The 60948-nt window shown below is 47.9% G+C and overlaps 1 protein-coding gene across 1 annotated transcript; it reads right to left on the bottom strand.

Moving 5' to 3' along the window:
- Positions 1–12304: 12304 nt before the first annotated feature.
- Positions 12305–21097, bottom strand: LOC311522620 (olfactory receptor 5J3-like; the record flags this gene model as incomplete). The annotated part of the gene is given in 4 exon segments (XM_084632084.1): positions 12305–12316; positions 13379–13813; positions 13815–13907; positions 20186–21097. Coding segments are annotated over 4 exon segments (1452 nt in total).
- Positions 21098–60948: the final 39851 nt, after the last annotated feature.

Genomic DNA, 60948 nt, shown 5'->3' with positions numbered 1-60948 from the left:
CCCCTGCAGTGAGTGTGTTCTCTAGGGGGAGGGATAGCTCAGTGGTTTGAGCATTGCCGGCTAAACCTAGGGTTCTAAGTTCAATCCTTGAGGGAGCCATTTAGGGACCTGGGGCAAAAATTCATTCGATGATTTAATCGGTGATTGGTCCTGCTTTGAGTAGGGGGTTGGACGAGATCAACTCCAGAGGTCCCTTCCAACCCTGATATTCTTGGATACTTATTTCCAGCAGAGAGTGTTCAGCTGCAAGAGGCTGAGGACCCTGGGTTGGGTTGGAGCCTTGCTAATGGTCCAAACTTGTGTGTGTTGCATGGATCCATGGTTACGTAGCATAAAAGGGATCCCCTTGGGGGGTTGAGTTAACAGAGGATTCTATCTACAGGGATCTGGCTCTGCTCACTGTCTCCCTGGTTGACACCCTGGTGTCTGAGAGGGGAGCCCCTGGGTCAGTGAGTTGGGAAGCTCACACCAGCAAGTGCTGGAGCAGGTCCTTGTTGGATTCCCTGCACCTCTGGAAGCACAGGCAGGGTGTGGAGTTTGCCAGGCACCATAGTGAGTCAGGGAGCAGAACCTGACCTGCACCTGCCCTGGGCGTCAGGTGAGGGACACTGATCTCCTTTTCTGGGCTGAATCACGGCACCTGTCAAGGTTCCTTCCCCACTCTGAACTCTCGGGTACAGATGTGGGGACCTGCATGAAAACCTCCTTAGCTTACTTTAACCAGCTTAGGTTAAAATTTCCCCAAGGTACAAAGTATTTTACCCTTTACCCCTGGACTTCCACTGCCACCACCAAACTTTATCTGGGTCCTGAAAAAACATAGTTTGGACACATCTTTCCCCCCAAAATCCTCCCAACAAATGCACCCCACTTCCTGGGGAAGGTTTGGTAAAAATCCTCACCAGTTTGCATAGGTGACCACAGACCCAAACCCTTGGATCTCAGAACAATGAAAAAGCATTCAGTTTTCATACAAGAAGACTTTTAATAGAAGTAAAAAGGAATCACCTCTGTAAAATCAGGATGGTAGGTACCTTACAGGGTAATTAGGTTCAAAACATAGAGAATCCCTCTAGGCAAAACCTTAAGTTACAAAAAAGACACACAAACAAAAATAGGCATTCTATTCAGCACAGTTCTTTTCTCAGCCATTTAAAGAAATCATAATCTAACACATACCTAGCTAGATTACTTACTACATTCTAAGACTCCATTCCTGTTCTGTCCCCAGCAAACACATCACACAGACAGACACAGACCCTTTGCTTTTCTCCCTCCTCCCAGCTTTTGAAAGTATCTTGTCTCCTCATTGGTCCTTTTGGTCAGGTGCCAGCGAGGTTACCTTTAGCTTCTGAACCCTTTACAAGTGAGAGGATTTCTCCTCTGGCCAGGAGGGATTTTAAAGGGCTTTACCCTTCCCTTTATATTTATTACAGCACCGTATGTGATGCTCGTGGGATTGTTGGTGAGGAGCAGGAGTGGAAGCAGATCAAAAAGGCCCCTTACATCTAGCGGGTGAGCCACAGGAGATAGCGCTGCTGGGAGCAGTAGGGGACCTTTGTTGTCATTGTGAGCTGGGATCCAGAGCGCACAGACACGTTCCCAGCCTGCCATGGCACTTGTGGTGAATCCTGCTCCAGAAAGAGCTATTCCTCAGTGCCTGCAACCTCTTCCTGAAGGGGGGGTTCCATGGTCCATGGGACCCCAAAGGTTGGCTGCCCCAGGTCTCTTATCCACCCTGTGAGATACTAGAGGGATTTGGAGCCTGGTTCTGGGCAATTGACAGGGGCTCTGGTGCTGTTGGTTTTAGGTCTTTGGAGAGATCTTCATGGAAGGCCAGAAAAGATCTTTCCTCCAGGCGATGCTTCTGGCCATCCATGACCCCCAGCTCTGTGTTATCCAGGCTGGGCTGGTGCTGACAGATTCCATTCAGGGGGAAGGTGGCCAGCTGATAGAGAATGAGGTAACCAAAGAAGGATCAATTGGGGAGGGACCCCCAGGGCCTTTCACCTCCAGGCCCTAGTATCATGTTATCCCAGCCACCACCTGCTCTGAGAGAACTGGAGGAGTCAGTCAGCAGAGGCTGCTGAAGTGCCCCATTCCCCTCAGCTACTGTCCAAGGCATCATCTTAACAGGGGTGGGGCCCTTGGGAAAGGTGTCCTCTCACCCCACAGCACTACTGCCCAGAGCCTTCCAGCCCCTCAGCTGGATGGGGAGAGGGAGGCTGAGGGGATTCTGGGGAGCGGAGTTTAATCCCCGACTGGTTTGGAAGGTAGAACAGCTCTCCCGGTGGGGCTGAGAGGAAGGGGACAGGAGTTCATTCCACAACGGTGGGAGAGGGGTTGGAGGTCACCTAGGGAGGAGACAAGATTTCATCTTGGGCGTCGGGTTAGGGAATCTGTCCCTGAGAAGTGGGGAAGGTTGGGGTGGAAATTTTGCTGGTTCCCTTTGCCGTTAATGCCCTTTGTTGCCATGCATGTCAGAATCTCTGACTGATTCTTGTTCCCTTGCAGCAGGAGGAGGTTACAGCGATGATAATGGCCCACCTCTTCTATATCCAGTGCTTGCGTCAGGTTCCCAAATCACTGCAGGGGCTGTGCTGAGTGGGACAGCCTTGAAGGGCCCCCCCTTCCCACGTCCAGAAGCTCCCACTCCCTGCCGCAGGTACTGCTATTTCTCACTGGGCCTGGGGGAGAACAGCTGGGAGGAGTGGGCATAAACCCCACAGCACTGAGAGAAACCCAGGCCGAGCACCTCGCTCTTGTCACCATGTCCCATCCAGATCCCTGGAGCTGGGGCCAGGCCAGATACGGTCCCTCTCCCATGCCCAGAGGCCAGTTTCAGAAGCATCAAGCTATCAGGGCCGTGGGGCTGGCCCAGAAATGAGAGCATCCTCACGGCCAGGGGTTATCCTCAGTAACCATTGCAGTCTGGGAGGGGTGGCCTGATGTGGAGCCCCTCCCCTCTTATCACTGCTCAGACCTCCCCACGGCCCATATCACCCCGTTGCAGTGAATGTCTGACTATCCCCCACCTGAGGCCCAAGCCACTCACCTGGTATCTGAACCCTTCCCATCCACAAAGGAAACTGCCCCCTAACACCTTGGGGCAAGATAGGATTCTCCCCATCTGGCAGGTGGGGTCTGAGACACAGAGGAAGGGCTGAGATCCTGGTCACACACTCCTGGGGGTAGATCTGGGAACTGGACTGGGTCCCAGGCTAGTCCCTTTCCCTGAGGGGCAACTTCAGGTTCTGCCCTTTATTCTCCCCTCCTGCTGGGGGAGTCTCTGAGTGTGAAATGAACAGGAAGGTTTATGGGGTCCTAGCACAATGCCTGGGTGGTAGCTCCCCTTGGCTTGGATCCTAGGGTCAGAGACATCTTTGTCATCTTGCTCTCCTTCTTTTATTCCTAGAAAGAGAGACCCCCCGCAATGAGGGGACTCTAGGGATCCAGCTGGGCAGGGCCTAGGAGAACCTGTAAGTCATCCTGGTTCCCGCCTGCATGCACCACCCTGTCGTGCTCTGCCCTCTGGTTCTTCACTGTTGACTCTGGCTTGACCTTTGGCTCTGGTCTCTGATTATAACTTTGGCGTGACCCTTCTTAGCTCCAGATGTTAGCTACCCATCCTGGTTCCATATACTCCTTGCCCTTCTCTAGCCCCGCTCCAGGCCCTCCACCAACCCACTCCAGCATTGCCTTCTCCTCCTGATTTTCCTCAAGCACTCGGACTTTGGCTACCCGGCTTTGACCCTCGGCCTGTATCTGGACTCTGGCTTGCATTGACTTGGCTGATCTTTGCTCTCTGACTATCCGGCTATGACCTTTGGCAGGGATTTAGACTCTGGCTCTCCTTCTGCTTTTTTGATGGACTCTGATCTTGGTTTGGACCTGGACCTTGATTCTAGCACCACTATCAGCCTAGGCGCAATCCTGCACCTCACTGCAACCTGTGCTCTAACCTCTGGGCCTAATTATCGGATGCAGCACATGACATTAGGTGGTGCAACTTTTTGGAGAAAAGCAGGCTCTCTGCAAGTAAGTGGCCCGAATGCAACAGGGACACACCACACCAGGTGTGAACAATGACCTCACTGCATGAGCCTAGCCTGATGATATCCCTGCTGGAGTTGTGCAATGGAAATGACTGAAAAAGTCAGGGGTTACTTGAACCAGCTTCCACCCCTGGACTTACTCCACCTTCTTGACTCGGACACCCAGCATCCTGATCAATACCCAGATTACATGGATACCTTTGAAAGAAATGGGGACTCGTTGCCTCTGCTCGAGGACAGACTGAATATAAATAGAGTTTGCACAATTGAATTCACAGAGCCACAGACATATGTGCCAGCCACCAGCAGGACACAGTGTCTCTTGGACATAATGGTTCTGTAGAGCAGTGGATTACAGATAGCTTTGAAGCAGTCATACGCAATCACAGCCAGGAGGCAACTTTCACTGGTCACAAAGAAACAGACAAAGAATAGTTGTGCCGCACACTCAATGAAAGGAATGGTTCTCGTCTCTGCTACCAAGGTCATGAGCAGCCTGGGAGCTATGGCTGTGGAATATCCAATATCTACAATGGACATCTGGCTTAGGAAAATGTACATGGGGGTATGAGGTCGGGTTTCAACCATGATTAAGCTATCATCCCAAGATTCCCCATCAGGCTGACCACATATATCACTAGGAACAACATAAAGAGGGGGTCTGTAGATCTGGATGAACATCTGAATCCTACAAAAATCAACTCTGTCACCGTGGTGTGATTTCTCTCTGCCATTTCTTCCAGAAACTCTCTCCTCTGCTGGTGAAAAATAAAAATAAGGATTACAATTAATCAGGGGCCAATAAAGTACTGAGTACAGATCCCTCATAATCCCTGTGATTATACACCGTTTCATAAGAACAAACATAATACAACAAAGGACACTCCTAGGGAATGTTCTCTTTGTATTACCCACATGCTTTCCATTAGAGATAGGATATGTTCTAGCTACAGAAATATTGTATACTCTGTGTTAAGATGCATGAAACCATCCAGTGGGTCAAATCTTCTATAAAATAAGAGATATATAGATTGGGAGTGTGTAGTTTAGAAGGGAGGCAAATAATCTCCTATCAATGTATCATGACATGAATGACATAACATGAATGTCTCTACAGGTACATATTAGACCTGCAACATCTTTCTGCTGGGGATTCCCAACGTTAGACACAGATCCTTTGTAGGACTTTTGCTTTGAGTTTCAGTGGTGCCAAGTGCCATCAACTCCCACTGACATTGATGGGAGCCAGAAGAGAAAACCAGTGTAAATGAAAATGTTCTACACCATTTGTTATTGTCTATACATTTACAAGAGATGATTTACCTCCTTTCCAAACTAATCTGATTTAACAACAGAGAGGGTGGGCAGGAGAGACATGGATGGCAAAGCCCTGTGCCCTAAGGGACATTTCTGGCATGGGAACAATTCAGATTTGGACAGTCTCTCGTATTGTGGCGGAATCTCTGCACATATTTAATTGAATGCAAAACAATGCACAGTGTGCTGTGTTTCTGTAAGGAGACAGTGCACCAGCTCCAGGGGGAAGTGTGTGCATAACCCATAATACATTCCCCAAGACACACTATTTCACAGGAGCAGTCAGAGTTGTTACAAGGAATCTACACATGCTCCCTTTTTGGCTCCAGTTTATTTGCAAATTTAGATTTCCCACCTATGCCGCCTCATACCATGGTGACACAATTGATTTTTCTGGGATTCATGGACCACCCAGAGCTGCAGGTCCCACTCTTCATGTTATTCCTACTGAGCTATGTTATCACAGTGGTAGGGAATCTTGGGATGACTGTTTTAATCAGGATTGACTCCATCTTCACACCCCTATGTACTTCTCCCTCAGTAATCTGTCCATTGTAGATGTTGGTTATTCCTCTGTCATTGCACCTAAGGTGCTCATGACTTCTGTAGCAGAGAATAATAGAATCATTTCATTCCCTGAGTGAGCTGTGCAATTTTTCTTTGTCTGTGCCTTTGTGACCAATGAATGATGCCTCCTGGACACCATGGCCTCTCACCGATTCACAGTCATCTGTAACCCACTGCTCTAGAGGGTCATCATGTCCAGGAAACTCTGTGTGCTGATAGTCGTTGTGTCTTTGTGAATTCAAGGGCCTGAACAATTTGTATATTCAGCTTGTCTTTCTCTCACCCCAGGGTCAGCAATCATTTCTTCTCTGACATCCCTCCCCATCCTTAAGCTGTCCTGCTCTGACATACACAATGCAATGATGTTATTCATTTCCCCTTGTCAACTATATTTGTCAAGATTACTATGCTAGTTGTTCTAGATAGTCTCTTATATGTACAGCCTCGTCGCCATCTGGGGTACGATGTTGGCTGCGTGTGTGTTCATTCAGTGTGCTGTCCCAGCTCTGTGGAGATAGCAGACCTCAATGAAACAGCCCAAGAAATCCACAGACTCAATTTTCAGTGAAGGCACCTGGCCAGGTTTACTGTCAATAGAGCACAGTAATAGCATCTGGATGGATAGTCAGACCTGTATGCTTGTGTCAATGGACGCAACTCAGTCACTGGTGGGACTCTCCACTGCTCGCTAGGCTGGCCAAAGACACTCCCTCTGAGATACATCTTTTTACACAAATACAAACAAGTGACATATTGCCCCTGACGTATCAGAATGACACCCTCTGACGTATTAGGGTGCCACCCATTGATGGATCCAAGGGCTGCCCATTACCTTGTACATGTTGGTTTGATTAAAACATCTCTATCCATCATGCTGTCATCCTGACCTTATCCTTAGGATGGGACAGCGTGCTCCTGTTATCTCTGGGGCATGTGTTTGGTATTGAGGTGTTCTGGTACCGCCTTTCTGGAATGTGCTGGCGCATATATACTTGTGCCTAGCTCTACTTAAGCACGTGTGATTCTGCAATATCAGCCCTGTTCTTGCCAGATTCTGTGAACGGGGCCTGCCTCTTGCTCACAGCTTGGCTTTGCTTTAGATCTGCAAAGTTTTGGTTACTTTAGCTCAGGCTTTAGGCCTCACACCAGGACTCTGAAACATGGCCTTATGTTTCAGGCTGTCTTCTTAACATACCATCCTGAAGATCCACTGAAACCTTTCTGTACTTTTGCCTCTCACCTGACAGCTGTCACAACCTTCTACAGTACTCTGATTTTATGTATTTACGACCCAGTTCTGGCTACACCTTGGACCAAGACAACGTCATCTCTGTGTTCCCTATGCTGAACCCTCTGATCTACAGCCTAAGAAACATGGAGTGAAGGACGCCTTTAGAAGGATGATATACAGGAAGATATTTTCTCAATAAATGTAGTTACTGATTTTTTAAAAAAATCAATAAACAGCTGTGAGAGAGGTGGCAAGTTCTCTGCGTCACCATCCTGATTTTTCGGGTTGCACTATTTCTTTGAATTGCACAAAAATAATTGTGCATAATGCAGGCTCGTTAATATTGGCAATCCCAAGAGCAACATAGGACAGGAAGTGACCCCCCGAGGTCATTGAGTCCAGTCTACTGCTGTTGCAGGCAGCAATATGATATAATCACATTCATAAACTTATTCAGCTCCACTTTAAATTGTTGTATAACTCCACTAATTCTAGTGGGAGGCTGTTCCTGAACCTCCCTCCTCTGATGGTTAGAAACTTTCTTCCACTTTCCAGACTAACTTTAGTCATAGACATTTTATACCCATAAATAATAAACAGGCCAGGGCTAGCTGACCCTGGTTTCAATCCACTGACCACTGGGTTATTATGGGAGTAGCACACTTCCAGCATTCTACTTAGAGGGTTTCTGCAGTTTGTTGTACTCACTAAGGCTAGACCTCAAGAGATTCTGTTTGTAAATCACAGGCCTCTTATTCTTGATTTAAAGGTGAATTGCAGTTACCATTAGTGCTTTGGGTTGGATGCCCTCTGTAGATTAAAACTCAGGTAAAAGGATGCTGAAATCATACAAATACCTGAGCTGTTCTGAAATTGCATCTCACTAGAGGATGCTGTTAAATATACAGGTCCATCCCTTTTATATTCTCTTTTGTTAGACTGTGCTCAACTCCTGGTGTGCTAAGATCACACAATCTCAATTCTAGCACTACTGTGACAGAATTGTAAGGAGGCCAGGACTGCAGAGAACAGTACATGTCAATCCTGTGGGATCAGAGAGAGAACTCAGGGCCTGGTACGTGGAAAATATTTCCATCAAACTCATAGATCATGTAAAGTTCACTCTGATCCCAGTGCAGACTCAGATATGGACCTATACAAAGTCAGGGAGGGTTAGAATCATAGAATCATAGAATATCAGGGTTGCAAGGGACCAAAGAAGGTCATCTAGTCCAACCCCCTGCTCAAAGCAGGACCAATTCCCAGTTAAATCATCCCAGCCAGGGCTTGGTCAAGCCTGACCTTAAAAACCTCTAAGGAAGGAGATTCTACCACCTCCCTAGGTAACGCATTCCAGAGTTTCACCACCCTCTTAGTGAAAAAGTTTTTCCTAATATCCAATCTAAACCTCCCCCACTGCAACTTGAGACATTACTCCTCGTTCTGTCATCTGCTACCATTGAGAACAGTCTAGAGCCATCCTCTTTGGAACCCCCTTTCAGGTAGTTGAAAGCAGCTATCAAATCCCCCCTCATTCTTCTCTTCTGCAGGCTAAACAATCCCAGCTCCCTCAGCCTCTCCTCATAAGTCATGTGTTCCAGACCCCTAATCATTTTTGTTGCCCTTCGCTGGACTCTCTCCAATTTATCCACATTCTTCTTGTAGCGTGGGGCCCAAAACTGGACACAGTACTCCAAATGAGGTCTCACCAATGTCGATTAGAGTTTGTTGTTGCGTTACCTAGGGAGGTGGTAGAATCTCCTTCCTTAGAGGTTTTTAAGGTCAGGCTTGACAAAGCCCTGGCTGGGATGATTTAACTGGGAATTGGTCCTGCTTTGAGCATGGGGTTGGACTAGATGACTTTCTGGGGTCCCTTCCAACCCTGATATTCTGTGATTCTATGATTCTATGATTAAACAACGTCAGAATAAGCACTGCATGGGCCTCTGACAAAATGCCAAGATGGAAACAGACCATCACCTAATATACCACTATTTTCATTCTCCAATGACCTAATGTTCGGGGAAGATTATAACACATCTGCCTACTATGAGCTTCTTCCGCTTTCCTTAGAAGAATCTGGTATAAGCTACAGTCATAGACAGGCTATTGGACTAGATACACCTTGTGTCTGATCCTGTCTGGCAATCCCCATGTTTCTATGAGACCGAGGGGAACTGGTAGCTTCTACAGGTTAGTTCAGTCATGGAACAAGAGTCTATCCCAGAACTTCCCCAAACTCTGCAGGGGTATGGTTAGGATTAAGGTTAATGTCGGGAAGCTATGAACATCAGACAATTCACACTTGCCCCTGTGGGTGGATAATTTGATGTGCATCTGTAACACCGACAGGCCCCAGTCTTTGGCGGGCGGGATGGAATATGGGACCTCTGCAGCTTAGTACATGAGTCTCTACCACATGAGCTAAAAGCCACATGGCTCTTGACTAAGGATGTAGGGTAGACTCATTAAACTCTCTCTGAGTGGTCTCAGTGCCATCAGATGGGACAGAGCACCACACCCAGGTGGTGTGTGGGTTACATATCTACACCAGGTTACAAGTTAAGGAGATGATCTGCCAACTGGATAGAACAAGCCAGACTGCTGCCCCAATAAGGGACTTTTGCCCATAAGTCATTTATGTGCCTTGGAAAATCCTATGGTCATAAGGGCCAGATCTTCTTCTTGTATAAATGTGTGTAGCCCCACTGACGTCAATGGAATGACACCAATTTTGACTAGTTATGGTTCTGGCCCAATGCGTTCAGTAGCGCTCCACCTATTTACTTTGGGGTCTCACGCATTAGCACCAATGGAGCTAATGCTGATTTTCACCTGCTGGGGATCTGGCCCCATTGATTGCACTGTAGTGACGCTAGCTTACACCAACTGGAGCTGGAGCGCCATTGATTTCAGTCTGTATCTGTGAGTTTTTTGTTGAGGTTGGTGGATTTCCACCCAGTTTAGCCATATGGAATTGATTTCAATGGGGCAAAGATGATTTACACCCACTGGCGATATAGCCACATTAATTTAAGTGGCACTCCATCAAGTTACATTACATTAGTTGGGCTTTCTGCCTCTTTGGCATCAATGTGGTGATGCTGATTTACACTAGCTTAGAATCTGGCCAAGTGTATTTCACTTCACCATCAGTTTCAATACTGATTTGTATTAATGTTGCATTGACATAAAACACTCTGAGGATTGCACTGTTTCTTCCAGATTAAATAAGAGATTCTGCTTATTTCCCTAACATAGTTTCGTGGCTTTTTAATGGCAGATTTTTATGCCCTTACCCACACTTTTTCAGCAGGTGGAAGTCCATGAGACCACTCTCACAGTAAGGGGCTATTCAGTGTAAGGACAACAGAATCGAGCCTATAGTTTCGAGATGCCCTAACATGTTGTTATGAATGGGATAAAGCCCCTTCTTGTCTGTCTTGTGCACATTACAATTTTTAGTTTATTTGTAACCTAAGCTGATCTTGCTTTACTTGCACTGAGTAGAACTTGATCTCATTGGGGCTCCTGCTATGAGTAAGTGCAAGTCAATGTGAGCAAGGATCATAAACTCACGCCCGCAGTGACCTGGTTTGATTTGTCATGGCTTTGGACACAATGGGCCAAATATAGCCCTGGCATAAAAGAATGATGCCAGAGATGAATTTGGCCCGACAGTGAAGATATTGAAAGGGGAAAAAAAGGGAAAGAGTAGATGCTATTGTCCAGCACTGGTTATGCCAGTAATGTTTATATTGACATAATTCTCCAAAGTTTGGAGAACTATGTAGATGGCTTCCATTATTATGGATTATAATAAGCTGATGTGGGCCTCATTAAAAGATTGTTTTTTGAGCAATTCTGTCATTATCTAATTAGGCATGAAAACCTATTGGGAATGGTTAGGAAAACAATATAAGACTCATGATACAGAAATAATGTCAATATTAACACTTGCGCTGCCAGAGTAATGAAGATGTAAACCTATTTGTAGTGTAACTGAAGTTAAGACAATTTGCCAAGACAATTTGTACAGTGGCACCTTCTCCCAGAGAAAAGCTGTGTATAAAAAAAATAGCTGCCCCTTCTCATTCAAATCAATCTGAAAAAACTATACCAGCCCCTTGTCATTCATTAAGGACCAGAGCCATTGACCATTGGGCTCAATGGAGTCTCTCCAGTGCACATTAGTTCAGCACCATAGGTCTCAGTCCTGGACATTGTTATGGGAGTGCTTCAATTTACTTCTTTATCTTCTCTCCAACCTATGAAAGAGTTTCTCTGGTGATCATGAAATTATGTCAAAGATCTGCTTTGTTTGGCTTTCTTTGGACTTTGTAAACCCTGAGACAGATTCATCCCAGAAGTAACTCCACTGACTTGCGAGTATGATGTGGGGACAGATAAAGGATACATGTAGTCCAATCAATTTATAAAGATGTACGATTGTGATGTACCAGTACCCGTTATGAAGTACTAGTGAGATGGGGCTATCAATATTCATAGCACTAGCAAGCTTGCTCACACACTGACATTTGTATATTCATCTGCTCTGGTTAGTCCAGGGAAGTTTTCTCTGAATCATCAGTCACTTAAATCCACTTCTTGTGCTCCTAGGAATACTACTTATGATTTTTCCATATATGTGCAAAATGGAATGAAGCTATACTGCCATAACTAAAAAGACATCAGAGTTACTCTATTGATTAACGTCATGATGCTCTTAAACTGGCAATATGTGTGTGGGCCAAACTCATTTGGCTGCCAATGCTATTTTCCTTTCAACACTTTAATACCGGTCCAGGATTGGAAACCCCATAGTGCAATCAACAACTGCCCGTGAGCAAATGCACATTTTCAATGAGCAGTTAGACATCCAGTTCCCTGGACAACTCACTGGAATGGGAGTTTGGTGCCTTTTGAATATCCCCACTTAAACTCCTGCAGACTGAGCCAAATATTGACTGAAGTCAATCGGAGTCTTTTCATTGGCTTCAATGAGCTTTGGATCTGTTCCTGGCTGGGGGTGGTTGAAAATTTTCCATCTAAACTTTCTGTTGATGCGGGCAGGAGGCAGGAGGGGGAAGCAGTGGTTGCCTGGTAGGGGTATCTGGCCATCCGCAGTGGCTGATCATGAGGTCACCTGACAGAGAGTAAGATGGTTATAAAAGGGCAAAAGCTGCTCAATTTGGGCTCTACCTGGCCATGTTTGACCAGCTCAAACTGAGAGGAGCTGCGTGTAGGAGCTCGATGAGGAGGGAGAGGAGCAGTCTTTCTGAACATAGATGTATACACAAGGGGACTCTCAAGAAAAGGATGAGCTAGTGAGGCCCATTGAAGTTAGGATGTGGGTCCTTTTCTAAATGAACTTGTGCTTTACTGGTAAAGTGTTCGCTCTGCCGTGTTAGATTCCTGTTCAGAGTGTCTCTCTCTGTGTGTTATATTCTTTACACATGCTGTGTGGCCCTATGGGAGAGTTCAGCTGTAATCTAGAAGGCTCACACTGTTTGGTGGCATTGTAGGACAAGGGTTGTTTAAGCTATGGCAGAGTCCGAAAAGTCATCCCTGAGCCCAGGGACTAGGCAGCTAGATAGCAGGTTCTAGCTCTCCAGAAAGGGCGCTAGGCAGAGGGCCTGCACCCTATTGTGTGCCTAGGAACCCCAAGACTGCAGCAGTGACTGGCTCCATTCAATCTCTGGCACCTTAAAACAACTGGGGATCCAAGATGGGATTCCCCTCAACACAAGTCGGTGCATATTCAGCAAAGGGAGTCAGAGGGGAACTGTGACAAATGCTCCCTTACAATACTGCACAGACTCTCCCCGAGTTACGAAAATCCGAGATTACGGAAAAAGTTCCGTAAACTAGAAATAGGAGTTTCTTAGGGTTTTTTTTTTTTGCGCGTAATGGTCGGAGATACGTTTCCGACTTATGCAAAACTCGAGGTACACGAGGCATTCTGGAACGGAATGCTTGCATAAGTCGGGGAGCGTCTGTATTCTTTGCAGCCTCGCAGTCATTCCTGAACATGGGAAACTGAATTTCCAAGATTAACAGTCTTGGATTCCTTTTTTTTTTTCGAACAAGCCACAGAATACAGTTAAAACAAAGAAATCAGAGCTATGACACAGAGAATTCACTATTAATTCATCACTTGTTTATTGATAAGCACAAATCCCAATAATTATATTAACTGAGAACAAACCTTCCTGTTTATCATCCTTCTAAAGGGGTCCTTCATCTCCTTGTTCCTCAAGCTGTAGATCAGGGGATTCAGCATGATAATTATGAGTATATAAAACACAGAGATGATCTTGTCTGGGTCTGTGGTGTAGTCGGAACTGGGTTGTAAATACATGAAGATCACAGTCCCGTAGAAAATTGTTACGGCCATCAGGTGGGAGGCACAGGTGGAGAAGGTTTTGCGTCTGCCCTTGGCAGAGTGGATCTTCAAGATGGCAATGAGGATGTACATGTAGGAGAATAATACAATGAGAATCGTAGTCATGACCAGTATAGTGGACAAGGTGAAATACACTGTGTTAGCGTTGTGGGTGTCGGAGCAGGACAGCTTAAGGATTGGGGGGATGTCACAGAAGAAATGGTGGATGACATTGGAGTCATAGAAGGACAGGGTAAATTATAAATGGAGTCTGAAGAACCGCGTTCACAAAGCCACATATGTAGGAAACAACCGCTAGTAACACACACAGTCTCGTTGACATGATGAGGCTCTAGAGCAAGGGGCTACCGAGGGCTAGGAAGTGATCAGATGCCATTACTGCCACCAGGCAAAGCTTCCTTGGTCAGAAAGTTACAGACAAAGGAAACCTGTGCTGTGCATGCGGCGAGAGAAATGGGTTTGCCCTGAACCCCAAAAGTCATCAGCAACCGAGGCATTACCGACGTCGGCAAGAGACAAACTGCTGAGGAAATAGTACCTGGAGGTGTGGAGTCCAGAGTTGAACCTGATCAAGACTATCATCCCTAGATTCCCCACCAGGGTGATAACATAGATCATTGGGAACAACATAAAGAGGGGGACCTGAAGCTCCGGAAGATCCATGAACCCCTGGAAAAGGAAGTCTGTAACCACGGTGTGATTTCCCTCCGCCATTTCTTCCACCCATGATCTCCTCCTTTACAGGGGAAAAGTGAAACGTACAATTAAACAGGAGCCAAGAAAGGACCAAGAGCGGATCCTTCACACGCATTCTGACTCCCCTCGGCCTGAGCCGCTGCAATGTACTTGTCATTCCCTATGCTCCCTAGCTGCAAGTTGGACATGGGCCCAGGCTCCCTCCTACCTGGAGCAACTCAGGCTGCCTGGTCCAATTAACTCCTCCTTGTACTAGCTGGGCAAGGTGACAGGAAACAAAATGTGAAGTGCCTGGCTGCTCTATGGCATCCTGGAAGGGGAAACCCCACACACAGAGCTCTGATTAAGATGAATGGGACTGTTAATACTTCTCAGAGCTATTGTTTTAGGCAGCCTGCAGACACAAGCAGATGGCACTGCATTGGCTATGCATTGAAGGTCAATTCCACAAAGGGCTGGACACCTGAGGCCTATTTAATGAAAGTGGAGATTCTGGGCCACCATTCTGGAAGCAACAGGGTGAATTCCATGGCAAACTTTGTGACCACAGACTCACACTAGTGCAGAAGGACTTGTACTAGCTGAAGATTTATTTAAAGTTTTTTTTTCTGATGTTAAGGTGTCAAGAAGGTAGACATTTATCAGCTGAGAAAGATAAAATCACCTTTGTACGGTAGCATTGATCCAATATTGTGCTCTGATATTTTTCATTGAAACTGTATTAATACAAGATAAAAAAGAACGCCCATGAATGAGGTTGGGTAGCGGGTCAACTCTTGAACCCTGGAGGAAGCTGCATCTGAGTGTTCTTCTGTGGTTTCTGTCCTCTCACTATTACTCACCATGGGCTAAACCCTATTATCCCTTGGCTCAAGTCTACCTAGCAGAGCTTAAATGTAAGGCATTTCCACGGGGGTAGAAAGGATCCTAACGACAGCTGGGTAAAATTCTTTGGCTGAAACTTTTTTTCAGGGAAAAATGCAGATTCAGCTATACCAGAATGTTTGTAAAAATTGTATTGGGTTCTTCGGGATGGGAAAAACATCAAATAAATTCATTTCCCCACTGATAAACCTTGCTGTTCAGTGTCCCACCTCTGCATGGAGGGGCGAAAGGACAGCTCCAAATCAGTGTTGGTGAGAACAGGGGCTTGTCTGCACTGGGAAGTTATTCCTGAGCAAGGTAATAGGTGAATGTAAGGCACTAGAGCTATTCTGGAATAGCTCCTGGTATGGACCCTCTTAATCCACTGGATTAAACTAAACTGGAAAAAGAAAAGTGGCCACATAGGGAGTTACATTAGAGTCGGTTACTGCAGAGTCAGTTTCCCATGTTGACCAGCCCTAAAGCAGTAGAATTGTATCACTGGTGAGAATTTCAGAGTAACAGCCGTGTTAGTCTGTATTCGCAAAAAGAAAAGGAGTACTTGTGGCACCTTAGAGACTAACCAATTTATTTGAGCATGAGCTTTCGTGAGCTACAGCTCACTTCATCGGATGCATACTGTGGAAACTGCAGCAGATATTATATACACACAGAGATCATGAAACAATACCTCCTCCCACCCCACTGTCCTGCTGGTAATAGCTTATCTAAAGTGATCATCAAGTTGGGCCATTTCCAGCACAAAACCAGGTTTTCTCACCCTCCACCCCCCTACACACAAACTCACTCTCCTGCTGGTAATAGCCCATCCAAAGTGACAACTCTCTTCACAATGTGCATGATAATCAAGGTGGGCCATTTCCAGCACAAATCCAGGTTTTCTCAACCCCCCACCCCCATATACACACAAACTCACTCTCCTGCTGATAATATCTCATCCAAAGTGACCACTCTCCCTACAATGTGCATGATAATCAAGGTGGGCCATGTCCAGCACAAATCCAGGCTCTCTCACCCTCCCCCCGACCCGGGGGACACACACACACACACAAACTCACTCTCCTGCTGGCAATAGCTCATCCAAACTGACCACTCTCCAAGTTTAAATCCAAGTTTAACCAGAACGTCGGGGCGGGGGGGTAGGAAAAAACAAGGGGAAATAGGCTATCTTGCATAATGACTTAGCCACTCCCAGTCTCTATTTCAGCCTAAATTAATAGTATCCAATTTGCAAATGAATTCCAATTCAGCAGTTTCTCTCTGGAGTCTGGATTTGAAGTTTTTTTGTTTTAAGATAGCGACCTTCATGTCTGTGACTGCATGACCAGAGAGATTGAAGTGTTCTCCGACTGGTTTATGAATGTTATAATTTTGACATCTGATTTGTGTCCATTTATTCTTTTACGTAGAGACTGTCCAGTTTGTCCAATGAACATGGCAGAGGGGCATTGCTGGCACATGATGGCATATATCACATTGGTGGATGTGCAGGTGAACGAGCCTCTGATAGTGTGGCTGATGTTATTAGGCCCTGTGATGGTGTCCCCTGAATAGATATATGGGCACAGTTGGCAACGGGCTTTGTTGCAAGGATAAGTTCCTGGGTTAGTGGTTCTGTTGTGTGGTATGTGGTTGTTGGTGAGTATTTGCTTCAGGTTGCGGGGCTGTCTGTAGGCAAGGACTGGCCTGTCTCCCAAGATTTGTGAGAGTGTTGGGTCATCCTTCAGGATAGGTTGTAGATCCTTAATAATGTGTTGGAGGGGGTTTAGTTGGGGGCTGAAGGTGACATGGCCCACCTTGATTACCATGCACATTATAGGGAGAGTGGTCACTTTGGATGAGCTATTACCAGCAGGAGAGTGAGTTTGTGTGTATATGGGGGTGGGGGGTTGAGAAAACCTGGATTTGTGCTGGAAATGGCCCACCTTGATTATCATGCACATTGTAGGAAGAGTGGTCACTTTGGATGAGCTTTTACCAGCAGGAGAGTGAGTTTGTGTGTGTGGTTTTTGGAGGGGGGTGAGGGGGTGAGAGAACCTGGATTTGTGCAGGAAATGGCCCACCTTGATTATCATGCACATTGGAAGAGAGCTGTCACTTTGGATGGGCTATTACCAGCAGGAGAGTGAGTTTGTGTGTAGGGGGGTGGAGGGTGAGAAAACCTGGTTTTGTGCTGGAAATGGCCCAACTTGATGATCACTTTAGATAAGCTATTACCAGCAGGTCAGTGGGGTGGGAGGAGGTATTGTTTCATGATCTCTGTGTGTATATAATATCTGCTGCAGTTTCCACGGTATGCATCCGATGAAGTGAGCTGTAGCTCACGAAAGCTCATGCTCAGATAAATTGGTTAGTCTCTAAGGTGCCACAAGTACTCCTTTTCTTTTTACTGGTGAGAATAGGGCTAATCAGTAGATAGCAGTGATGAGAAACAAAATGTATGATCAAAAGAGCTGTGTGAATACCTGACTTCTTGGTTTGCTGGCTCTTCTGAAACATAAATGAAAAAATTAGTTTCTGATTGAACCTAATTGATTTTTTTCCAAGTTTTTGGCTGACTGACAAGTTGAATGAAATGTTGTGTTTGATCAGTTGCTGTTTTTCCAATTGTTATATTTTTTCATAAAATGAAAGTAAATTTTGAAACAGTCTTTTAAATGGGAAACTTAAACTATTTAGACCTTTTTGATTTTTCTGAGGTTTCAGTTCAAAGCAAAATAATTCAGCTCGTTTGATACAAATTCATAAAATATTTCAGCAAACCCAAACCTGCGTTGCTCAGAAAAACAAGTATTTTGGCCCAATTTCCCCCCACCCCCAGTTCTACTGAACAATATGTCATGTTGCTCAGAGTAAAACTGTCCCAATTCAATTTAGTCATGAGGCTCACATTTTCAACAGTGAGGGTGGTTAACCGCTGGAATGAACTACCATGGGAAGTGGTGGATTCTCCAGCTAGAGATGCTGTGAAATCAAGACCCGATGGCTCTCTGGAAGACACACTTAATAAAAGACAAGTTAATGGGCTTAATACAGAGGGTAACTGTATCAAAGTGTGACCTGAGTTATACAGTTGGACTAAATGATCTCATTGTCCCGTCTAGTCCTTAAAATATACGATCAATTTATAGCATTGCTGTTAGTAAACCTATAAAATCACTATATGGCAATGATAATGAGGAGTCCTGTGGCACCTTAAGGACTAACCAATTTATTTGGGCAGAAGGTATCATGAGCTGGAACCCAGAAGTGTGTTATAGCCCACGACAGCTTCTGCCCAAATAAGTTTTTAGTTTTTAAGGTGCCACAGGACTCCTCATTGTCTTTGCTGAAACAGGCTAACCAGCTACCCCTCTGAAATATACAGCATTGGTGGTAGTAACATTACATGAGCATTATTATTGATAGTACTTAATTAATTCATTAGAATTAGGCTTAATCCCAACCCCCTTCTGTTAGGTGCTGTGCAAACATATAACAAAAAGACAATCTCTGGCCAAAGGAGCTCGTAATGTAAGCTTAAAATAAGAGACAAGAGGTACAGATGGAGAACAGAATAAGGTGACAGAAAGATGATTGAGAATAAAGCTGTATAAAAAGTACAGAGAGCCTTGTTCAAAATTTTATTTTTTAAAATAATTTTTATAATTTTAATTGATAATATCAATGTTTATTTTTATGTCTTTTTGTTTTAAATGTTCAAACCTTTACAGTCGCAAGAAATTATGGGAGATCAGGCAATGGGAGGTCAGACATAATTTTTTTAATGACAGCCAACACTGAGATTCAAAAAGTTAAAGCTTTATAACTGTTAAAACACAAATTGTCAACATCACATGTCAAACTAAATATCCTTAAATCAAACTCTAGTACATTCTCAAGCTGCAATTTTTCTTACTCTTGCCTAGCTGTACATTTCAATTATTGAAAGCAATATTTTTTTCATTGGTTTGTGTGCTTGTGGTGAAATCAACATTTACCAACATTTTTTTGAGAAAAGTCTATTCCTTCCAAGCCTAAGTATATATGATAACACTGTTGAGAATCGATGTATATAGGACTAATCTGAGTATAGATGTGATTAATATAAAGACAAGTGTAAAGTACTTCACTCTGGAAGGAAAAATCAAATGCACAAATACAATGTGGGGAATAACCGGCTAGGGAGAAGTGCAGCTGAGATGGATCTGAGAGTTCAAGTGGATTACAAGTTGAGTATCAGTCAACAATGAGATGCAGTTGTGAAAAAGGCTGTCTGGGGTGTATTACCACGAGTGTTGTATGTAAGACCAGGGCAGTAACTGTTTGCCTGTACTTGGCACTGGTGAGGCTGCAATTGAAGTTCTGTGTCTAGGTTTGGGCGTCACGCTTTAGAAATGATGTTGGCAAATAGGAGAGAGTCCAGAGGGGAAAAACAAAAATGACAAAAGGGGTTTGCAAAATCTGATTCATTAGGAAAGATTTAAAAAAAAATTGGGCATGTCTTGTTTTGAGACAAGACGACTGAGAAGGGACCTAATAACAGTCTTCAACTCCGTTAAGGGCTGTTATAAAGGGGATAGAGATTAATTGTGTCAGGCTCACAAAGCCCTTATGAGGCCCAGACACTAAAGAGAGCAAAAGTATTGAATTCTCATAGTGCAAGCTACATACTGAGTATTAATTAGAGCAACACATTAAGAAATTAAAGTTAGAAACAAGTTTTATTTTATTTTAAATCTCAGATAACCTTTCAGGGCAGCATTTCAAATAGATTAATGTTCAAGAAACAAGGAAGGGTGTCTGTTGGAACAACCACATAATGACAGGACATTAGGTAACATTGTTCCTCTCAAGCAATCGTAAAACGTAATTTCCACATGCTACATCAGTTCTTTGAGGTTCATTTAATTCCTGTACAACATTTGAGATACACAAATGAAGGCAGTGACACATAGACAATACTCCTCTCCTTCTTCCAATTGTTCTTCTCAATTGACTGGAATTGTCATGGTGAACAAATTAGCTGAGAATGTTTTTCCAGTCTACCACCCTCTTAAGAGCATCCTTAATCTCCTTGTTCCTCAGGCTGTAAATAAGGGGGTTCAGCATGGGGACCACCAGGGTATAAAACACAGCAGAGATTTTCTCCTGTTCCAGCGAGTAGGTGGAACTGGGTTGTATGTGGCTTAAGCTCACAGGTACATAGAGCACGGTGACAGCTGTCAGATGAGAGGCACAGGTGGAGAAGGCTTTCCGCCTTCCCCCAGCGAAGCGGATCCTCAGGATAGAGAAGAAGATGTACAGATAAGAGATGATGATAATCAGGAGGGTGGACGTGGCAAGAACCACAGAGAACATTATGAGCAAAATCTCATTGATGCAGTTATCAGAGCAGGCGAGCTTCAGCAATGGGTTAGTGTCACAAAAGTAATGATTGATGACGTTGGGCCCGCAGAATGACAACCTCAGCAAGCCACATGTGTGGGTCAGTGAGTTCACGAGCCCCCCTACATATGAGCCGGCCACTAGACGAAAACAGACTCTCTTAGACATAACAGCAGTGTAGAGCAGAGGGTTACAGATGGCTACATAGCGGTCACATGCCATCACGGCCAGCAGAAACCCTTCTGTGGTCACAAAAACAGCGAAGGAGAAGTGTTGGGCAATACAGGCAGAATAAGAAATGCTTTTACTCCCCACTAAGAAATTCACCAGCATCCTCGGAGTGAAGACTGAGGAATAGCAGAGGTCAATGACAGACAGGTTACTGAGGAAGAAGTACATGGGGGTATGGAGTCGGGGATCAACCCTGATCAACATGATCATCCCGAGATTCCCCACCAGCGTAAGAATATAGATCACCAGAAACACCGCAAAGAGGGGTATCTGCAGCTCCTCATTATCCGTCAACCCCAGGAGGATGAAGTGGGTCACCATGCTGTGATTGCCCTCAGCCATGTATACAGGGCTACATGAAACCATACCTGCCGGGATAACAAGAGTGAGCAGCATGGAAGAAGGAAATTTCATGGCATGAATTAAATCTGAATGACACCACTGGGCTTGAGAGTGGGTAGTGGATATCTTCTTGGAAATCAGCCACCGTGATGTCTGGGAAAAGTTGAGATGGACTTTTTGATTTACACTCCCTTTTCATGAGGACTGGGATTTTCAAAGCTGTCTAGGAGATTTTGACATCCCAGTCTCCATAAAATTGATTGGAATTAGACATCCAGTTCCCCTTGGGGAATTTCCAAATTCAAGCACATTCTTACAAATTTTCCCCAAGGAAATATACCTGCATGAGTTATGAGTTTACTTTATATTGTCTGCTCACTAAGGGTAAGTTAGAAAGCTCTCGTACTTGGGATCCTATTCTCTGGGTTCAGACTCCTCCCAGATAACCCTTTTAGATGACTACAGCATCTCAGTTGTGTCCCAGTCACTTGGTTACTGCTGCTTCATAACATATCCCCTGTTGCTAATCCCAAGCGTTTGAAAACCAGGAACCAGGCTTCCAAAAATCATGTGATTGGCTTAAAATCTTGAGATCTTTTTAACATAATACAGAAAGGGTTTAGAAAGGGTAGATCCATCTTTAGCAGATATGGATTCTGAAGAAGTATTTTTAAACCCTGTGCCCAATTGCAGCCTGGGGGGGATGACGGCAATTTGTTTAGAGTTGTGATTATATAATCTTCAGCAACATACTGATGAAATACTTTTAAAGCAGATTTTAAACATAGCTCCAGTAGACTAACATGTTCTGAGTAAATATTACAGTGATGCACAACTGTTTTTGTCAGTAAATTCAGAAACTTACAGTATATACCCAGGAGCTGGCAAATGCCCATTAAATGGTTTCATTACTACTTTAATGGCTCTTTAAGAATTTCAAAGTTGTACTAATAGGTCTGGCAGGCTGGAGGCTTTTTCACTTTTAAGTTAACTAGATCCCTTCCAGAGGAAGGCTCACCAGGCTGCAGCAGCCACCAGCAACAGGGATAGGAAGAGGCGGGTAGGTGGATATTAAGACTCAGGGGTGGCCCAAATTTTCAGGTGCCCTACACAGCTGTTTTTGCTGCCTATGCCTAAGGGTGGTCCAGAGAGAGGGGCAGGGAAAGGTTTTGTTTGTGCAAGATTTTGTTATTTCAGAATTTATTAGGTTAGGACCAAACCCCCAGTATTTGAAAAGTCTCTGAAAAAGGGAATGGATTCCTGGAGCCATGGACCCTGGAAATTTTGGGTGTACCCAGCCCCCAGGGCAATGGCATGTGTAGCAGCTCCAAGGCCGTGGACTCTGGTTGCTAGCAGGCCACATGTCAAGTTGCCAAGGAGCTGGGCAGGTGAACTAGCAGAAACCAGGCAGGATTCTCATGTCGGCAGAGTTTCCCCAATTCCGTGGTGCTGCAGTGAAATTGGCCCGTCTTCAAGAAATGTTTCAATTTCATTCAGTCAGCAAATTGCAATGGAACAATGCTTCTTGGCCCTGAAGGAGGTCACGTTTCCAAGCTTTTCTTAGCAACTCTGAGGGCTAGAAACATACTTAAAAAAATCTGAGATTCTTAAGTGATCACATGGCTGAAGGAGCTGGGGCTTTAAGAGAAGCACCAAATATCATGAGAATTGGCAACTGTGCCTTCGGTCTATGCTTTCCTTCTCTAGGAGCTTTCTGGCCACTTGTCTGCAGTCCCAACTGCTTACACCTACTAGTGGTACACACTGCCAGGTCCTTCATCTCTCTGGGCCACTCGCCATGACACAGGAGTATGAGGTAGGCAGGAAACGGTGAAGGAATAATGTTGGCACAGAAGCGACGATGGGAAGCTGTGTGCAAGGCAAGGCTCTGAAGGAGGGAGGGAGGATGCTTGGAAAAGGTAGCATACAGGGAATGCCGGAAGCCACAGGTGAGAGAATAAGATAAACAGAGATGTTGCTGTGTAGACAAGGAGTGTGAGAAGAATGGGGAGGAAGAGAGAAAGAAGGAAGAAAGAAGGCTGAAGAGACATGAACCCAAAACTATGTAACACCTCAAAAGTGAGGCTTTCTCCATTTGCTTCCTTCTTCTGGCTCCCCCTTCCCCATTTCATCACACACAAACAGCTTGTTTTCAATCCAAGGCCCTTCGCAGGCTCTCAACACCTTGAGGATCCTCTGCTATTGCAATGTCATCTACCACCTCCGCCTTTCCAATGCTACCCACTGGTCACATTTTTCAAACAAACACAAAGATGTCTGGAGCTGCCGCAGTGCAAATAATTCTTGTTATTTCCCCCTTATGGTGAGAGATCGGCCACACCACAACCCACTGGATCCAAGTGTCTGTCCTCCCCCTCCCCCACCCCCACTCACATCCATACACAACACTGGATAATGGTCAGACTGGCGCTAGGGGCATTAGACTGAGATCGGCCTTTAAGTCCTAGCTCTGCTACAGAATACCTGTGTGATTTCGGACAAAGATTTCCTCTTTGCCTCAGTTCCCTCTTTATTAAATTTGGATAATAAACCTTCCTTTCACCCACTCTCTTCTGTCTTGTTTGTTAGCCTATAAGCTCTTGAGGGCAGGAACTGTCTCTTACTATGTGTTTTCAGTGAACCCAGTGCAGTGGGGGCACTGATCTCTAACTGACAACACAACGACAATAAATACAAGTTTTACAACCCTGACTTATCTCTATAATTGGCTGTAACCAAAGCCCAGAATCTGAAAATCATCAAAGGTTACAGAAGTTGGATCTGAATCTGATTCCAGATCTCTGGAGTGTGTAACTCAGATGCATCTCTATGTACAACACTGGATTCTTACCTAGTATCCACCTGGAACTTTCAGGCTCTTTTTCACGAACCATGTCCGTTTTCACTGTAATTTATCCTGAGACAGAAAAAATGAACAAACAAACAATGTCTGTCTCAAGTTGCCAAAATGTTGACTACACTAACATCACACATCTAAGTAAATGGAGAAAATGAAAAATTATGTCCAGGAATCAGAAGGGAAGAAAAATAGTTAACCCACCTTCACTGAAGGAAAGAGGTATTGAATCATAGCTGCTGGTGGATGAAAGTGTTCACTCACTCTTCATCCCTAAGGAACATGTTAAGGCACCACAAACCTTATATATTCATTTCTGTGGCATTTAGGGATCAAGTCTCTGAAGTAAGTTACACCTTCAATTATAGTCTCAAGCCAGGCATAGAGGGGCTCATTACAATGCCCTCCGCGGTGGCCTATCTTACCTCCAAACGATGCACGTGCTAAGTAGGTTTCTTTTTTAGTCTTTGCTTAATTTTACGGAAAGCTCTCGCTGTTTTCCTAAGCCACAAAAGAGGTCTCAGGGGCAGTGTAACTGAAAATGAATGGCTAAGTCTGTCTTTCCGTATGGAGGAGTCAGTGAATTCAGTGTCAAAGTTACACTTAAAAGAAATCCAGACATGTTAAACTATGTTAAACTATGGAAAGAGCACAGTTACAGCAATCAAACAACTTTAACTTTGTAACGCACTAATTGTAAGGCTTGGCATCTACACAGAGCAGAGTTTACCACTCCTCTTTGGGTAAAATTGATTTTTCATACATTTTAAGGCCAGAAGAGGACAATATGATCATCTAACCTGACCTCCCGCATAACAAAACCTTGTCCGATAATTTCTGTATCAAGCTCAAATTATTATTATTAGTATTATTATTAGTAGTAGTAGTAGTAGTAGTAGTAGTATTTTAGCTCTAACACATCATTTAGCTAGATATCCAGTTGGGAAGACTTCAAGTGACAGACAATCCACCATTAGCAGGAGTGTTGTAAGCAAGCCACAAGAAGTAATGCTTCCACTCTACAAAGCTCTGATAAGACCTCAAGTGGAGTATCATGTCCAGTTCTGGGCACCACATTTCAGGAAACATGGGGACAAATTGGAGAGAGTCCAGAGAAGAGCAACAAAAATGATGAAAGGTCAAGAAAACATGACCTATGAGGGAAGATAGAAAGAATTAGGTTTGTTTAGTCTGGAAAAGAGAAGACTGAGAGGGGACATGTTAACAGTTTTCAAATACTTTAAAAGGTTGTTACAAGGAGGAAGGAGAAAAATTATTCTCCTTAACCTCTGATGATAGGACAAGAAACAATGGGCTTAAATTTCAGTAAGGGAGGTTTAGGTTGGATGTTAGAAAAAATTTCCTAACTGTCAGGGTGGTTAGGCACTGGAATAAATTGCCTAGGGGGAATCTCCATCACTGGAGATTTTTCAGAGCAGGTTAGACAAACACCTGTCAGGGATGTTCTTGGTGGTGCTTGCTCCTGCTATGAGCTCAGGGAGCTGGACTTGATGACATCTCAAGGTCCCTTCCAATTCTGTGATTCTAACATGGGCTGGGTGGTGCTTTTTCCTTAAGATGGCTGGTGCTGGTAGCTGGGGGTGGCTCTATTTTTTGCCCTCTTCCTCTGCCTGCACAGTTCTCAGCTCTAGGATACCGCTGCTTCTGTAGGCCACACAGCTGGCTCCCCTGCCCTGGGTCTGAGCTATATTACGGGCAAGCGAGCAAGATAAAATCTCCACTGTGTTTAGGTAAGGGCAGAAAGGGGGTGGCAGCAGCTGGAGGGAGAAGGGAGCAAATTGCATGAAAAAGAGGGGAAATGTTTGAGTTAACTGACCATGGATTTAGGAAAACCTAATTTAGGCTCCTCCCTGTGAAAGGGAAAGGAAAAGTGAAGTGCTTCAGGAAGATCAACCTTATCAGAATGAAATAGTTCAATTTTTTTTTTTCAAAAGGACATTTGGCTTCAGAATTTTATTTCATGTTTTACAGGACTGTGTCTTTTATGTTATGTGGCACACAAGCAGAGAAGTTAGAGAAAACATAAAATACTCTTGCTGGAAGTTCACAATGTCTTGCTAATTTGTTTCTCAGGAGCCAGAACAATAACATGTTAGAACCCAAAAATCAGAGAGAGAGAATGTAGGCTACTGACTATAACAGAGAGGCACAACTCACTGGGTACCTGCTGACTGACTGCTACTACGCCCTGATTGCGTGCTGCCCTACTGAGCTCCCTAGCATGCAAGCAGGTACAGGAACCATGCCCCAAATTTAAACTCACAATTTCAACACAACCACAAATACACCAGAGCATTAACATTTTCTGTTTTACAAGGTCTCTCCTTGTTTTGGAACACTGGTTTCGAAACATGCCACGAGGAATTTGAATCAAATTGCAGCTACTAATTATCATGTGTGTGGAATCACCATTAATGTGTATTCTGTGTTGTTGGTTTCTTTAGCAAATAGGCGAAACCAGGAGCACTGGGAAAGCCTGTCCCCCCCCCCACACACACACACACAGTGCACATTTGCTGCCCACTGGTGCTGCCTGAGCAGTAGCATTGTGACATCAGAGATAATCCACCACTCAGCACTCCCTGCCTCCAGCTCCTTGTCACACCTGGGGAGAATGACTAGCCCCTGGCTGCCACAGCAACAGCTACCTTTGACAACTGATTGCCCCCTTCTTACCAGAACATCATCACAGAAAGGAAGTTTGTAATGAAACAGGACCAGATTTGGATAAGCAGGACAGCCGCCTGCTGGGTTCATTTGGGTTTGTACTGTGGTACGGTACAGTGTTTCTTCTCAAAGGACAATTGTTTGCTACTTTCCTTAGTAAGAGCTTGGTGAAAATAAGATGCAAAATTCCAGCTCTTTTTCTTGGATATTGTTTATCTGCTTCTTACAAATTGAGGATTATAGCTTAGAATTTTCACTGAAACTGAAGTTGCATAAAATGAGGGTTTTTTAATACAGTTTAATTGACTTACATTGTATACTGTGATCAACACAACATTGAGTGGTGAAACAGGGATTTTCACAAAGATAAGAATGGCAATAAAATATATACTGAAAACAACACTTGAGTAAGTGCTTCATTGTTTAAATAGCACATATATAAAATATTTTCTTTCTATTAAAAAAAAAAGAAATTAACAAACAAAAACCCCTTCATTTAATGTTACTTAAGTTGGCTTTCTTCAATAACTGAAACCATACATAATTAAGAAATACAAAGTCAGGGTTTTAAAAAGGATTAAAAGGTTACAAAGTTCAGCATACTCAGGTTAGCAAATATCCCAATAAATGTTGCCCTGGCACCCTTAACTTAGTCCTCTTGTTCCTTTGCATGATGATGCAGACTTTAATTACATGATCCCATATTATTTTTTTCCCTCTGGACCCCTTCCTTATTCAGTACGCAGGATTTTTGACTCTGAGGCTGTGTATTGAAGGAGTCTGTTGTCTGTAGGATCCCTGCCTCATTTATTGCAGAGTTAATGTTGCATGGGCAATGCTCATTCTGGTATTTCCCAACTTGAGAGTGCCTGACTATGCAGCTTTTTGGTTCTTTGTGCATTTCCTAATTTTTGTGGCTTACTTTACTGACGAGACCAACCTTTATGACAAAGGGTTTTTTTGGTGTGTGCGTGATGTATCCATGATTTATCTGTCCAGTATCAATAGTGTGTTGATTGATTGAGGCAGAAAAAGTAAGGACACTCCCTAATTCAAAGACCCTATGGTCGAAGGAAGACTGAAAAATACAAAGAAAGCAGGGTATATAAGAACTAGCAATTTCTTTTTCTTTTGATGAATAATCATTATTACTATTAAAGAAAGGGTGGTGCATTGGGGAACTTGCGTGGTGAGGATGTTCCATGCAGAGGAAGCAATTTGAAAACACACAGGGAATGGAATGGTAGAAAGAAACACATGGTATTGGTGCTAGCTGGTAAAGCAGAAAGTGAGGGAGATAATGTAGAAAAGACCTAGATTTTTAATTATGTCCTGTCTCTGTAAACAGCCCTGTACTGGGGTGGTTTGGCATTTTAAGGAGTGGAGGCCTGAGCTCAGCCAACCCTAGCGGCTAAGAAGGCCCACCTGAACACGGATCAGTGGATTCTTTACTGATCAGCAGGAAGCACAAGAGAAAGTGTCTGAGAGAGCTGCAGGAGCTGCAGAGAAAGGAAGGAGCAGCAAGGAAGGCTAGAGACAGAGAGTTTGGCAATAACCTTGGAGGAAAGACCCCAAGAGCAGAGACTAAGGCCAGCAGTAAAATTGTCTTATATTGTTATGCTCCTTTTTGTTTGTTGTCTCTTGGAAATAGGGTGAGCAGACAGCACGTGTGAAAAATCGGGACGGGGGTGAGGAGTAATAGGGACAGAGAGTTTGGCAATAAACTTGGAGGAAAGACCCCGAGAGCAGAGACTAAGGCCAGCAGTAAAATTATCTTATACTGTTATGCTCCTTTTTGTTTACCTTAGAGACTAACCGATTTATTTGAGCATAAGCTTTCGTGAGCTACAGCTCACTTCATCGGATGCATACCGTGGAAAGTGTAGAAGATATTTTTATATACACACAAAGCATGAAAAAATACCTCCTCCCACCCCACTCTCCTGCTGGTAATAGCTGCCACTGAGGAGATATGGGCTCTGTGGCTGATGTAGAACCCATCCCCTGGCTCCCTGACCCAGCGCCTGTCATACGAGGCAGGTTGGAGCAATCCAGGGGAAGGTCAAGGTATGGCCAGCCTTGCATTATTATGTGGTTATACTGTGCTGGTCCTGAGTAGGTTTAACATCATTCTCAACATTGATTGCCAAGAGGCTGTAACAGTGTGGTGCAGAGCATGACTTGCTCCCCGGTATGCAGTAAGCCTACTCCAGCAATGGATTAAGAGGTTTCAAAGTCAAGCACGTTCAAGTTAGGAAATACCAGAATGAGCGTTGCCCACGCAACATTAACTTTGCAATAAATGAGGCAGGGATCCTACAGACAACAGACTCCTGCAATACAGAGCCCCAGAGCAGAAAATCTTGTGCACTGAATAAGGCAGGGGTCCTGATGGGAAAAAAATAACATGGGATCACATAATTAAAATCTGCATCATCACGCAAAGGCACGAGACGACTGAATTAAGGGTGCCAGAGCAACACTTATTTGGACATTTGCTAACCTGACACTGCTTACAGTTGTAACCTTTTAATCCTTTTTAAAATCTTGATTTTGTATTTCCTAATTATTTGACGGATTAATTTATTGATGAGAGCTAACCTAGAAACATTAAATGAAGGGCTTTTGGTTTGTTAATTTCCTTAGTTTTTTTAATAGAAAGAAAAACTATTATATAAGTGCTGTTTAAACAATGAACCTCTTAATCATCTATTCTTTTCAGTATATATTTTATTGCCATTCTTATCTTTGTGAAGGTCCCTTTTCACCACTCAGTGCTGTGTTGAACACAGTATTGAAAGTCATTAAATTAAACTGTATTAAAACAAAACTCATTTTATGCAACTTGAGTTTCAGTGAAAGTTCTAAGCTCCAATCCTCAATTTGTAAGAAGCAGATAAACAATATCCAAGAAAAAGAGTTGGATTTTTCATATCACTTTCACCTAGCCCTTACTAAGGAAAGTAACAAACACTGGCCCTTTGAGAAGAAACACTGTACCATACCACAGGACAAACCCAAATGAGCCCAGCAGGCAGCTGCCCTGCTTATCCAAATCTGGTCCTGTTTATTACGAACTTCCTTTCTGTGATGATGTTCTGGTAAGAAGGGGACAATCAGTTGTCAAAGGTAGCTGTTGCCATGGCAGCCAGGGGCTAGTCATTCTCCCCAGGTGTGACAAGGAGCTGGAGGCAGGGAGCGCTGAGTGGTGGATTATCTCTGATGTCACAATGCTACTGCTCAGGCAGCACCAGTGGGCAGCAAATGTGCAGTGTGTGTGGGGAGGGAAATAGGCTTTCCCAGTGCTCCTGTTTCCCCAAATTTCCTAAAGAAACCTACAACATAACACCGAATGCACCTTAGTGATTGTTCCAAACACATACTAATCAGTAGCTGAAATTTGATTCAAATTCCCGATGGCATGTTTAGAACTCAGTGTTCCAAAACAAGGAGAGACCTTGTAAAACAGAAAATTGGATGCTCTGGTGTATTTGTGGTTATGTTAAAATTGAATACTGCGACTTCAAATTTTGGGCATGGTTCCTGGACCTACTTGCATACTAGACAGCTCAGTGGAGGCTTAGCAGCAGTCAGTCAGCAGGTACCCAGTAAATTGTGCCTCTCTGTTATAGGCAGTAGCTTATATTCTCTCCCTCCGATTTTGGAGTTCGTATGTGCTATTGTTATTGCTGGAAGTTTGCAATGTCTTGCAAACTTCTCTGTTTGTGTGCCACAAAACCTAAAAGACACAATCTCATTAAAAAATGAAATAAAATTCTGCAGCCAAAAGTCCTAACTTCCCCCATACTAATTTCCCCCTACTCTTACTCACACCTTCTTATCAACTGTTTGAAATGGGCCGCCCTCATTACCACAACAAAAGTGATTTTTCCTCCCTTGTTATCCTACTTTTAATTCAATTACCTCGTAAGACTGACCTCCCACTTGGTAAGGCAACGCCCATCCTTTCATGTGCTGTGTATTTATACCTGCAACTGTATTTTCCACTCCACGCATCTGATGAAGTGGGTTCTGGCCCATGAAGCTTATGCCAAATCAATGTGTTCATCTCTAAGGTGCCCCAAGGACTCCTCATTGTTTTTGCTGACACAGAGTAACATGGCCACCACTCTGAAAAAAAATTGAAAGTTTTCCAGGAGAGCATTTGTTTTCAGCTGGGAAATGTTGATTCCTTGAAATTGACACATTCCTTGGGAACACGTCCATCTCAATGACATTTTGTTTGGTGGGGGTCCTGACCAAAATGGGATCGTGGGGGAGTTCAGAGGTTGTTGTAGGGTAGTCACAGCATTGCCAAGCTCACTTCCATGCTGCCTTCAGACCTGCGCTCTGAGGGCAGCAGCCAAGAATCTTTCTGAAGTTAGAGGAGGTTCTAAGATGTGCGAGTGGGTCCCTGCTTCTGAGAGCAGCTCAGCTGGGGGCTCCTACCTACTAGTCCCCTGGCAAATTAAGACAAAGGCCAATTTGGGGGCATCCTTAAAAATGGACCCGTGAGCCCCAGAAGAAAGTACAAGGGAAGCCCTGAGCCCCAGCTGCAGATGCCAGGCAGAAGCCCCGAGCCCAGGCACCCAGAGTGCCGGCAGGAGTGGGTAGGTGCATGAAAGTCCTGAGTTTAGCACCTCAGCCCTGGCTGCAAGCACGGGGGTCAGAAGCACTGAGCCCGGCACCCAGAGATGTGGCTGGAGCAGAAGTTGCCAAGGCCAAACCCCTGAGTACACTCTCTTCTGCATGCCTCTGGTGCGTCTGATATCCCCAGCCCAGCAGACAAACAGCTAGGAGGACCCTGCTGGGTTCTCCTGGCTGGGGGCATTCCAGCAGGACGGGAAGATCGAATTTCACGGGGCAGGGCTACTTGGATCTAGCCAAGAAAGGCACAACAGGAACCCACGCCTGTCAGTTGAAGCCAGAGAAATTCAAATGAGACGTAAGGCACACAGTTTTGACAGTAAGGGAGACGAACTCCTGGAACAAATTACCCAGGGAAGAGGTAGATTCTCTGTTTCCTGATATCCTCACATCACAACTGGTTATCTTTCTGGAAGGTGCCATGGCAACTTTCTATGAACTACAAGGAATTGGGCTTAATATGGTGGTAAGCATGTGAAATTTCATCGCCAGTGAAATAGAGGCCGGATTCGGAGATCAACTAGTTTCACAATCTATATCTGTATGGAAATCCCAGTGTGGGTTGAGGCATAGACTCTGCTGTTTCACTGGGTGGCCTGCTTGCTCCCCAGAATCAATAATGAGCAAGTGGGGAGATCCAGGGTGCAGCTCAAACATCCAGCCGGGCTGGCTGGGGGCAGACATCAGGCCTGCAAGGGAAAGGTGAGTGTGGCAGTGACTTCACAAAGGCCTTTGGCAGGAACTCAGCCTATTGGGCAAAGATGATGAGGTGGGTGTGACCCCACAGAGCTCCCTTGACAACAGCCCGGCAGGACAGGGGTGTGGGTCTGGGGGAACCTCGGAGACCCCTGTAGCCTTGCTGCAGCAAGCCTCCATCTCGCGGTCTCTCGGTGAGGACCAAGAGACGGTTGGTGTGGAGGAGTTTCTCCAGGATTGTTTTCATTACTGTGTTGATTGTGTGGAAAGAAATCATCATCTGTCATCTGCCAGCTCTACGAATTTCATGAGAATCAAACGTTCATTAGGAAAATAAATGAAAAATACAAATACAAAAAACTTGGAGTGAAATCAGTCCATCCTGATCTTTAGTATCTCAGGGTGTGGGCCTCGGAGGCCAGACTGAGACCCTCATTGGCTAGGGACACCCAGGAAGCCAGTAAAAAAATTCAAGTCCTCTTAGCAACCAAGCCTCCATAATCCAAGGAACACCTGAGGGCTGCGGGAGATAGAGGGTTGCTGAGAATGTCTAACTCATGATTGCAGATACAGAGATGTGTTATTGGCTTTTGCTGGGGGACAAGTATCAAATCCACCTAGCTTCTTGCCCCAAACAACCATCACTCATTGTCCTTTCGAGTACAAGGGCTCTAACACATCTGACATGCTCAAATCTCTTGCTTGCTAGGACTTAGAGAATTTTCTCCATCCCCATGATACAGAGGGAGAGTGAAAAGAAGTGACCTCTCTTTGGTCACGCACCAAGGTCATGCTGCAGCTAAAAAAGGAAGCATAAGAAAAAAGCTGAATCAAAATGTTTTGCATTTAAAATGGATTTTTTAAACAAAGGAAATTTGAAGTGTGGTTAGTGAACTGAAATGATAAGTTCTGGTCTCCACATGTTTCTAGATTTATGAACCAGTAGATCCATCCCCTCACTCGTAGTTTTTATCCATAGATTGAGGGAGGAAAACAAGTTTGCCTGTATTGTGAACTGCCATTCTTGAATTTCAAGGAACTAGTCATTCAACTGAACTCTTTGAATAAACTGAAATAAACTGCACCTTCCAAGGAAGCTACTGCTGTCTAAACCTGGGTGAGCGTTTCAGCTAACTTTGCTTCCAGGGCCTTAGCTATCACGTCAGTGGTGTGACTTTCTCAAAAACTTGGCAGTGAACGTGTTCCAATTAAATAATTTAAAAAGAAGAGGAAAAAAATAACATTAAGAGATTGTCATATATTACTCCCTTAATTTAAAAGTGAGGATTTTTTTTGTCAAGCTGGGCCTTACAAATCTCTAAGGATGAAGATTCCACCTCCTCCATAGGTCACAGTCAGAGCCAGGGAGACTGGGAATCGAGTCCCGCTGGCACGTCCCAGCGCTGGAAGGGAGTGTTCCTCTCATGGTTAGTGCGGGAGCCTGGACAAAGGACTCCTGGGCTCCATCCCTGGCTCTATCCCTGACTCCCAGTGCGACCCTGAGGCAGTGGCTTCTCCTGACAAGGCCTCTGTTTCCATCAGTGGGGCTGGGGACACTCTGCTACAGCCCATGGGTCATCACGCTTCAGGAATCTGCTTGAGGTATGAGGAGACCTGGAGATGGGAGGTGTGCGGCTGGTTGTAGGTCAGTATTGTGAACCTCCGCTTGCTAGCCTGGGTGTATCCATCCCCTGGCAATAAAACATCATCTTGTTTTCACAGCCACTTTTGATCTCCAGGCTTCTACCCCCTGCTCTGCTGGCAGGGCATTGGGCAGCACCCTTTCCAGCCCACCTGGTTGCCAGAGATCGAGGAGGAGGGCAAGAGACTAAGCATCGGTGAGTATCTGCCACCCAGAGCTTTTCCATCTAGAGCAAGGTAGTGGAGTTCTCCAGAGCCATCCCCAGTATGGTGGGAATGGCCCAGCAAGAGGGCTCCCAGACCTTCCCTTTCAGGAGATTGTTCCCCACGTCGAGAGTCTTTGGGGAGAGCAGAACCTGCCGGGTGATGAACACCCACAACTTCAATCAGTGAAATCAGTAGGAAATGAGGGCGACTCCTGCCTCATAGGATGGGCATCTTGAGAACTTTCACTGGAGACTATCTGGGTGCTGCTCTTTCTCTGGCCTGGGAGGGAGCCGGGACTGCTGGGGTGGAGGGAGCTGCTTCTCCAAACTAACGGAGAGCCCCAATGCTCTGAAAGAACGAGACTCTCCCGATGTCACAGGGCCCCAGTGGTGAGGTGGAACATCAGGAGCAACCTGTGCTGTGAGCTGCTGCCAGTGGGTGTGGACGGCAGCCCCCATGCCTTGCGGTGGGATGTGTGGTGAGGAGAAAATGCCTCAGCAATCAGAGGTTGGCAGGGTGCAGGCAGGTACGTTAATGAGCGTCTTCCTTGAGCCCAGACTCATGGCTGCTTCTCACTCAGTCCCAGGATGCAGCGGCTGAAGGGGATGCTGAGGAGAAAGGCCGGGCTGGTGGCTCCGAAGCCGGTAGGGAGCAGTGGCCGGCTTGCCCAGGAGGAGAGCGGCCCCTCTGTCCCCACAGGTGGGAAGAGGACAGTGGCCAGGCGAGGAGGAGGAGCTCCCTGGCTTTCTGGAGGAGGAGGAAGACACGAACTCCCTTACCATACCCTGAGGCACCTTCCGGTCCCAAATGGAGGTGGCCCAGGGTGATGCTCTGCGGGAAGGACACAGGAGTGGGCGAGATCTGGGCAAGCTGGCTCTGCGGCTTCCTTTACAGGAAGCAGAGGAGCCAGGAGCTGCACCCCAGTGTCCAGCCAGAGCCATCCACCAGCCTGGCCACTGAGGAGCCCCCAGCCAGCCCAGAGCAGGAGCTGGGCGACTCTGGCATGGGGACCAGCAGCTCCTCCTTCTCCCGAGGGGCCAGCAGCTGCTCCGTGGGGTCTGACAGCCCTGAGGCTCAAGGCTCCCTCTTTGCAGGTGAGGGGACACCCAGGGGAACAGGGGAGGACAGTGGTGGTGGGGGACTAGTAATACCCTGTGCCCATTGGCTCCCCAAGGTGCCAGGACTGAGCCACAGGAGCCCCACTGACACCAGTGGGAGTGGCCCAGCCACATCCGGTGGCAGGGGATGCTGGGCAGTGTCAGGGGAGCTCCAGCCTCCCCTGATGATGTTGGGATGGGGGCTGATGGCCACAGGGCCCTGAGGCTGATGGGGCTGAGGGCGTCTCTGGGAGGGACAGAGTGGGGCCCTCGATGCCGTGGGGTTCCTTGAAGAGGAGGGGGGACATTGAGCCATTTCTCTACCCTGCATTCCCACAGCATCAGCACAAATGACCCTTTCTCCTTCTCTCCCTGGTGCAGAGACCCTCAGTGCCCAGCTGGAGAAGGTGGAGATGAGGAGGAGGAGGATGTGTCCCCTGAACAAGATACCATCAGGGTCATCCAGCAGCACCTCCAGGATCAGAGCTGAGGTAGAAATATCTTCAATCTGCACTGCCCCCGAGTCTGTCCTGCCCCTTGTTCCATCCCCACCCACACTGGGGGGTCTTGTCCCAGAGAATCCATGACCCTCAACGGAGAGAAATTCTCCGCTGTTATCTGGTACCCCAAAGTGGGGGTGTTTGTCTCTCGCAGGCCAAGGTGTCCGCTCCCCGCAGACACTGTCCCAGTTACAACCCCGTCTGTGCAGGGCGACACTGGTTTGGGGAAGCAGGGCGGCTTTCCCTGTCCAACTCCATGGGGTTCCTGAGCCCGGGAGCTGGTGTAGGTGGGGTGGGGAGGGCCCTACCTAACCGTCTCTCTCTCTCTCTCCACCAATCCCACTCTTAGTGGGTGGAGGACAGGGCCAAACAGCTCCGCTTCCTCCATGCTGTCCCACGTCTGTGCTTCTTGGCACAGCAGCAGGGGCAGGACACTCTGGAGCCAAAGTTCTCCAAAGCTGCCCTCGTGGAGAGCATTGCGGTGAGTGGGACCCTGTGCCTGGCCCCTGGGGTGAGGAAGCCAGACATGGGAGGAAGAGTTAGTGGGGCTGGAGTGGGGAGCAGAGAACAGGGGTTCCTGGGACTGAGGGCTGGGGAGCAGGGAAGGGGGAAATTCTGACTCTGACACTGATGGGGAGGTGGCAGTGGGGGAACCGTAAGGCCGGAGGGGCAGCTGAGGCTGAGGGGAGGGAGGAATTGGATGGGAGAGGGGGAAGGAAGGGGTAAGTTTGATGGATGGGAAGAATGAGGGGCCCAGCTGGTTGCGGGTGGGGGTGACACTGACTGTTTCTGCAGAGCACTGTGGCCTCCTCCCGGGGAAGCACCTGAGGGTCTGCACTGAGTCTCACATGGGATTTTATCTTTTTGGCGTCTGTCAGGAGCTGATTGAAAATCTGCCCATGGAGTCTGAGCTGAGCTCCATCGTCTCCAGCTTCATGACTGTAGTTTGCAGCCTCAGATACCAGGACCCTCCCATCCAGCTTCCCTAACCCTGGTGCTGATCAGGTCCAGAGCCGGTAGCCCCAGATCCTCTCCAGCCTAGATTACCCCCAGCTGTGGCTGTTGTCATCCCCCAGCAGAGGAGATGGGAACATCCCCTCTTCCCTGGCTGGGGGGTGATTTCATTCCCGTAACGTGACAGTGGCCATAGGGAGGGGATCATTGCAGGGGAGGAGGGTCATGTGCCAAGCATAACATAACACGGGCTCCTCTCTCCCTCCAGCAAACTGAAGCCACCACTTGCCCTGGAGCTGGAGTCACGCCTCCTGCGGGCTCTACTCTACACCATCTTCACCATGGGCATTGGGCCGGACACCACCCACTTTCGGGTAGGTCATGATCCTACTTCTCTGTCCCAGGAGCAGGAGTGGCCTCTGGTACCTGCTCCCTCGGTTTGATGGAGCTTCTGAGCGTAGGGGAGGGGTGAGCAGAGCTGGGAACAGGCCCGGTCAGGGTGGGGTTGGGGGGGAACACCACAAACTCTTAGGGAGGACTCCTTTCCCTCCAGAGGGGATTGCGTTACCCCTCTGTGGCTGATCCCAGCCTTCCCTCTTCTCCTCATGCTCTGCTTTGCTGCCTGGACTCTCCCGGGTATCCTACCTCCAACCCATTGCAGTTCGGCTGTTCCAAACTCTGCTGGGTACCAGGCCCTGCACAGAGAACTGCTAAGGGCAAGGATTGAAGAGCCAGCAGGCATCCGGCCATGAAATCCATCCATCCTACCAAGGTCTCTGGAGCTGTGGTCTGGGGACCCAGGGCATGTGCCTTGATCCTGATGGGCTAGTCATGGATCAGGGGTTCAGAGCAAATAGACCAGCCCCAAGGCTGAGCTTTGTCCCAGGTTGGAGGGACACTGACAGCTTGTGTTCAGCAAGACGTGGGCAGTGTCATGAACCCCCACATGAGGAGTCAGATGTTCCACCCTGAGCACAAGGTCTCAGCCGCGTGTGGAGTGGGAGAGGCTCGTCTGTAGAGCACGTACGCCTGCCCGCTGACCCTCCCCACCTTCTTCTCCCGCAGCATGTCCATATCTCGCTCATCTCCGGGAATACCAAGGAGAGAGCCAGGGCCATAAGGAGCAACGCTGCCCTGCTCCGATTCGCCACCTCCCTCTCCGGATTTGACGTAAGTGACCTTTGACCCCAGCATCCTGCAGAGTCAGGGCTTGAGTCAAATTCCTCGTCCCCTGGTTAAGTGGTCCCTCCTGGCTCCGTAAGGGACTGCGATGTTCCATAGGCCACTGGCTGGCAGAGTTGTGCCTGGCCTCAGTGCCCTTGTTACTCTGGAAAATCCTGGCAGCGAGTGCTCAGAGAGGTCCCATGCTCAGAGAGGTCCCTTGTCCCTTTACTCCAAGCTCCCTTGGGGGCAGAGAAAAAGATGGCTCTAGTTCCTCTCCCCCAGCACCATGTACAGATGGATGGGAGCAGAGCTCTGGCCCAGGGGAGCTGGGGAGCTGAAGGCAGAATGTTGATGGATTCCCCTCTTCTCCTCCTTCGGCCAGACCTCCTCCGATTTCACCAAGGCAGACAATTTTGTGCTGCAGCTGGGTCTCTACATCTCTGACCCAGCCAACGACATCAGTGGGCAAGCCAGGGATGGGATCTATTGGCTGCAGAGGCTCCTGCTGCAGAGGAGGGGTCAGAAACCCAGCTGGGCAATGGGACCCCGTAGAAGTGAGTCCCTTGGAGACTAGCTCCAGCTGGCCATTGGGACACCAATAGAACTAAGGTCTCTTCTCTTAGACCAACTGCAGCAGGGCAGAGGGACCCCAGTGGAAAGAAGGCTCCTGTTTTGGGCCCTCCACTTACCGGCCAAGGGACCCTACAGAAAGAAGCCTCCTCCTCTGAGACTGACCCCAGCTTAGATGATGACTCACACTCATCTCCCAAGTTCAGGGAGAAAGGAAGGGGGTGAACATGCCAAGGAAATTGGCTGCTTTACCTCAGAGCCTGGCTCTGTCCCTCAGTCCAGGGAAATCAGCCCACCCAGGGGGCTGCCGGCTGGTGAGGGGACAGGAACAGAGCTGTTGAGACACATGGAGGGAAGGAGCCATCATGAGGGCAGAGGACGGACACAAAGCTTGTAGGATGTCACCAGTTCGGCAGCGAGGGTCAGATCCTGATGTCAGTGGGTGTGGGAGGTTCTCAATATTAGACGCTACCATTAACAGGCACCCACTCCCAGAGCACAGTGACCATAAGGGTCACATGATTACTGTGATGAATGAGACAAATCGCCCTTCAGGTACTAAACCACCTGGTGGGGACCCTGCGAGTCCACTGGGCCATGGATTCCACGAGGACCCCGGCCAGTGTTCACCCAGCAAAGGGAACAGAAGGAAACAGGCACTAAAGCCGGATGCCAAACCTCCCCAATGGGTGTGTCTTTCTCCCCCAGGGCTGAACATCAGAGAGGAGAGCGAACTGTGGTGTCGGGATGGGCTCCAAGACACCGAGTGCCTGGCATACAGAAACATGGCCAGGGTGGGGGAGGTAAGGTCTCTCTGCCGGTGCATTTCAGTAGATCAGGTGTGGAGCTGTCTCCCCCTGCAGTGAGTGTGTTCTCTAGGGGGAGGGATAGCTCAGTGGTTTGAGCATTGCCGGCTAAACCTAGGGTTCTAAGTTCAATCCTTGAGGGAGCCATTTAGGGACCTGGGGCAAAAATTCATTGGATGATTTAATCGGTGATTGGTCCTGCTTTGAGTAGGGGGTTGGACGAGATCAACTCCAGAGGTCCCTTCCAACCCTGATATTCTTGGATACTTATTTCCAGCAGAGAGTGTTCAGCTGCAAGAGGCTGAGAACCCTGGGTTGGGTTGGAGCCTTCCTAATGGTCCAAACTTGTGTGTGTTGCATGGATCCATGGTTACGTAGCATAAAAGGGATCCCCTTGGGGGGTTGAGTTAACAGAGGATTCTATCTACAGGGATCTGGCTCTGCTCACTGTCTCCCTGGTTGACACCCTGGTGTCTGAGAGGGGAGCCCCTGGGTCAGTGAGTTGGGAAGCTCACACCAGCAAGTGCTGGAGCAGGTCCTTGTTGGATTCCCTGCACCTCTGGAAGCACAGGCAGGGTGTGGAGTTTGCCAGGCACCATAGTGAGTCAGGGAGCAGAACCTGACCTGCACCTGCCCTGGGCGTCAGGTGAGGGACACTGATCTCCTTTTCTGGGCTGAATCACGGCACCTGTCAAGGTTCCTTCCCCATTCTGAACTCTCGGGTACAGATGTGGGGACCTGCATGAAAACCTCCTTAGCTTACTTTAACCAGCTTAGGTTAAAATTTCCCCAAGGTACAAAGTATTTTACCCTTTGCCCCTGGACTTCCACTGCCACCACCAAACTTTATCTGGGTCCTGAAAAAACATAGTTTGGACACATCTTTCCCCCCAAAATCCTCCCAACAATTGCACCCCACTTCCTGGGGAAGGTTTGGTAAAAATCCTCACCAATTTGCATAGGTGAACACAGACCCAAACCCTTGGATCTCAGAACAATGAAAAAGCATTCAGTTTTCGTACAAGAAGACTTTTAATAGAAGTAAAAAGGAATCACCTCTGTAAAATCAGGATGGTAGGTACCTTACAGGGTAATTAGGTTCAAAACATAGAGAATCCCTCTAGGCAAAACCTTAAGTTACAAAAAAGACACACAAACAAAAATAGGCATTCTATTCAGCACAGTTCTTTTCTCAGCCATTTAAAGAAATCATAATCTAACACATACCTAGCTAGATTACTTACTACATTCTAAGACTCCATTCCTGTTCTGTCCCCAGCAAACACATCACACAGACAGACACAGACCCTTTGCTTTTCTCCCTCCTCCCAGCTTTTGAAAGTATCTTGTCTCCTCATTGGTCCTTTTGGTCAGGTGCCAGCGAGGTTACCTTTAGCTTCTGAACCCTTTACAAGTGAGAGGATTTCTCCTCTGGCCAGGAGGGATTTTAAAGGGCTTTACCCTTCCCTTTATATTTATTACAGCACCGTATGTGATGCTCGTGGGATTGTTGGTGAGGAGCAGGAGTAGAAGCAGATCAAAAAGGCCCCTTACATCTAGCGGGTGAGCCACAGGAGATAGCGCTGCTGGGAGCAGTAGGGGGCCTTTGTTGTCATTGTGAGCTGGGATCCAGAGCGCACAGACACGTTCCCAGCCTGCCATGGCACTTGTGGTGAATCCTGCTCCAGAAAGAGCTATTCCTCAGTGCCTGCAACCTCTTCCTGAAGCGGGGGTTCCATGGTCCATGGGACCCCAAAGGTTGGCTGCCCCAGGTCTCTTATCCACCCTGTGAGATACTAGAGGGATTTGGAGCCTGGTTCTGGGCAATTGACAGGGGCTCTGGTGCTGTTGGTTTTAGGTCTTTGGAGAGATCTTCATGGAAGGCCAGAAAAGATCTTTCCTCCAGGCGATGCTTCTGGCCATCCATGACCCCCAGCTCTGTGTTATCCAGGCTGGGCTGGTGCTGACAGATTCCATTCAGGGGGAAGGTGGCCAGCTGATAGAGAATGAGGTAACCAAAGAAGGATCAATTGGGGAGGGACCCCCAGGGCCTTTCACCTCCAGGCCCTAGTATCATGTTATCCCAGCCACCACCTGCTCTGAGAGAACTGGAGGAGTCAGTCAGCAGAGGCTGCTGAAGTGCCCCATTCCCCTCAGCTACTGTCCAAGGCATCATCTTAACAGGGGTGGGGCCCTTGGGAAAGGTGTCCTCTCACCCCACAGCACTACTGCCCAGAGCCTTCCAGCCCCTCAGCTGGATGGGGAGAGGGAGGCTGAGGGGATTCTGGGGAGCGGAGTTTAATCCCCGACTGGTTTGGAAGGTAGAACAGCTCTCCCGGTGGGGCTGAGAGGAAGGGGACAGGAGTTCATTCCACAACGGTGGGAGAGGGGTTGGAGGTCACCTAGGGAGGAGACAAGATTTCATCTTGGGCGTCGGGTTAGGGAATCTGTCCCTGAGAAGTGGGGAAGGTTGGGGTGGAAATTTTGCTGGTTCCCTTTGCCGTTAATGCCCTTTGTTGCCATGCATGTCAGAATCTCTGACTGATTCTTGTTCCCTTGCAGCAGGAGGAGGTTACAGCGATGATAATGGCCCACCTCTTCTATATCCAGTGCTTGCGTCAGGTTCCCAAATCACTGCAGGGGCTGTGCTGAGTGGGACAGCCTTGAAGGGCTCCCCCTTCCCACGTCCAGAAGCTCCCACTCCCTGCCGCAGGTACTGCTATTTCTCACTGGGCCTGGGGGAGAACAGCTGGGAGGAGTGGGCATAAACCCCACAGCACTGAGAGAAACCCAGGCCGAGCACCTCGCTCTTGTCACCATGTCCCATCCAGATCCCTGGAGCTGGGGCCAGGCCAGATACGGTCCCTCCCCCATGCCCAGAGGCCAGTTTCAGAAGCATCAAGCTATCAGGGCCGTGGGGCTGGCCCAGAAATGAGAGCATCCTCACGGCCAGGGGTTATCCTCAGTAACCATTGCAGTCTGGGAGGGGTGGCCTGATGTGGAGCCCCTCCCCTCTTATCACTGCTCAGACCTCCCCATGGCCCATATCACCCCGTTGCAGTGAATGTCTGACTATCCCGCACCTGAGGCCCAAGCCACTCACCTGGTATCTGAACCCTTCCCATCCACAAAGGAAACTGCCCCCTAACACCTTGGGGCAAGATAGGATTCTCCCCATCTGGCAGGTGGGGTCTGAGACACAGAGGAAGGGCTGAGATCCTGGTCACACACTCCTGGGGGTAGATCTGGGAACTGGACTGGGTCCCAGGCTAGTCCCTTTCCCTGAGGGGCAACTTCAGGTTCTGCCCTTTATTCTCCCCTCCTGCTGGGGGAGTCTCTGAGTGTGAAATGAACAGGGAGGTTTATGGGGTCCTAGCACAATGCCTGGGTGGTAGCTCCCCTTGGCTTGGATCCTAGGGTCAGAGACATCTTTGTCATCTTGCTCTCCTTCTTCTATTCCTAGAAAGAGAGACCCCCCGCAATGAGGGGACTCTAGGGATCCAGCTGGGCAGGGCCTAGGAGAACCTGTAAGTCATCCTGGTTCCCGCCTGCATGCACCACACTGTCCTGCTCTGCCCTCCGGTTCTTCACTGTTGACTCTGGCTTGACCTTTGGCTCCGGTCTCTGATTATGACTTTGGCATGACCCTTCTTAGCTCCAGATGTTAGCTACCCATCCTGGTTCCATATACTCCTTGCCCTTCTCTAGCCCCGCTCCAGGCCCTCCACCAACCCACTCCAGCATTGACTTCTCCTCCTGATCTTCCTCAAGCACTCGGACTTTGGCTACCCGGCTTTGACCCTCGGCCTGTATCTGGACTCTGGCTTGCATTGACTTGGCTGATCTTTGCTCTCTGACTATCCGGCTATGACCTTTGGCAGGGATTTAGACTCTGGCTCTGGTTCTCCTTCTGCTTTTTTGATGGACTCTGATCTTGGTTTGGACCTTGACCTTGATTCTAGCACCACTATCAGCCTAGGCGCAATCCTGCACCTCACTGCAACCTGCGCTCTAACCTCTGGGCCTAATTATTGGATGCAGCACGTGACATTAGGTGGTGCAACTTTTTGGAGAAAAGCAGGCTCTCTGCAAGTAAGTGGCCTGTATGCAACAGGGACACACCACACCAGGTGTGAACAATGACCTCACTACATAAGTCTAGCCCGATGATATCCCTGCTGGAGTTGTGCAATGGAAATGACTGAAAAAGTCAGGGGTTACTTGAACCAGCTTCCGCCCCTGGACTTACTCCACCTTCTTGACTCGGACACCCAGCATCCTGATCAATACCCAGATTACATGGATACCTTTGAAAGAAATGGGGACTCGTTGCCTCTGCTCGAGGACAGACTGAATATAAATAGAGTTTGCACAATTGAATTCACAGAGCCACAGACATATGTGCCAGCCACCAACAGGACACAGTGTCTCTTGGACATAATGGTTTTGTAGAGCAGTGGATTTCAGATAGCTTTGAAGCGGTCATAAGCAATCACAGCCACTAGGCAACTTTCACTGGTCACAAAGAAACAGACGAAGAATAGTTGTGCCACACACTCAATGAAAGGAATGGTTCTCGTCTCTGCTACCAAGGTCATGAGCAGCCTGGGAGCTATGGCTGTGGAATATCCAATATCTACAATGGACATCTGGCTTAGGAAAATGTACATGGGGGTATGAAGTTGGGTTTCAACCATGATTAAGCTATCATCCCAAGATTCCCCATCAGGCTGACCACATACATCACTAGGAACAACATAAAGAGGGGTCTGTAGATCTGGATGAACATCTGAATCCTACAAAAATCAACTCTGTCACCGTGGTGTGATTTCTCTCTGCCATTTCTTCCAGAAACTCTCTCCTCTGCTGGTGAAAAATAAAAATAAGGATTACAATTAATCAGGGGCCAATAAAGTACTGAGTACAGATCCCTCATAATCCCTGTGATTATACACCATTTCATAAGAACAAAAATAATACATCAAAGGACAATCCTAGGGAATGTTCTCTTTGTATTACCCACATGCTTTCCATTAGAGATAGGATATGTTCTAGCTACAGAAATATTTTATACTCTGTGTTAATATGCATGAAACCATCCAGTGGGTCAAATCTTCTATAAAATAAGAGATATATAGATTGGGAGTGTTTAGTTTAGAAGGGAGGCAAATAATCTCCTATCAATGTATCATGACATGAATGACATGACATGAATGTCTCGAAAGGTACATATTAGACCTGCAACATCTTTCTGCTGGGGATTCCCAACGTTAGACACAGATCCTTTGTAGGACTTTTGCTTTGAGTTTCAGTGGTGCCAAGTGCCATCAACTCCCACTGACATTGATGGGAGCCAGAAGAGAAAACCAGTGTAAATGAAAATGTTCTACACCATTTGTTATTGTCTATACATTTACAAGAGATGATTTACCTCCTTTCCAAACTAATCTGATTTAACAACAGAGAGGGTGGGCAGGAGAGACATGGATGGCAAAGCCCTGTGCCCTAAGGGACATTTCTGGCATGGGAACAATTCAGATTTGGACAGTCTCTCGTATTGTGGCGGAATCTCTGCACATATTTAATTGAATGCAAAACAATGCACAGTGTGCTGTGTTTCTGTAAGGAGACAGTGCACCAGCTCCAGGGGGAAGTGTGTGCATAACCCATAATACATTCCCCAAGACACACTATTTCACAGGAGCAGTCAGAGTTGTTACAAGGAATCTACACATGCTCCCTTTTTGGCTCCAGTTTATTTGCAAATTTAGATTTCCCACCTATGCCGCCTCATACCATGGTGACACAATTGATTTTTCTGGGATTCATGGACCACCCAGAGCTGCAGGTCCCACTCTTCATGTTATTCCTACTGAGCTATGTTATCACACTGGTAGGGAATCTTGGGATGACTGTTTTAATCAGGATTGACGCCATCTTCACACCCCTATGTACTTCTTCCTCAGTAATCTGTCCATTGTAGATGTTGGTTATTCCTCTGTCATTGCACCTAAGGTGCTCATGACTTCTGTAGCAGAGAATAATAGAATCATTTCATTCCCTGAGTGAGCTGTGCAATTTTTCTTTGTCTGTGCCTTTGTGACCAATGAATGATGCCTCCTGGACACCATGGCCTCTCACCACTTCACAGTCATCTGTAACCCCTTGCTCTAGAGGGTCATCATGTCCAGGAAACTCTGTGTGCTGATAGTCGTTGTGTCTTTGTGAATTCAACGGCCCGAACAATTTGTATATTCAGCTTGTCTTTCTCTCACCCCAGGGTCAGCAATCATTTCTTCTCTGACATCCCTCCCCATCCTTAAGCTGTCCTGCTCTGACATACACAACGCAATGATGTTATTCATTTCCCCTTGTCAACTATATTTGTCAAGATTACTATGCTAGTTGTTCTAGATAGTCTCTTATATGTACAGCCTCGTCGCCATCTGGGGTACGATGTTGGCTGCGTGTGTGTTCGTTCAGTGTGCTGTCCCAGCTCTGTGGAGATAGCAGACCACAATGAAACAGCCCAAGAAATCCACAGACTCAATTTTCAGTGAAGGCACCTGGCCAGGTTTACTGTCAATAGAGCACAGTAATAGCATCTGGATGGATAGTCAGACCTGTATGCTTGTGTCAATGGACGCAACTCAGTCAGTGGTGGGACTCTCCACTGCTCGCTAGGCTGGCCAAAGACACTCCCTCTGAGATACATCTTTAAACACAAATACAAACAAGTGACATATTGCCCCTGACGTATCAGAATGACACCCTCTGACGTATTAGGGTGCCACCCATTGACGGATCCAAGGGCTGCCCATTACCTTGTACATGTTGGTTTGATTAAAACATCTCTATCCATCATGCTGTCATCCTGACCTTATCCTTAGGATGGGACAGCGTGCTCCTGTTATCTCTGGGGCATGTGTTTGGTATCGAGGTGTTCTGGTACCGCCTTTCTGGAATGTGCTGGCGCATATATACTTGTGCCTAGCACTACTTAAGCACGTGTGATTCTGCAATATCAACCCTGTTCTTGCCAGATTCTGTGAACGGGGCCTGCCTCTTGCTCACAGCTTGGCTTTGCTTTAGATCTGCAAAGTTTTGGTTACTTTAGCTCAGGCATTAGGCCTCACACCAGGACTCTGAAACATGGCCTTATGTTTCAGGCTGTCTTCTTAACACACCATCCTGAAGATCCACTGAAACCTTTCTGTACTTTTGCCTCTCACCTGACAGCTGTCACTACCTTCTACAGTACTCTGATTTTATGTATTTACGACCCAGTTCTGGCTACACCTCGGACCAAGACAACGTCATCTCTGTGTTCCCTATGCTGAACCCTCTGATCTACAGCCTTAGAAACATGGAGTGAAGGACGCCTTTAGAAGGATGATATACAGGAAGATATTTTCTCAATAAATGTAGTTACTGATTTTTAAAAAAAATCAATAAACAGCTGTGAGAGAGGTGGCAAGTTCTCTGGGTCACCATCCGATTTTTCGGGTAGCACTATTTCTTTGAATTGCACAAAAATAATTGTGCATAATGCAGGCTCGTTAATATTGGCAATCCCAAGAGCAACATAGGACAGGAAGTGACCCCCCGAGGTCATGGAGTCCAGTCTACTGCTGTTGCAGGCAGCAATATGATATAATCCCATTCATAAACTTATTCAGCTCCACTTTAAATTGTTGTATAACTCCACTAATTCTAGTGGGAGGCTGTTCCTGAACCTCCCTCCTCTGATGGTTAGAAACTTTCTTCCACTTTCCAGACTAACTTTAGTCATAGACATTTTATACCCATAAATAATAAACAGGCCAGGGCTAGCTGACCCTGGTTTCAATCCACTGACCACTAGGTTATTATGGGAGTAGCACACTTCCAGCATTCTACTTAGAGGGTGTCTGCAGTTTGTTGTACTCAGTAAGGCTAGACCTCAAGAGATTCTGTTTGTAAATCACAGGCCTCTTATTCTTGATTTAAAGGTGAATTGCAGTTACCATTAGTGCTTTGGGTTGGATGCCCTCTGTAGATTAAAACTCAGGTAAAAGGATGCTGAAATCATACAAATACCTGAGCTGTTCTGAAATTGCATCTCACGAGAGGACGCTGTTAAATATACAGGTCCATCTCTTTTATATTCTCTTTTGTTAGACTGTGCTCAACTCCTGGTGTGCTAAGATCACACAATCTCAATTCTAGCACTACTGTGACAGAATTGTAAGGAGGCCAGGACTGCAGAGAACAGTACATGTCAATCCTGTGGGATCAGAGAGAGAACTCAGGGCCTGGTATGTGGAAAATATTTCCATCAAACTCATAGATCATGTGAAGTTCACTCTGATCCCAGTGCAGACTCAGATATGGACCTATACAAAATGAGGGAGGGTTAGAATCATGCTAAACAATCCCAGCTCCCTCAGCCTCTCCTCATAAGTCATGTGTTCCAGATCCCTAATCGTTTTTGTTGCCCTTCGCTGGACTCTCTCCAATTTATCCACATCCTTCTTGTAGTGTGGGGCCCAAAACTGGACACAGTACTCCAGATGAGGTCTCACCAATGTCGAATAGAGGGGAACGATCACGTCCCTCGATCTGCTCGCTATGCCCCTACTTATACATCCCAAAATGCCATTGGCCTTCTTGGCAACAAGGGCACACTGCTGACTCATATCCAGCTTCTCGTCCACTGTCACCCCTAGGTCCTTTTCCGCCGAACTGCTGCCTAGCCATTCGGTCCCTAGTCTGTAGCTGTGCATTGGGTTCTTCCGTCCTAAGTGCAGGACCCTGCACTTATCCTTATTGAACCTCATCAGATTTCTTTTGGCCCAATCTTCCAATTTGTCTAGGTCCTTCTGTATCCTATCCCTCCCCTCCAGCGTATCTACCACTCCTCCCAGTTTAGTATCATCCGCAAATTTACTGAGAGTGCAATCCACACTATCCTCCAGATCATTTATGAAGATATTGAACAAAACCGGCCCCAGGACCGACCCTTGGGGCACTCCACTTGATACCGGCTGCCAACTAGACATGGAGCCATTGATCACTACCCGTTGAGCCCGACAATCTAGCCAGCTTTCTACCCACCTTATAGTGCATTCATCCAGCCCATACTTCCTTAACTTACTGACAAGAATACTGTGTGAGACCGTGTCAAAAGCTTTGCTAAAGTGAAGAAACAATATATCCACTGTTTTCCCTTCATCCACAGAACCAGTAATCTCATCATAAAAGGCGATTAGATTAGTCAGGCATGACCTTCCCTTGGTGAATCCATGCTGGCTGTTCCTGATCACTTTCCTCTCATGCAAGTGCTTCAGGATTGATTCTTTGAGGACCTGCTCCCTGATTTTTCCGGGGACTGAGGTGAGGCTGACTGGCCTGTAGTTCCCAGGATCCTCCTTCTTCCCTTTTTTAAAGATTGGCACTACATTAGCCTTAATCTGTTCTCCCTAAGAATCGTCTGCTTTGTCAGCTTTGTCCACAACCCAGCAACAAAAATGATTAGGGGACTGGAACACATGAGTTATGAGGAGAGGATGAGGGAGCTGGGATTGTTTTGCCTGCAGAAGAGAAGAATGAGGGGGGATTTGATAGCTGCTTTCAACTACCTGAAAGGGGGTTCCAAAGAGGATGGCTCTAGACTGTTCTCAATGGTAGCAGATGACAGAACGAGGAGTAATGGTCTTAAGTTGCAGTGGGGGAGGTTTAGATTGGATATTAGGAAAAACTTTTTCACTAAGAGGATGGTGAAACACTGGAATGCGTTACCTAGGGAGGTGGTAGAATCTCCTTCCTTAGAGGTTTTTAAGGTCAGGCTTGACAAAGCCCTGGCTGGGATGATTTAACTGGGAATTGGTCCTGCTTTGAGCATGGGGTTGGACTAGATGACCTTCTGGGGTCCCTTCCAACCCTGATATTCTGTGATTCTATGATTCTATGATTAAACAACGTCAGAATAACCACTGCATGGGCCTCTGACAAAATGCCAAGATGGAAACAGACCATCACCTAATATACCACTATTTTCATTCTCCAGTGACCTAATGTTGGGGGAAGATTATCCCACATCTGCCTACTATCAGCTTCTTCCGCTTTCCTTAGAAGAATCTGGTATAAGCTACAGTCATAGACAGGCTATTGGACTAGATACACCTTGTGTCTGATCCTGTCTGGCAATCCCCATGTTTCTATGAGACTGAGGGGAACTGGTAGCTTCTACAGGTTAGTTCAGTCATGGAACAAGAGTCTGTCCCAGAACTTCCCCAAACTCTGCAGGGGTATGGTTAGGATTAAGGTTAATGTTGGGAAGCTATGAACATCAGACAATTCACACTTGCCCCTGTGGGTGGATAATTTGATGTGCATCTGTAACACCGACAGGCCCCAGTCTTCGGCGGGCGGGATGGAATATGGGACCTCTGCAGCTTAGTACTTGAGCCTCTACCACATGAGCTAAAAGCCACATGGCTCTTGACTAAGGATGTAGGGTAGACTCATTAAACTCTCTCTGAGTGGTCTCAGTGCCAGCAGATGGGACAGAGCACCACACCCAGGCGGTGTGTGGGTTACATATCTACACCAGGTTACAAGTTAAGGACATGATCTGCCAACTGGATAGAACAAGCCAGACTGCTGCCCCAATAAGGGGCTTTTGCCCGTAACTCATTTATGTGCCTTGGGAAAGCCTATGGTCAGAAGGGCCAGATCCTCTTCTTGTGTAAAGGTGTGTAGCCCCACTGACTTCAATGGAATGACACCAATTTTGACTAGTTATGGTTCTGGCCCAATGCGTTCAGTAGCGCTCCACCTATTTACTTTGGGGTCTCACGCATTAGCACCAATGGAGCTAATGCTGATTTTCACCTGCTGGGGATCTGGCCCCATTGATTGCAATGTAGTGACGCTAGCTTACACCAACTGGAGCTGGAGCGCCATTGATTTCAGTCTGTATCTGTGAGTTTTTTGTTGAGGTTGATGGATTTCCACTCAATTTAGCCGTATGGAATTGATTTCAATGGGGCAAAGATGATTTACACCCACTGGAGATATAGCCACATTGATTTAAATGGCACTCCATAAGTTACATTAGCTGGGGTTTCTGCCCCTTTGGCATCAATGGGGTGATGCTGATTTACACTAGCTTAGAATCTGGCCAATTGTATTTCACTTCACCATCAGGTTCAATACCGATTTATATTAATGTTGTATTGACATAAAACATTCTGAGGATTGCATTGTTTCTTCCAGATTAAATAAGAGATTCTGCTTATTTCCTGAACATAGATTTGTGGCTTTTTAATGACAGATTTTTATCCCCTTACCCACACTTTTTCAGCAGGTGGGAGTCCATGAGACCACTCTCACAGTAAGGGGCTATTCAGTGTAAGGAAATCAGAATCGAGCCTCTAGTTTTGAGATGCTCTAACATGTTGTTATGTATGGGATAAAGCCCCTTCTTGTCTGTCTTGTTCCATTAACATTTTTAGTTTATTTAGAACCTAAGCCGATCTTGCTTTACTTGCAGTGAGTAGAACTTGATCTTATTGGGGCCACTGCTATGAGTAAGTGCGAGTCAATGTGAGCAAGGATCATAGACTCACGCCTGCAGTGACCTGGTTTGATTTGTCATGGCTTTGGACACAATGGGCCGAATATAGCCCTGGCATAAAAGAATGTTGCTAGAGATGAGGGGGAGGGATAGCTCAGTGGTTTGAGCATTGGCCTGCTAAACCCAGGGTTGTGAGTTCAATCTTTGAAGGGGCCATTTAGGGATCGGGGGCAAAAAATTGGGGATTGGTCCTGCTTTGAGCAAGGGGGTTGGACTAGATGACCTCCTGAGATCTTAATTTCCTTAGGTTTTTTAATAGAAAGAAAAACTATTATATAAGTGCTGTTTAAACAATGAACCTCTTAATCATCTGTTGTTTTCAGTATATATTTTATTGCCATCCTTATCTTTGTGAAGCTCCCTTTTCACCACTCAGTGCTGTGCTGAACACAGTATTGAAAGTAATTAAATTAAACTGTATTAAAACAAAACTCATTTTATGCAACTTGAGTTTCCGTGAAAGTGCTAAGCTATAACCCTGAATGTGTAAGAAGCAGATAAACAATATCCAAGAAAAAGAGCATGAATTTCGCATCTTATTTTCACCTAGCACTTACTAAGAAAAGTAGCAAACAATTGTCCTTTGAGAAGAAACACTGTACCGTACCACAGTACAAACCCAAATGAGCACAGCAGGCAGCTGTCCTGCTTATCCAAATCTGGTCCTGTTTCATTACAAACTGCCTTTCTGTGATGATGTTCTGGTCATAAGGGGACAAGCAGTTGTCAAAGGTAGCTGTTGCCATGGCAGCCAGGGGGCTAGTCATTCTCCCCAGGTGTGACAAGGAGCTGGAGGCAGGGAGCGCTGAGTGGTGGATTATCTCTGATGTCACAATGCTACTGCTCAGGCAGCACCAGTGGGCAGCAAATATGCAGTGTGAGAGTGTGTGTGTGTGGGGAGGGAAATAGGCTTTCCCAGTGCTCCTGTTTCCCCAAATTTCCTAAAGAAACCAACAACATAACACCGAATGCACATTACTGATTGTTCCACACACATGCTAATTAGTAGCTGAAATTTGATTCAAATTCCCCATGGCATGTTTAGAAACCAGTGTTCCAAAACAAGGATCGACCTTGTAAAACAGAAAATTTGGATGCTCTGGTGTATTTGTGGTTGTGTTAAAATTGAATACTGCGACTTTACATTTTGGGCATGGTTCCTGGACCTACTTGCATGCTAGACAGCTCAGTGGGGGCTTAGCAGCAGTCAGTCAGCAGGTACCCAGAGACTTGTGCCTCTCTGTTATAGGTGGTAGCTTACATTCTCTCCCTCTGATTTTGGGGCTCTTGTGTGTTATTGTTCTTGCTGGAAGTTTGCAATGTCTTGCAAACTTCTCTGCTTGTGTGCCACACAACCTAAAAGACGCAATCTCATTAAAAAATGAAATAAAATTCTGCAGCCAAGAGTCCTAACTTCCCCCATACTAATTTTCCCCTACTCTTACTCACACCTTCTTATCAACTGTTTGAAATGGGCCTCCCACATTACCACGACAAAAGTGTTTTTTCCTTCCTTGGTATCCTACTCTTAATTCAATTGTCTCATTAGACTGACCTCCCACTTGGTAAGGCAATGCCCATCCTTTCATGTGATGTGTATTTATACCTGCTACTGTATTTTCCACTCCATGCATGTGATGAAGTGGGTTCTAGTCCATGAAAGCTTATGCCCAAATAAATTTGTTAGTCTCTAAGGTGCCCCAAGGACTCCTCATTGTTTTTGCTGATACAGACTAAGATGGCCACGACACTGAAAAAAAATTGAAAGTTTTCCAGGAGAGCATTTGTTTTCAACTGGGAAATGTTGATTCCTTGAAATTGACACATTCCTTGGGAACACATCCATCTCAATGACATTTCGTTTGGTGGGGGTCCCGACCAAAATGGGATCATGGGGGAGTTCAGAGGTTGTTCTGGGGGGGTCAAAACATTGCCACACTCACTTCCATGCTTCCTTCAGACCTGGGCTCTGAGGGCAGCAGCCAAGAATCTTTCTGAAGTTAGAGGAGGTTCTAAGATGTGTGAGAGGGTCCCTGCTTCTGAGAGCACCTCAGCTGGGGGCTCCTACCTACTAGTCCCTGGCAAATTAAGACAAGGGCCAATTTGGTGGCATCCTTAAAAATGGACCCCTGAGCCCCAGAAGGAAGTGCAAGGGAAGCCCTGAGCCCCAGCTGCACATGCCGGGCAGAAGCCCCAAGCCCAGGCACCCAGAGATGTGGATGGAGCAGAAGTTGCCAAGGACAAACCCCTGAGCCCAACACAGGGCTGATGCAGTGCACTCTCTTCTGCATGCCTCTGGTGTGTCTGATATCCCCAGCCCAGCAGACAAACAGCTAGGAGGACCCTACTGGGTTCTCCTGGCTGGGGGGATTCCAGCAGGACGGGGAGATTGGATTTCATGGGACAGGGCTACGTCAATCTAGCCAAGAAAGGCAAAACAGGAACCAACGGCTGTCAGTTGAAGTCAGAGAAATTCAAATGAGACATAAGGCACACATTTTTGACAGTGAGGGAGACTAACCCCTGGAACAAATTACCCAGGGAAGAGGTGGATTCTCTTTTTCCTGGTATCATCACATCAACTGGTTATCATTCTGGAAGGTGACATGCCACCTTTTCATAAATTACAAGCAATTTGGGCTTAATATGGTGGTAAACGTGTGAAATTTCATAGCCGATGAAACAGAGGATGGATTAGGAGATGAAATAGTTTTACAATCTATATCTGTATGAAAAACTCAGTGTGGGGTGAGGCATAGACTCTGCTGTTTTACTGGGTGGCCTGCTTGCTCCCCAGAATCAATAATGAGCAAGTGGTGTGATCCAGGGTGCAGCTCAAACATCCAGCCAGGCTGGCCAGGGGCAGACATCAGGCCTGCAAGGGAAAGGTGAGTGTGGCAGTGACTTCACAAAGGCCTTTGGCAGGAACTCAGCCTATTGGGCAAAGATGATGAGGCGGGTGTGACCCCACAGAACTCCCTTGACAACAGCCCGGCAGGACAGGGATGCGGGTCAGGGGGAACCTCGGAGACGCCTGTAGCCTTGCTGCAGCAAGCCTCCATCTCGCGGTCTCTCGGTGAGGACCAAGAGACGGCTGGTGTGCAGGAGATTCTCTGGGATTGTTTTCATTACTGTATTGATTGTGTGGAAAGAAATCATCATCTGTGTAGAAGGTAAGAAAAAATATAGGCTCTAAGTAAAAGATGGGGGACTCTATCCTAGCAGATTCAAAGGCATCCCCACCCTCCCAGGGAAAAAGGTTTTCCTAATATCCAAGCCTTCCACACTGCAACTTGAGATCATTGCTCCTTGTTCTGTCGTCTGCCAGCTCTACGAATTTCATGAGAATCAATCTTTCATTAGGAAAATAATTCAAAAATACATATACAAAAGGCTTGGAGTGAAATCAGTCCATCCTGATCTTTAGTATCTCAGGGTGTGGGCCTCGGAGGCCAGACTGAGACCCTCATTGGCTAGGGACCCCCAGGAAGCCAGTAAAAAAAATCCAGTCCTCTTAGCAATCAAGGCTCCATAATCCAAGGAACACCTGAGGGCTGCGGGAGACAGAGGGGTGCTGAGAATGTCTAACTCATGATTGCAGATGCAGAGATGTGTTATTGGCTTTGGATGGGGGACAACTATCAACTCCATCGGGATTCTTGCCCCAAACAACCGTCACTCATTGTCCTTTCGAGCACAAGGGCTCTAACACATCTGACGTGCTCTAATCTCTTGCCTGCTAGGACTTAGAGAATTTTCTCCATCCCCATGATACAGAGGGAGAGTGAAAAGAAGTGACCTCTCTTTGGTCACTCACCAAGGTCATGCTGGAGCTAAAAAAGGAAGCATCAGAAAAAAAGTTGAATCTAAATATTTTGCATTTAAAACGGATTTCTTAAACAAAGGAAATTTGAAGTGTGGTTAGTGAACTGAAATGATACGTTCTGGTCTCCACATGTTTCTAGATTTATGAACCAGTAGATCCATCCCCTCACACGTAGTTTTTTCTCCTGGGCTCCATCCCCGGCTCTATCCATGACTCCCAGTGTGACCCTGAGGCAGTGGCTTCTCCTGACAAGGCCTCTGTTTCCATCAGTGGGGCTGGGGACACTCCCCTACAGCCCATGGGTCGTCACGCTTCAGGAACTTGCGTGAGGTATGAGGAGACATGGAGATGGGAGGTGTCCTGCTGGCCGTCAGTCAGTGTTGTGAACACCCGGCTGCTAGGCTGAGTTTATCCATCCCCTGAGAATAAAACATTGTCTTGTTTACACAGCCACTTTCGATCTCCAGGCTTCTACCCCATGCCCTGCTGGCAGGGCATTGGGCAGCACCCTTTCCAGCCCACCTGGGTGTGGGAGATCGAGGAGGAGGGCAAATTACCAACAATCTGTGAGCATTTGCCACCCAACTCCATCCCATCTAGAGCAAGGGAGTGGAGTGCTCCAGAGCCATCCTCAGTGTGGGGGGAATGGCCCAGCAAGAGGGCTCCCAGCCCTTCCCTTGCAGGAGATTTTTCCCCATGTTGAGAGTCTTTGGGGAGAGCAGAACCTGCCAGGCGCTGAACACCCACCCTTCAATCAGTGAAATCAGTGGGAACTGAGGGCCACTCCTGCCTCCTAGGATTGGCACCTTGCGAACTTTCGCTGAAGACTATCTGGGTGCTGCTCTTTCTCTGGCCTGGGAGGGAGCGGGGCCTGGAGGGGTGGAGGGAGCTGCTTGTCCAAACTAACGGAGAGCCCCACTGATCTGAAAGGACGAGACTCTCCCGGTGTCACAGGGCCACAGTGGTGAGAGGGAACGTTGGGAGCAGCCTGTGCTGTGAGCTGCTGCCAGTGGGTGTGAACTGCAGCCCCCATGCCCTGGGGTGGGGTGTGTGGTGAGGAGAAAGTGCCTCAGCAATCGGAGGTTGGGAGGGTGCAGGCAGGCACGTTAATGAGCGGCTGTCTTGAGCCCAGACTCATGGCTGCTCCCCACTCATTCCCAGGATGCAGCGGCTGAGGCGGATGCTGAGGAGGAAGGCCGGGCTGGTGGCTCCGGAGCTGGTAGGGAGCAGCGGCCGGCTTGCCCAGGAGGAGAGCGGCCCCTCTGTCCCCGCGGGCGGGGAAGAGGCCAGTGGCTAGGCGAGGAGGAGGAGCTCCCTGGCTTTCTGGAGGAGGAGGAAGACACCAGCTCCCTTATCATACCCTGAGGCACCTTCTGGTCCCAAATGGAGGTGGCCCAGGGTGATGCTCTGCGGGAAGGACACAGGAGCAGGCGGAGTCTGGGCAAGGCAGCTCTGCGGCTTCCTTTACAGGAAGCAGAGGAGCCAGGAGCTGCACCCCAGTGCCCAGCCAGAGCCATCCACCAGCCTGGCCACTGGGGAGCCCCCAGCCAGCCCAGAGCAGGAGCTGGGCGACTCTGGCATGGGGACCAGCAGCTCTACCTACTCCCGAGGGGCCAGCAGCCCCTCCGTGGGGTCTGAGAGCCCTGAGGCTGAAGTCTCCCTCTGTGCAGGTGAGGGGAGACCCAGGGGACAAGGGGGAGGACAGTGGTGGTGGGGGACTAGTAACACCCTGCGCCCATTGGCTCCCCAAGGTGCCAGGACTGAGCCACAGGAGCCCCACTGACACCAGTGGGAGTGGCCCAGCCACACCATGTGGCAGGGGATGCTGGGCAGTGTCAGGGGAGCTCCAGCCTCCCCTGATGAAGTTTGGATGGGGGCCTGAGGTTGATGGGGCTGAGGACATCTCTGGGAGGGGCAGGGTGGGACCCTCGATGCCATGGGGTTCCTTGAAGAGGGGCAGACATTGAGCCATTTCTCTACCCTGCATTCCCACAGCATCAGCACAAATGACCCTTTCTCCTTCTCTCCCTGGTGCAGAGACCCTCAGTGCCCTGCTGGAGGAGGTGGAGATGAGGCGGAGGAGGATGTGTCCCCTGAACAAGACACCATCAGGGTCATCCAGCAGCACCTCCAGGGCAGAGCTGAGGTACAAAAATCTTCCAGCTGTGCTTCCCCCGAGTCTGTCCTGCCCCTTGTTCCATCCCCACCCACACTGGGGGGTTTTGTCCCAGAGAATCCGTGACCCTCAATGGGGGGAACTTCTCCCCTGTTATCTGGTATCCCAAAGTGGGGATGTTTGTCTCTCGCAGGCCAAGGTGTCCGCTCCCCGCAGACACTGTCCCAGTTACAACCCCGTCTGTGCAGGGCAACACTGGTTTGGGGAAGCAGGGTGGCTTTCCCTGTCCAACTCCATGGGTTTCCTGAGCCCGGGAGCTGGTGTAGGTGGGGTGGGGAGGTCCCTACCTAACCGTCTCTCTCTCTGTCTCTACCAATCCCACTCTTAGTGGGTGGAGGACAGGGAGAAAAAGCTCCACTTCCTCCATGCTGTCCCACGTCTGTGCTTCTCGGCACAGCAGCAGGGGCGGGACACTCTGGAGTCACAGTTCTCCAAAGCTGCCCTCGTGGAGAGCATTGCGGTGAGTGGGACCCTGTGCCTGGCCCCTGGGGTGAGGAAGCCAGACATGGGAGGAAGAGTTAGTGGGGCTGGAGTGGGGAGCAGAGCACAGGGGTTCCTGGGACTGAGGGCTGGGGAGCAGGGAAGGGGGAAATTCTGACTCTGACACTGATGGGGAACTGGCAGTAGGGGAATTGTAAGGCCGGAGGGGCAGCTGAGGCTGAGGGGAGGGAGGAATTGGGTGGGAGAGGGGGAAGGAAGGGGTAAGTTTGATGGATGGGAGGAATGAGGGGCCCAGCTGGTTGTGGGTGGGGGTGACACTGGCTGTTTCTGCAGCGCACTGTGGCCTCCTCCAGGGAAGCGCCTGAGGGTCTGCGCTGAGGCTCACATGGGGTTTTATCTTCTTGGGGTCTGTAAGGAGCTGATTGAAAATCTGCCCATGGTGTCTGAGCTGAGCTCCATCGTCTCCAGCTCCATGGCCCCGGTTTGCAACCTAGAGGTACCAGGACCCTCCCATCCAGCTGCCCTAACCCTGGTGCTGATCAGGTCCAGAGCCAGTAGCCCCAGATCCTCGCCAGCCTAGATTACCCCCAGCTGTGGTTGTTTGCATCCCCCAGCAGAGGAGGTGGGAACATCCCCTCTTTCCTGGCTGGGGGGTGATTTCACTCCCGTAACGTGACAGTGGCCATAGGGAGGGGTCATTGCAGGGGAGGAGGGTCATGTGCATGACACTGCCAGCGCCACTCCGGTGCTGCCAAGCATAACACGGGCTCCTCTCTCCCGCCAGCAAACTGAAGCCACCACTTGCCCTGGAGCTGGAGTCACGCCTCCTGCGGGCTCTACTCTACACCATCTTCACCATGGGCACGGGGCAGGACACCACTCTCTTCCGGGTATGTTATGATCCTTCTTCTCTGTCCCAGGAGCAGGAGCGGCCTCTGGTCCCTGCTCCCTAGGTTTGATGAAGCTGCGGAGAATAGGGGAGAGGTGAGCAGAACTGGGAACAGGCCCGCTCAGGTTGGGGTTGGGGGGGGGGGGAACACCACAAACTCTCAAGGAGGATTCCTTTCCCTCCAGAGGGGATTGCGTTACCCCTCTGTGGCTGATCCCAGCCTTCCCTCTTCTCCTCACGCTCTGCTCTGCTGCCTGGACTTTCCCAGGGATCCTACCTCCCACCCATTGCAGTTTGGCTGTCCCAAACTCTGCTGGGTACCAGGCCCTGCGCAGAGAACTGCTAAGGGCAAGGATTGAAGAGCCAGCAGGCATCCGGCCATGAACTCTTGCTAAGTGTCCTTGGAGTGATGTGAATGGCAGAGGCCAGGATGTGCCTTTTGGGTCTGGCCAGGGCTCCCCAGAGAATCCTCCAGATCCCCTGACTGGGGTAGCCCCATGTCCCATGACTGATGGGTGCTCCCTCTTCTTGTAGGCTCTGCACAAAACCTATTCAGATAGCCTTGGACACCATGCTCGGGGGCCTGCTCACCGAGACCCCCACCACAGACAAGCTGCAGCACCTCTTGGAGGTGAGCAAAATGGGAGGGTCTGGGGGGAAATTTCCCATGAACCTCGTCGGAGGGCTGCAAAGGAGAGACTGGAAGAACCATGATTCCATTGTGTCCTCCCACCTCGGTCCCAGCCGGCCACACTTTCCCAGAGCCATCAGTGCAGTGCAATGTTGGGGCCCTTCCACCACCCGGGGTAGCGGCGGACAGGAAGTGGGGACAGAGGGAAGGAGCTGGGACTGTCAGCCAGAGCTCTGCACGGTTCCATTGAGCACTAACAATGAGCTCCAGGCCTGGCTGGGGACTGAGAGACTGAAATCCGTGTGCGATCTGGGACACAGGCTTCTGAGAAAAGTCACTGGCTCCTTTCTAGGGAGACCCTGAGATACAGGAGGAGACGCAGGGAATCAGCTCTTCTGTCCTAGGGACACGGCAGTTCCCAGAGGGTTCCCTCACGGCCCCTCCATCCATCCTACCAAGGCCTCTGGATCTGGGGTCTGGTGGCCCAGGGCATGTGCCTTGATCCTGATGGGCTGGTCATGGATCAGGGGTTCAGAGCAAATAGAGCAGCCCCAAGGCCGAGCTTTGTCCCAGGATGGAGAGACACTGACAGTTTGTGCCCAGCAAGATTTGGGCAGTTCATGAACCCCCACATGAGGAGTCAGATATTCCACCCTAAACATAAGGCCTCAGCCCCGTGTGGAGTGGGAGAGTCTCATTTGTAGAGCATGTACGCCTGCTCGCTGACCCTCCCCTGCCTTCTTCTCCCGCATCATGTCCATTTCTGGCTCAACTCCAGGAACACCAAGGAGAGAGCTTGGGCCATACGGAGCAGCGCTTCCCTTCTCCGATTTGCCACCTCCCTCGCCGGATTTGACCTAAGTGACCATTGACCCCAGCATCCTGCAGAGCCAGGGCTTGAGTCAAATTCCTCATCCCCTGGTTAAGTGGTCCCCCCCGACTCCGTAAAGGACTGCGATGTTCCATAGGCCACTGGCTGGCAGGGTCGTGCCTGGCCTCAGTGCCCTTGTTACTCCGGAGAAGCCTGGCAGCTAGTACTCATAGAGGGCCCAGGCCCTCGTCCCTTTGCTCCCTTGGGGGCAGAGAGAAAGGGGGCTCTAGTTCCTCTCCCCTAGCACCTCCTACAGATGGATGGGAGCAGAGCTCTGGCCCAGGGAACTGGGGAGCTGAAGGCAGAATGTTGATGGATTCCCCTCTTCTCGTTCTCCATCAGACCTCCTCCGATTTCCCCAAGGCGGGCAACTTTGTGCTGCAGCTGGGTCTCTACATCTCTGACCCAGCCAACGACATTAGTGGGCAAGCCAGGGATGGGATCTATTGGCTGCAGAGGCTCCTGCTGCAGAGGAGGGGTCAGAAACCCAGCTGGGCAATGGGACCCCGTAGAAGTGAGTCCCTTGGAGACTAGCTTCAGCTGGCCATTGGGACACCAATAGAACTAAGGTCTCGTCTGTTAGACTAACTGCAGCAGGGCAGAGGGACCCCAATGGAAAGAAGGCCCCTGTTTTGGGCCCCCAACTTGCTGGCCAAGGGACCTTACAGAAAGAAGCCCCCTCCTCTGAGACTGACCCCAGCTTAGATGATGACTCACACTCATCTCCCTAATTCAGGAGACAGGAAGGGAACGAACATGCCAAGGAAATTGGCTGCTTTACCTCAGAGCCTGGCTCTGTCCCCCAGTCCAGGGAAATCAGCCCTCCCAGGGGGCTGCCAGCTGGTGAGGAGACAGGAACGGAGCTATTTAGATCCGTGGAGGGAACGAGCCCATCATGAGGGCAGGGGCAGGACTACAGGGGATGGACGTAAAGCTTGTAGGATGTCACCAGTTGGTTAGCTAGGGTCAGATCCTGATGTCAGTGGGTATAGGAGTTTCTCAGTATTAGATGCCACCATTAACGGGCACCCACTCCCAGAGCACAGTGACCGTAAGGGTCACATGATTACTGTGATGAATGAGACAAATCCTGCTTGAGGTACTAAACCACCTGGTGGGGACCTTGTGAGTCCATTCGGCCATGGATTCCACGAGGACCCCGGCCAGTGTTCACCCAGCAAAGGGAAGAGAAGGAAACAGGCATTAAAGCCAGATGCCAAACCTCCCCAATGGGTGTGTCTTTCTCCCCCAGGGCTGAACATCAGAGAGGAGAGCGATCTGTGGTGTCGGGACGGGCTCCAAGACACCGAGCGCCTGGCGTTCAGGAACATGGCCAGGGTGGGGGAGGTAAGGACTCTCCACCAGGGCATTTCAGCAGCTCAGGTGTGGAGCTGTCTCTCCCTGCAGTGAGTGCATTCTGTAGGGGGAGGGATAGCTCAGTGGTTTGAGCATTGGCCTGCTAAACCTAGGGTTATGAGTTCAATCCTTGAGGGGACCATTTAGGGACCTGGAACAAAAATCTTTTGGATGATTTAGTTGGGGATTGGTCCTGCTTTGAGCAGGGGGTAGG

Source organism: Lepidochelys olivacea, assembly GCF_965140295.1.
Source record: "Lepidochelys olivacea isolate rLepOli2 genome assembly, chromosome: 6".
NCBI lineage: Eukaryota > Metazoa > Chordata > Testudines > Cheloniidae > Lepidochelys > Lepidochelys olivacea.
The sequence above is the reverse complement of the archived record's forward strand: the minus strand, read 5'-3'. Positions and strand labels throughout refer to the sequence as shown.